The sequence below is a fragment of the Caloenas nicobarica genome, chromosome 10, assembly GCF_036013445.1.
Source record: "Caloenas nicobarica isolate bCalNic1 chromosome 10, bCalNic1.hap1, whole genome shotgun sequence".
NCBI lineage: Eukaryota > Metazoa > Chordata > Aves > Columbiformes > Columbidae > Caloenas > Caloenas nicobarica.
In genome coordinates this window covers 9,211,714-9,283,802 of record NC_088254.1, presented here as the reverse complement: position 1 = coordinate 9,283,802, position 72,089 = coordinate 9,211,714, and the positions used below count along the sequence as shown (strand labels likewise).

The following is a 72,089-nucleotide window of genomic DNA, read 5'->3' as shown; positions in this document are numbered from 1 at the left end:
GTAGAATTCGAAGTTTTGTTTTTATGGTAGATGCTACTTATATTCTTCTTTTGATATCAGAAGATGAACATAGAATGGATTGGTTTTGTTTCCATTGTTATTAGTCACAGTTCTATGAGGGAGCTATATTTCTGACTAAAGTTTGACCTATATCATTAATGATGAACACAGGTGTCTATGCTCTAACAAGATCTTCTAAATGAAGGGTCACCCTGGTAGCTTGTATAGTTTCGCAGATATGCAGTTGGAATGTAAGAGAAAGTAGAGGAAGGATTAGTCTTTCTCATAGTCTGAGACTGCTAGGGGCCAGAAGCTAGCAGATTGAGAAAAGAAACTTGTGCATCTGGACATGCAATAGGATCAGAACAGAGAAGTGCTGAACCGAAAACTAACAAAATCTGTGAAATGGATCTGATCTTTTGAAGAGTCAGTGCAGACCAGCAGAAAGAACAGAGAGGCTATGCTGAAAACTCCAAGTGCCAACTGACTGCATCAGCAGCAGTCATGGCAATAGGAAAACGCTCTGGATTGACAACAAATAAGCCAATCAGGCAAAATAAACTCAGCTGCTTCACAGGTCCACATGCAAACTTGGAGGAAGCCAAAATGCACAGCAAAGCCAGCTGGCTGTTCCTGAGGGTGGGCCTGCTGCCAGGCAGCTGTGACAGGAGGAGCCAGACTCAGTAGCCACCCCTTGATGACCTGGCCTACCCTGGGATTGACCAATATTCTTTATTGGGAAGGGAGAAGTTCAATATACTTTGTGCAAATAGCCACAGATTTTGTTAATCATTATTTAAAGACATCTATACAGTGTCCCACAGCCTGCTGTTTGTATTCCAAAATAATCAAGAGCAGAAGAACCTCTCAGTAAGAGCACAAGAAAAGGTTTAATTCATTTTTTTCTCCAGAGGGAGGCTGGAGATGAAACTCTAAGCAAGAGCTTGGAGACATAGTTATCTTGCCAAAAAGAAGTGTAGATATTGAGACTGATCCCCTTTGCTGCCAATTTAGCAATTTAGGCTTTGAGATTCTCCTGTGATTTTTTATTTTCTTTTTTTTTTTTTTTTTGTAATTTTCTAATGCGATTGTTTGTTTTCTAAACATTTAATGCCTCCGTTATTTTCCTAGCTTCACATATGGAAAAGTGCATGCCTGGATCTGGCTGGTCATACTTTAAGGACACATTTCAAAGACACACTGACATTTCGATCACAAAAGAAGGCTGTTGGAGCCACTGCATACGCACAGGTCAGCACATTTGCAAAATGAGATATTTGTCTCTCTTCAAAGATTACGGGTATCTCTTCAGTGAAGGGTTAGAAGACACATGTAAGTGCAAACACTGCCAGCTGCCCCTGCTATTGTAACAAAACTAAACAAATATTTTAATTGCACTCTGAAAAAGAAACATCACTGACCGCCCCCCACCCCGCCCCCCGTCATGTTTTCTTACGGGGTGTTAAAAAACAGGCAAGCATGAAATATATATTAGGATGCCACCTTTCCTCACAGTCCTGGATTTCAGAAAGGAAAAGATGAGTGTTTCCATATATAGTTTTTTCACTCTACTGAAAAGAATGAAAATAATTTTCAGTATCCAGAGTGGCTGCACCTGGGGCCTAAATGAAGGGAAGTAGGTAAATAGTTCCACGTAATTAATGTAATGGCTCAGAGGGCCCACAGAAGGAAAGGGGAGTTTCTCCAGTTTAAATGTTTGCATTCATGCTTTGCCTAAAGCAAAACAAGCTATCTGTCTTCTGGTTTGCATTTTCCCAATGAAAGCTTCCATTTGTCTTATTGTCATTCCAACATGTGCATCATTTATGGCTTTCACTGCTTGAAATATGCAAGTACTGTACAACGCAAGATTTTCTTTCTAAGCTTTTAAGGTTTTCTAGAGTTGCAGAGTTTGTTTTAAAAAGTGAACCAGTAAAGGTGGAACGATTTAGAATGGGTTGTGTAATTTTTGTAAGTGGTTACAGGTTAGAGGCTTTGGTACTGTGATGTTTTGCTGTGTAGTGGAATCTCCAACCCAGAATGAAGTGTACTGGCTCTTTCCACACTTGGGGCCAAGAGGGTCCGCCACAGAAATAATAGAAGTTCATAGGTTACACCCAGATTGGCCATCATTAAAGACTGAAGAAAGGGTGATGGGTCTTGAGTTCCATCTGCTTCTGACATTCTCGTCCTTTAATGTGAGCTGCAGAGCATTGAAAATCTTCAAAATATGTTTCTGATCTCTCTCCTAGAGTTAGAAATTAATGCCAACCTTTTCTTATAAAACAGGGGAGGAAAAATAGTATCTGTTTTATCTAACAGCTCAGCAAATAGAGGATTAGTGATCAGAGGAAGTCTGTGTTCAAGTCTTGACTGTTCCTGAGGGTACTAGATTTGCATTTCTAACTTCCCATTTTAAGAACCTCAGTATATGGGATGTTTAGGTGAGATGCTTCTAGTTTCTCCTATCAAAGTGAAAACGCTGCCCACCAGAAATAATGTGATACAAGAGAATTAAGTATGACTCTTTATCTTAATAGTTAGCATACTCATCAAGGCTGGGGGAGGCCTAGGTTTCTGTTTGTTCAAATTACTACTTAGTAATAAATCCTGAGGTAGGGAAAGCCCTATGAGACAAACTCCCTGTCTTTGGTCTATCATTGTGTTCTCCTGTTACATGACTTGCATCAGAAATATTTCCCACCATCAGACCTCAAGCAGTATGATTTCTTCTATCGAAGAGACTTGCCTGATGCATGGGGATAATTAATTTTACCAGTTCTCACAAAGAGAGAATTTCATTTGACTATTCACATGGCAAGCCTGCAGTCACCGTCCTAGGTAACATAAAGTCACCTTTGTATGAAATAGTGTACAAACATGTTAAGGGATGTGCCATAACCTGCAAGTTGATAGAGTGATGAATTTGATGCGGAAACTGGAGATAGGAACAGGCCAAGTTAATCTCATTAGAAGCCTGCAGACATCTGTTACGCTTGGTCTACACTTAAAAGGTTTCCTAATGTAGTGATCTTGGCAAAGTCTCCGTAGAATAGATGCTGCTGAAGTTAGCCAAAAAAGCTCAGAGGGCTTCCCCAGACAAGACAAGCTGCACTGACTTCTATGATCTACGCTGGGCCTACAGCAGAGCTGTTACAAAAGTGTGGTGAAGAGTCACAGCCTTTGTCACACTCTACTATATAATGAACATCTTCTGTAGATGTGGTCTGGAATAGGGTTAATCTTATATGAAGTCTGGATCTCAAATGAGTCACCACTGATTAAAATCATCTTATCTGAATTCCTGTCTAAGAGTACCTTCTCAGGATAAGTATACAAATCCAGTACAAGAAGCAGAGTAACTGCTGTTAGGAAAAGCTTAGACTGGGAGAACTGTGCTGCTGCAGCATGTGTTTCAACTCGTCCCAGCATAACAAGCTATTCAAGAGCAAGCATAATTTTGCTATTGTAAGTGTATGTTATAGTATAGGCTTTTTTTGACACGGTCATGTCAGTCAAAGATCACAACTCATCACATCCAGGACTGACACAGCAGTGCTGGCAGAAGCCTGTAGCCCAGTCATGTTCTCACAGGAAAGGTCCTGGCCTCAGAAATGTTAATTCTCCTCACACTGCTCTAAAATGGGCTCATTGCAGTTCTGATTATTAAAATAAAATTCTTATCTTTCTGAGGTTTATAGACTCTACTCTCTTTGGAAAGAGCTAACATTTCTCAAGCATACAGAATTAACTCAATCATTTATTGACTGTACTGAGGGAAACACATAGTTCTATATTTTTAAATATATGTACATATTCTATGGTTGAGGGAAAAATACAGCAGAACAAAGTTTGATTTAGTCCACTGTATCTAGGATAATTTCTCCCTGCTAGTTCAGTTAGAGAAGAATAAAAAACAGATAGATTGGGAGTACGGTGGAGCAGTCAACCAAACTACAGGTAAACCAAAGTGTAAAATAAAATTAAATCCTTCCCAAAAGAATTCCAAATAGCACAATGAGGGAGCATCAAATTCATGTAACTAAATAATTTTTGTGAATATTTAAATGATTCTTTGGGACAGTAAGCTCTTATCCAACTCTGAATGGCCTTGCAACTAAAAATACACTCTATTTAGTATTTCTTTCAACTTGTTTTTAGACAACATCAATAGTTTTCTCAGAAGATACTATCATTGTTTGGTAGAAACATATTTGCAAAAATAAACTAAATCCAGCAAAGTTTCCAGGGATGTATTTGGATACAAATGTGGACAGTGACTCTTGTCCACATCCAAAATAAAACACTCTAGCTGCACAACTTTCTTTGCTAAATATAAACATCCTAACATTGACAAGCTTGATAGAAAGAAAAACAGATTTCCATATATTACTACCATCACCACTATTTTAAGAGCACCCTCTACAGTCACAAAACACTATCTAACCAGGAAAAGCTCTTCCACCTACAGAAAACAGTATTAACTGGAAACTGGAGTATCAGTTTAGTTTATCAATATAGTGTCAAATCTATAAAAACATATCTCTGCGAGTGCTTTAAGGCCCAGTAAAGATGAGCAGGTTTTGCATGAGTGCCAAACGTAGAACTTATTTCATCACTGAAGCCTCCGTAATTGAGAATTTAAATTAATTATTCTGGGCTGACCCATAATAAGACTGTAAACTTCTTCTCTTAAGACAATGGATGGTTGTGGGATCCGAAATGGAAATGCAGGACAAGATGGTGTTTGTTATTTTCAAAAGAAAGTGAGGAATAAGCCATGGTAAACGCCAGGATGAACTGATTTCCCTGAGTTCATTTCATTTATTTGTTCTTTCTCTGTTTTAGTTCTTGGAACACTTTTTGTAAGAGTTATGCAAAACAATTACTTAGTTCACAAGTTGAACTTTTTAAAAATCGAATTCTCCATGAAATGCTTATTATATGCATGTACATTCTACTGTGCAAACATTTATGTCTCTCTTGATTTGGGTTGTGGTTTGCAGCTCCCATAAAGCATATGACAATTCCTTCCTGGAGGTTCAAAGTGAGGAGACACAGAGCAGTGTGTACCTCTGAGATCTTCATACACCGCTTATTTTAAGCAACCTCTCAGTTTCATGCAGACTCTTCTACTGGCTCCTGACATGCTGAATCTGACACTGTGGTAGTATAATTTGTTGTTATTTTGGTGTAACTGTCTTTTTATAGGTTAAAAGTATTTCTTCTCTGTGTGGTTTGGTTTGTTTGTTTGGGGGTTTTTTGTTTGGTTTTTTTTTTTTGGTTTGTTGTTTTGGTTTTTGGGGTTTTTTTGTTTGTTTGGTTGGTTGGTTTTTTTAATATATACTGGATATATATTTTTTTCAGTTAGGAAAGAGTTGACTTTATTCTGCTATGGTTTCCACCTTTCAAAATGAATAAAAAGAAGTTGCATGTCTGTTTCCTTTATTTTTTTTCCCCTTGAAAAGAAAAAGCAAGGGATTTCCAGATCATCTATTCATTTCCCTCCCTTTCCCTGCTTTGATCTTCAAGTGGTATGTTCAGCTCTAAATATTTTTCCATGTTTAATTTTGAATAATTGTTTATGTCCTATTGAAATGAGATTTAAGGAGGCATTTTAAGTTAAACACATGCTTAGGCAGTTTTCTGCATCAGTCCTGACAAAACAAACTTATAAAGGTTGGAAATTCCAGTCCTTTAAAACCTGTCTTTCTTAAGCTGTGTTTCTGGGTCTTGCCTAAATTTGCAAAGATACAGATATTTTCTTAAGTCTTCAGAGCATCAGTAGTTCATATACTGCAGGTGAATCAGGGCTGATGCTGTACCTTTAAAGCAGAAGGATCAATATCTTTTAAAGTCAATCCCTGAAGTTTCTTATATGGGACATTTGTGAAATGTTTATATCTCTTCTAAAATATCGATTCATAAAACTATTTGAATCATAGTACCTCACCTGGTCAGGAAAAGTGTCTAGAGATGAAAACAATCTTAAGAATATTAAAGATAATCCATTTTTCCTGGTCTTTTATTCTCAAGCTACTGAGCTATGTTTGTCAAAGGATCCGAACGGTTAAAACAGTGGTGGGCACCAGGTGGTGCTATTGCACAACATCATAACAGGCTCTCCTGACCAACGTACCAAAACGAAGTTAGGAGAAAGGCTTTGGGTCAAATGCTGCTTTAGACCTCCGTAGGCTTGAAAACATTGCCTTATCTTTGTCCAACAGCACGGAGGGGGGAAAAAAAAAGTCAATAATTAAGATACCCATGCATTTTACATGGGATAGCGATGATTTTATCTCTGTTCCAAAAGTTACCTAGGTCAAACCCGAGAATATATTCAACATTTCATATCTGCTGAAATAATTTTATTTCTGTGGGAATTAGGAGCCTAAATTCTTTACTGGATATTTGCCTTAGTTCTCATCAAAGGCGCACACACACGTGTTTTTAAGAAAACTGAATATAAGATGCAATGTCTACAAATCCTTATGTGACTAAAAGGATTAATTAATAGATACAGAACTGGCTCTCTTTTGTATACTTAGACTGTAAAGCATGTTTGGCATGGATCTGTATCTGCATGGAGCTCTACAATGCCTAGTACAATGTCCTAATACTGAGTAGTTCTTAAGAGCTACACACATAAAGAGCATATGAGCCATTTAGTTTACTACATTACTGCTTATATGATGAATTAATCAATGCTCACATTTGCAATGACTGAAACCTTTAAGCTGTCTTCAAATAAATACATTGACAATGCCAACAAATTACTAACTTTACATATCTGTGCAAAATAGAGACTCAGTCTATGCTACCTCCCAAAAAACCCAGTTTATTCCTGAGGTGTGGGCTCAGCTGAATCCTGACAGGCTGAACTTGACCATGAGGAGCTACACAGACCACAGCAGAGCAGGTAACAGTTACAATGGTCTCTGGAACTTCAATGGGAGTGCACTACCTAGGATTTCTGCAGAAAAATCTCCTTTTGTCATTGCTAGGATTACTCAAATATCGGGAGCTAAACTCTATTGTTAAGGTGAAGGAAGAAATGTGGATATAGCCTAAAGTTGTACAAGGATAAGAATGGGAGGTTATGAAGTCTCGTAGGGGCTAGGGTATAGAACAGTGTCCAGAATCTTCAAATGAAGCTTATATCAGTACTAATTATTCACTTAATTACTAGACTATATATTATTTCTTAAATGAATATTGAAACTATCATATCATGTGTGATCAAACTTTGTGTTGTCTGTATTTTCATCTCAACAGCTTTTAAAATTGGTATCTTTTCTTTATCTTACTTTGTACCTTTGAATATTGTATCTCACTCAATTGCTAAGTAAGATTAATAATGATACAGTCTTATATTCAGTAGGAAGAGCATTTGTAAACTCGAGCTAACTAAAATGAAATTAAATTATATGGAAGACAAGCTACAGTTTAAATTTTCATCTCCTAACTCTTTCCTTACCATGGATTAGCTAACATAAAGTAAAAACAGGTATTTTCCCCTGTTGAAGACATCTGAAAGCATTAATCTCTTATTCTACAATTTATTCTCTCACTGCATATATTTTATTTACCAAACTTATTCTCCTGCAATGTAAATATGTCATTGAATAGCTCATGTAATGGATGGGATTATTCAGACTTTTTTAGAATATTGTTACACACCTCTCCACATTGCCTGCCTGGGTTAGACAGAGGGAAGCCAGTGCTCTGGGTTGTATCAGCAGTACCTTGTGTGTTTAACAGCTGTATTAATAAATGGCAGAATAGAGAAACAGGAGAATAAGACATAACAAATGTCATAACATGCTTCCTCCAAAAAGGAGATATATATAGAGAGAAAGACAGGCCACTGCAAAAAGCAGGGTGGGGGGGAAGAAAATGAAGGGCCTCCCTTTCTGGTTAGTTGCCTTTTGAGGAAAAAACCAGAGGTCATACATTAAAAAGCATCTGGTAAGAGTGTAAAATCAAATTTATGCAAATAAGCCAAATCCTTCTCTGAAAGTAAATTTACACCGGATCAAATGTAATATTTTAAACAGAACTGTTCCTTGGTGTTCTATGACAACCAAAGTGGTGTAATTTTTATAAAAGGGTGCTTTCTCATGCTCATATAACTCAAAAGTGCTTGGTTAAGTTTGTTAAAATGGTTGAGATACAGATGCAATTTTACAGATATAATTTTAGAATCAACTCTGTAAACATTCTGCTTAAGGTAAAATGTTTTGAGAAAACAAGTCAGTGAAAATAATGGTAGAGATTAGAAAGAAGACCTGAATTTTGTAGATTGTGTTTCTTGAAATAAGAAACAGGAAGAAAATTCTTTTTAATACCTTACTAAATACAGTAATAACAGGGACAATTTTGTTATTTCTTAAGCAACAGATATCTAGTCGTTTACAATAATATGAGAAAATTTGCAATATACTCATAAAAGATGAGTCAGAAGCAGTGTTTCAAAGTAATTACACACTGCAAGAAAGAATTCTTTTTTTCCTTTCTACTGTGATTATGGGATCAGATCCTTCCCTGCAAGGAGATCAGGGGGCTGTAGTAAAGTGTCAAAATTCAGTGCAATGTGTAGTTGCATGGAAAGAAATAGAGATGCATCTTGCTAGGAGCCTAGCATAGCACTAATAAACAAAGCTTTCAATAGTCTCAGTGCAAAACGAGAGCTGAATTTAGGGAGTGTTTCTCAGTACCCGAGGTATGCTGGAGTAGCTAGCAGCTGGAATTAATCTACTGCACAAGCTGCTGGGGCATTACTGTTTGTTTTTGCTTTAGCTGCATACTCCATTTTGTATTGTGTTTCACAACTGCCTGATAATACACTGCCTGGACAGAGAGACATTAATCATAGTGTGAGCCAGTTTTGTAAACAGGACCAAAACCTTATTTAAAGGAGGGGAAGAGAACAGTACATGGATGAGGGGTGGGAAAGGAAATGGTAGTCTGCACTGAGATGATATTCTGTGTATGACCTAACTCTGTCTTCAATCCAATTTTAGCTTATAGCTGCGTTTGTATACATTCCTTCAGAAAATTCTTACCTCACTGGACAAACTTGCATTTTTGCAGTATTCCAGCTGGACTATGGCTCTTAGCAAACAAAGTCTTAATGTTTGTGGCATTATTATACCAAGTATTTCTAAAACTCATGTTCAGAATATGCCAAAGATCTGCAAGAAACTGTTTGACAAAATGTTTGAATTAAACTATAGTTTTAATGAGAATTCAAAGGTTCAAACTAAACTTTCCTCAAAGGCTTATAAAGTGCAGGATAGAGCTTTGAGTCAAAATCCAGACAAAGCTCTCCTTTTCAGTTTGGGAGCCTCACAGCCCATGTAAGAGTTTGAGCAATTATGCTGATCCCGTCTTTTCCTCTCTTTGTTGGTTGTGTGGTTGTTTTGTTGGTTGGTGGGTTTTGCGTTTGTTTGTTTGTTTTGTGGGTTTGTTTTTCTTTTTTTTTTTTAATACAGAAAAAATCTGAAAGAAAAATGCCTTGGCCTAATTACCATAAGAAACAATTTTTCTGAAACTCAATACGGAACAAGAGAAGTTTTCTAGGAAATTTAATGCTGAGCATGCCAGATGGCAACTGAATTATCTCCTGAAATGTCACCTGATAGGTAAAACATCATGAAAAAAAATAATTATAGACTATATAATAATGATTAGTAGTCATCATAGCCTGGTTGTTTTAGCAAGAAATTAATATTTTATGGTTTTTTTCTAGTTTGCTTCCAAATGCAGTGGAAATGTATTATTGTATAACACCATTGATTAAGACCTGTTTTAGTTAACCTCTAACAATACACCTCTAATGAAGCATTTTGTTTTCTATTAAGTTCAATTCCTTCACACATTACAAAACTACAACAGGAGGTTGAGTGAACTGTCAGCATATTTCATCACACTGTAACTGTAGTAAAATACAGCCATTTATATGTGTGTCTGAAAACTTTGTCACATAGCTCAGGTAACTATGAGGGGGAAAAAAAGTGTAATTAATTTGTTTCTTTTCCATTCCATGTTTCTCAGTTTTACCAGTTGTGCGGGAGGGGTGGGGGGGTGTAAACTTAATGTGATTTCTGAAAACTACAGTGAAAGGTGCTAAGCACACTGTATAAATCTTTTATTTAAACAGCCCCAGGGTTAGTCATAGCCTCTGGTTATGTGAAAAAGGTATGTGAAAAGCAAATGCTAAATGGCAAAATATGTAAAATATCAAGATGGCAACACAAGTTCGGGCTGTTCTGTCTCATGAGTATTTTTCTGACAAGTCAACTTAATATCAAGGGCACAAAAATCCATATATCTATGACTTTCCTCTCAAGAACCACTGAAGGAGAATGAATTCAGTACATTATGTAGAGGTGCATTTTTCCGTAACAGAAGTCTTTACAGCCCGTCACGCCTAATGCTTCCATCCTCTTAGCAAAGGAAAACATTGTTCGATGTCTGCAAACACCTTACTAGCTGGCTCTTTAGAACTGTTTATAATTTGTCCAAATCCCACAGCTTACAGTTCTTTCTACTGATTAACTATTAGTATGGTATTTTATTACAAGATATTGCTGTGATTTGCTATCTATACTCCTGTAAAACAATTTGGTAAGTGACTTTCATGGCTTATACACTGAATTTTTCCTTCTCATGTTCACTACCCTGCATTTCTGTTATATACATGGACCTAACATATTTTGTTGTGTCTTTTTTCCCCTGTATGTTCACTAAAGCTTTTTTTTTTTTTCGGTCTCCTGACAATGCTGCTTCATTTAGGTGGTTTAAATCTTGGGAACAAATTTCTGAGGGTGGAAGAAATTAAGTGAGTCCCAATTCTTGTGAGATGCTTACAGTCACTATATTTTTTTGGTGGGACGCTTGTAAGCCTCAAGTCCTGAGCACCTAGCTTTCCTTTGCACACGGGTCGGGAGAGAGGCATGCTGCAGTACGGCAGCACTTCAGTGGTAGAATATTCTGGAAACACCTTGTTACGATATTTCCAGTCCAGCTGAAGACATTGTGAAAATCGCCCAGAATGCTGAAGACGGCCTAGGTGTGCCCAGGGGTGCTTGTGACACTGTTCTCCGAGCTGTGTGGGCACGCTGCCGTGCTCGCTCCAGACCGTGCGGCGGCCCGGCTCTTCGCTCCTTCCCTCTTACCTCTGCCCCGCCAGCCGCCCCCACGCGCCCACGGGCCGCGCTCGCGAGGGAAACAAACCCGGCTGTCAAGCGGCCTCGAGCTGACAGCGCCTGGGCCCGGGGCCGGGTTTCTTCTTCAGAGGATTGTTCCAGCCACCCCCTTTCGTCCTGGCACCGTTGGCCGCAGCCTGAACCACAGCGGAGTTGGGTGTTTTTCCCCTCCGATTGCGGTTTATGGGTGTCTGTTGGAGGGGGCTCACGCCTGAGGAGACCCCGCGCGCCCCGCTCCCCCTCAGGGAGGCCGGTGGGCGGGAAACCGCCGCGCGCGCGAGGAAGCCCCTCGCTCACCTGAGGGAGCGCCCCCCGCCTGGCTCCTCCCCGGCAGGGCCCGGGCGCGGCCCCGGCGCCCCCTCCCGCGCTGGAGAGGCGGGCAGTCCGCGCTCGGCTCCGGCGGCGAGCACGGCTGGCGGGGCGGCGGCGGGAGCGGCACGAAGTTGCCCGGGATCCCCCTCAGAGGGCGAGGCGGACTGGGACGGGTGAGGAGAGCGGCGGCGGCCGGTTGGGACGGGAGGTCTGGGAGTCGAGGTGGGGCAGCGCGTCGCCCGCTTCTCCCCGCCGAGATGGCCGGGCGGGTGCAGGGCTGTGGCGCGACCTGAGCGGAGCGCGGTGGGCACAGGGGACCTCGCCGCGTGGTGCCGCAGGGGCTGGCTATGGACGCGGCTCCCCGCGCTGGGTCGCTGGCTTTGCTGCTCCATCTCGCTCCGTTAAACACGCTCCTTTCTAAAGGCCAAGGACGCCGAGTCCTCCCGGGCGTGAGGAGAGAACAATACGGCTCTCCCTGCACGGCCAGCCGGTGAGGCGCGGGGAGGCTGGCGGATCGCGGCCGGGACAGGCCTTCACCCCGAGCGCTCCTGCGGGCGAGCGGCGGCTGTGCCGGCCCCGGGGCGAGCGTGCCGAACGGCGCCGAGGGGAGCGCTGCCACCGGCCGCGGAGGGGAGAGCGGGTTGCCGGAAAACCAGACTCCGATAAAACCTGAAAATCTCTTAGTTTCTCTCGCGGCTGTAAAAAGCGGGGACTCTTTTCTCCAAGTGCGTTTACGGGCCGCGGCTGCCCGGAGCGGTGCCTCAGCTGGAGGTCCTGCTGCCGGCCTGTGGTTCCAGGTGAGCCCGCACGGCCCGGGCCGGCGGGAGCCCTCGGGGGTCGCCGAGTCCGCCGTGAGTCGGGGGCGCCGCGGCCGCTAGCCCGCACACATTCCTCCGGGGATTCCTGGCATTCCTGAGCTGAGGGCACTCTGACTTCTTCATCTCCCTTTTATTCCACGAATTAGCGTGTTTTTGCGAAAGGGTGTGTCTGCATTGTGTGTGTTCTTTTTCATGGGAAAAGTTTAGAGTGGCAGTTCAGCCGTTTTATTCTTCTTCCCAATTAGCTTTGTATCTGATATAATTTATATCCCTCCCATATGATGACAACTTTATGGGGAGATCAGTGCTACGATAAAACTTGAGTTTGGATTAGCATCTGCAGTTGACTGAAGAATAATTGTTACAGCTTTTCTCTTTCTCCTGATTTTCTCTTTAGTATGTAAGTATTTAAAAAAAATAACTGCAACATAGTCTGAATAATTATCAAAGCAAAAATAGTGGAAACCTGTCCTTGAAAGTTATTTTATTTATCTGAACATCTACACGTGTTTGACCTGTGTGCACTTACATAAAACGAATCCTGTAGAGGAATCAGACCCCCCTCCCCCGCCAGGATTTAATGATTTGTAATATACCCATATGAATTTGATAAATTCAGTGTCTTGATACTTATTCTGACAACTAACTCCATCACACGTCTCATAGTTAAGGATCTCTTTATAGAGCTGGTTTTTAACAGAACTTTAAAACTTTTATAAAAATATAATTAAAATGACAAATACAAAACACCGATTACTTTTTCAAGGTGCTTTATAAGAACTTGTTTAACTAGTGATTATATTCTCTAGGTATGTCATTGTCATTGAATTGTTTCATTTTTTTCTCATGTTAGACCCAGAATAAATTTGGTTATACTTACAGTGTGTAGGAAGACAGATATGGTTACTGCTGATTAATATAAAAGTATACAAAGTTGCGAACCTCTTGTTGCAGAATTTGTGGTGATATTCTGAAGAGCCTGTTGTCTCCCTAGGTGTATCACACAACTGTTTTATTCTCAGTATCTGAGTTAGTTGTATTTTGCTTTTAAATTTAATAAATGGGATGACTGTTTAGGCTGCCAGAGTTGCCTCCAAGCAAACTGGTTTATTTTAATTTCTGATAATTTTATTATTAGATGTTACTGTCACTAGTAAAATGTCTGGTGATGCACTTAGGTTCCCTTGACAGAGATGTGGATTTAATTCACTGCAAAAATGGTCTGTGGTGTATCCTGTGTAAGGAATTTTACCTCAGTAAAAGGATGACAAAGCTGAAAAAAAGAACTGGTGACAGTATGCTGTTCCTTCTTCTGCCTTACCTTGTGTAACAGGAAGTTGATCTTTCTGGGAGTATTGGTGAAACTGGTTTGTCTAGGCTCCCCAATGTCATCTGAAATGTGTAGGTGAAAAGGCATGACCTCAAACTTGAATTTTTAGATCTTTTGTCATGGAGCAATGTGAGATTAACGTATTTGCAAGGAGTGTGTTCAGCCTGGACCACAGTGGGCAGTTTATGATTTAAAAATAGCTACTTAAGTATTTTGAAGGCCAAATAATTCCACAGACATCAGAAATTAAACCAAAGTAGACCAGCACAATTTTGTTCTGTAGCTTGCTGGTTTACCATTTCTGCTTTTTGAAGTCATGGTGATTACGATAATGGTGTTGTTATTATCTGGCCTTTTAACTATGTTGATAACCGGAAAATGTGTTTATTAATATCAAGCGCATGAGCGTGATTATGCAGAACAACGTTCAGCCTACAGCAGTGTTTGCCTGTGTTGATAGAGGGAAACTAGCAAGAATCTGGTCAAGATCACTGATGCTAATAGATTCTGAGAAATGACAATGAACACTAAAATGATGGGCCGTTTGTTCCACTTCTGCAACTCTGAACAGCAGCAGAAATAAAGCAGGCTTAAGAAATTTGTAGTTCTTTCTTCTGTATGCCCTACTTCTTCCTTTATAGGGCTAGGAGGAGGTTATCTTCTACCCGATCAGTTCGGTGATATGATTCAGAGCTGGGCTTTACAAAGAACTACATCTTTACAACATAGACATTAACGACTGTGTCTTGAATGGCAAGGATGAGGTGAAGATGTTGGAATTTCTCCAGTTTTGTTGCTAGGTCTCAACAAGCTGCATACTGAGGAATATGGCACTGACTTGATGCATCCTCAACTTAGATTTGGTAGTTTACAGGTTTTTTAATACATCTTGAATGCTGTGTTGGTAGAATGTGCAAAACCACCAAAAATGATGGGTTTGTAATTTCTGTTCTTACTTGGCGAAAGAATGGAGAATCCTCCCCCTGAGAATGCTACATTGTCAGGTTATTGTGTGAGGGAAGGTACTTCATGTGTTCATGGAGTGTTCATTCCAGGCATGTTTATCTGGAAACATTAACACATTTCAGAAACTGCTTTGGCCTTGATTCTCTGAGTGGAGTTAAATCTAAATGGTAATATTTTTCAGTAGAGCCAAGTATCACAATTTAAGGTTAAAACCTGAGAAATTAACATGTTAGGAATGCATATGTTAAAGATTTAGTGAAGTTGTAGTCATGGAGTCACCACTGTTTGGGATTAGAGCTCAGTGTATTTGCTTTGACCTTGTACTATCTCTGCCAACAGAGCTGGCATACTCCTCGAAGGAGTTTATCCAAATGTAGCCTTATAACCTTTTGTTTTATGTGAAAAAGAGTGCATGACAAAATCCATAGCCAAACATTTTAAGTACATAGTATAATTTTTCCATGTATGCCTCTAAATTTTTAGCCAAATTAACTGTTTGAAATTAAATTGATCCATCTTTTGTATTTCTGAGATGCAGTAACCAGATCGACAGTATCAGATTTAAAATTAATATTCTATAATAACCTTTTCATATTCTACTTGACTTTGGCAAAGACAGAGAACAATGAGGAATAAAGGTGGTTGGAGAAACACCTCAGAAAGTACTTTGACTTGAAAAAAACCACTGGGGAGATTGGTAAGAATGGGAGGTGTCTCGATTATTACCACAACATCCCCTTTCTGTGAGAGTCACCGGGCACACATTCATTAGCATTGAAATAGCTGCTTGACTCTTGGCAGTCTGAGCATGGCAAGAGTTTGACTCCAGGCATTTGCAGAAGTTCTTTATTTAGATGTACATTACATACACCATTTAAATGTAGCTGATATGTTGATGTGGAAACTACATAAATACACTACGAAAAGGAGACCTATTGGCTAAACTGCCCATGCTTGCACATTCATATGCCTATGTGCCTATGTATTTCTGTGTTTATACATAAACTCTCACAGACACTTGCAGAAGCTGTATGCCATTAGGAATGTTTCAACTCTGTTTGAAATTCTATTGAAAGGTATCTCTAAGAGCTGTCGAAGTTTATTAGAATGGAAGATGTATGTTATGTACATCAACACACTCAAAAGTGAGTAATGACTTGTGATCTATTTCAACATAAAGTATAATGCGAAAGTGGTGTGTAAAATTTGAGCTTTCATATAGAGATGGGGTAGTGTTTTCAGTGATATGAATGAAGCTCAGAATATTTGTTGAAACTATTGAAACTTGTTGAAACTGGTAATCGGTTGGGGTATGCCTTCATGCAGTCATTTGCACACCACTAGCTGGTATATGCAGGGAGCAAATGTTCAGCAGTAGCAGCATTTATTTACAAGAGTAATTGCCATGTAATGTTACATTATCATTCCACAAGCACTTGAAGATTCATAAAGAAGCAGCCCTGCCTCCCTCATTTCCCACCAGTAATTACACTATTCCAGTGTGAAGGTGAGAAGAGTGGCGGCTTGTGGGAGCTGATTAAATGTGTGCTCAGTGTACAGGCAGAGCCCACACCAGGAAGCTTTGGCTGCATAAGCCAAAAGTGATGCATCTCCTGGTGGAGCAGTCCAGCACACTATGAGGCTCCTTTCCTCTCTGGAGTTATCTAGCCTCTGTCTACTCAGCTTTTGTCTCTCAGACTGAGTGTGATGATATCATCTTGTTGTCTCGTGTTGGCTGGGCTCAGGGCCTGCAGTTCTTACTGCATATTTAAATTTTAAAATGCGTGGTTGAGTTAGTTGAAAGAAAATAGATGGGTGTGAAGCCAAGTGTTTAGAGAATACAGTGTAATTAAGGCAAAGTTTAACAATAGAAAAATGGGAGCCATAGCCAGCTTGGATATGCATGAAGCGATGGCCTTCTGTTGGCTGTGTAAATATGACTATTAAAGTCTATTTTACATGCAATTTTGTGTACTTAAATACTTGCATTGATATAGAGATTAACCCTTTTCTCTGTGTCTTCATATAGGAGAGACCTTGGTCTCTGCATACAGTTGTACTCATATAGCTCATCCTAAATTTCATTTAGGAATAAGCTATATTTATATAATCAAGGTTGTGCTGGCTGCATCTGTTGTGTTGCTGTTAACTGTAATTTTTGTAGACAAGATTATGGTTTTTGTGGTGAGAATACTGAGAAGAAGGTCCAGTGAGATGGCACATCTAAAGCCAAGGAATAATTTTTGGACTAGGGGAATATTTTTATTTATTTTAGCTAATATTATAAATAGTGTTGTGTTCTTGAAGCACTGGCAATCTTTTCAACAAAGGTTGCTTTAACTCTGTTTCTATTTGTTTGAGGTGGTCTTTCTAAGAGACTATTTTAACAGACTTGAGATTTTTGCCTGAGCCTCTAAAAATATAAACAGGATAGTCTCTTCTATTTAAGCAATGATGATATCATTGGGATGTATTAAGATAATTTCCTTTGGAACAAAATACAAAGTTTCTAACACTGACAATTGGAGGAAAATACAGTGAAACAACACAGAATCTCTTGTGGAGTGAGTGTAATTGTATCAGATATTTGAACACAAACCAGCTATTGTATTTGAAATCACAAACTGCTTTTAGAATCTGTAAGTATCCTTGTCTCGCTCAGCTGTTGTTTCTGTCAGTATGTCAGCAGATATGAACATACAGAATTTGATAAACTAGAATAGCATATATAAAATTTCTATTGGTGACTTTGTTACCTTTTTTTAAACCTTCTCCTTTGCTAGTTTGTCATAAAAATGAGGAAACATTGTGTGGTCATATCACGTGTGTATAAGTATTTATATGGGATTTTTAAAAATTTGCTTTTTGTATTTGAAGTTTATAAATGTTAATTGTGCTTCAACGGTGTCAAGATACTTATGTGCAAGTAGATAACTCCAATAGATTGGATCCTGGGTTGGGAGCAAAAAATATCTTGTATAGGCATATATGAGCCTGTGTGGGAGACAAAACAGTATAATGGCGTAAGTACACTTATGCAGCTATTTGTATCCACATAAAACTTGCACCAACATAACTACAAATAAACAAATGTGACTCTCCATCTTCCTCCGATGCCTTAACTAGTACCACAGTGTACAGGACCTGGGACTAGTTGAGACAGATGACATGGATTAGTTTCTTGGAATTGTATTTCAGATATAGGTTCAGTTCTGGTTTAGTATACTTTTAATGTGCTTTTTGTCTCTGATTCCATTTTGTTTATGATTTGGGAGAATCTGGAAACTAATTACTTTAATAAAGAAAAAGAGCTTTTTAATAATAATACAAATCACATATTTCAGTGGTAATAGTTTAGAATATTACATGAGAAATTTGGGGTTTTTAAAATATTTTTATCATTACCAAAAATTAAGTCTTTAATTTCCACTCACTAAGAAAAGTTAGTAGATCATGCCATATTTCCTCTGGGGATAAATCCTGTAAAACTGTGACTATATGAATTCATACATAGTGGGTTAAGAAAATGGGATATATGTTATGTCCTTGTCTGCAGTCAGACTTTGACAATTTATGAGACCTGAGGATCTGCCAAAATGTCTTGTTGTTGACTTATAGCCAATAAAGCATGTTTTCCTTTTGAGAAGGAAAAAAACAACCAACCAACCAAAAAAAACCCCAAAAACCCAAGAACACCAACAAAACGTGCTAGTTGTCACACAGCTCAAGCATTTGGCTGATTTGGCACATACTTTCATAGGACTAACAAGATGTTTTACATTTGAGACACTGAGACTTCCTCACACACAGCACTTTTCAGCCAGAGGGAGTATGAACCAAGCTGTAAGCAAGTGAACAGTATCTTTTGCTCTAACTGCTGTTAATAGTTCTTTCTACTGACAGTCTTTATTAAATACAGTTCTCTTTCTGTCCTTGAAAAGCTGGTTGGTATTAATATTGTTTTATTGGCTGAGGATCTGAATAAGGTTGTTTAATAACTGGGCAGAACTGAAATGGGAATCCTTATCTTTAAGGCAGCAAATCCAAGACTCATCCCCTTTGCTCTACTGTATTTCAGAAGAAATTGATAAAATAATATGTATAACCTAAACATGGCTGTTTGCCTCCAGTAATAGCTATGGAAGAAAGGTGTTATTTTGAATTTTAATCCTGCAGAAAATTCTAACTTGTCATCCCTAGGCTGCCATCTGAAATCAGAACAGAGAATGATATTTTTCATAGAATAGAAATGAAAGTAATTGATTCAGAAATCTTGAAATACTACTAAGATGTGTTGCTGTGATGGCATGCTTCCTTCTGTCCCCAGACTTTTCTACAGGTCAGTGTTCCTGGCTTGACTTCATTTTTCATTGTGCACCCAAAGCCATATTTAATCACAACTTGGTCAAAGAAAAACAAACAAACAACGTTGCATTTACGGAAGACACAGGCCTACATGGCTCCTGGTGTGGAGGCTGGAATTATTGCTTTCAAAGGGAGGCTTGAGTGACCCACTTGCAGCGTGGCTATGTGGTCCTACAACTTTTACTTCTCTACATGGGCACCGTGCACCCCTTGGACTGGCAATGGGTATGAATTTCATTGCAGGTAACAATGCAGTCCTGGGACCATAAAGGAATGCAGCAGGTCAAAATCTGGTCCTTTGCACTGTACCAGTTAGTAATATAGATTCATGCAGGGACTGTATGAGTAGGGACTATAACTAAGGTGGTCGATGTGGATGGGATCTAGTACTAAGCTTAGAAATAGCTTGTGCAGTTCATTTATATGCAGTGGTTTTAGAAGAATATCAATTGCTAGATTACTTTTTATGAAATATGCAAAATTAATTGTGCCTGTAATAATAAGTCAGCCCTGTCTTGGAGACTGAAGGGATACCTTGATTTGGTCTTGTGTCTATGTGATACCAAGCATAAGACTTTGTGATGTAATGCTGGTATATGGAGCTGTGAATAATACATGCCATATGGCTTAGGTTCCCAGCAACTCATTTTTTTTTTTTTTCCAAGCATAGGATTTTTTACAGTCTCTCTCATTCCAACAGGTAGGAAGAAGAGGTAGGGCATGAGGCTTTCAGGCATCTTTTGAAGGGAATGAATATTTGAAAGTCAGTGGTCTATTTTCCAGTTCTTTGTTTATAGAAATTTTGGGTAGGTCTTCAATGCTGATATCAGAAAAGCTGACCAATAATAAAAAAAACCTCAGGGTGTGTTGTTTTTGTATTGTTTTGTTGTGTTTTGTTTTTTTTTTTCCCCCACTGCTGCCTGCAGAGAGCCTTCATATACTGAATTATGACATGATGTAGTATAGAAAATCCTCTGTAAAGGCCTTTTGAAAATTTTGAGTTTTGACTAATAGACAGGGAGAGACAGTTTACAGACAGTACAGGGACAAGAAGAAATTGCTGTAGAAGTTTTAGTATGTTCTGTAACTATCATGATTTTCTTTCTAACAGGTTTGAGGAGTGACTGCCAGATATGATACAAATGTAATTTTATATAGACAAAAAATATACCTGAAGTAGGAAAAAAATCTTAAATAGGGATAAGGGATCTACTGGAAAGATGGCAAACTTGTTGTTTCAGATGTCCTTCTGTTGCTGCATATTGTCAGTTTGCTCTTAAATGAGTTTCACTGTCCCCTTTTGCAGTCCCGAATCTGGAACTTTAAAATCTACCTTTTCTCTCTTTTGCTCTCCTGTAAACAGTATACCACATAAACTCAGCTACCCCAGAGCTATCTGCTGTACAGTCTGAAAAGGATGGCAACCCACACCCATTTTCCTCTTGCAGAAGCCTCAGGTTGTGGGTAGCATTGACTATGATGAAATTTCCCCTCATGCTTCCAAGGCATGTTTGTGAGATTGTGTTCCACCAAGTGTAAAAACATTACAGTTTTGGTCTTTCCATGAATCATCCTGTCTATTTCCTTTTCTTCACCCTAACAGTATGCAAGTTTTCCTTCCTCTTCTCTCCTAAAGTTATTTCCTGTCATTTTTCCACTGCACTGTGATTTATTATTGACCTAACACCCACTTTGTCTTGTGATATTGCTGGTATTTTCTCAATAGTCAGCTGCACCGAGAATCCATTACTTAGCTTGGAGAGCAAGCTCAATGTTATGTAAAGCTGGAGGACAAATTTTACAGTTCCTTCCTGGCGTTTTGCTGTGCATGTGTGAAAAATCTGGAGTAAACATCCATAAACTATGACATCCCTCTTTTTTTAAAAAAAGGCACTGATTAAATCATATAGGCAGTGATTTTTTTTTTTTGGTAAGAAAATTAGGAAATAAATTCCATGGAACCAAATGTAAATTGATAATTTAGCCTTTAATAGCTTGAAATTTTCAGAATTCTAAAAGTGCACTCCTCCAAAGATGTAGTGGTATGTCCTAATCTTCCTTTAATGAAATATCTACAACTGACTCTGTTTTAGGAGTCTCAGGATTATATTGGATATGCGGGAGTTCTGTTTTTCTATCATCAAGAGAGCAAGGGAGGACTGCTAGTGCCATAGAAAAAGTCAGATCCTTTTTATTCTTCCATATTCCTTCAGTAGGTGTTGCAAAAGGAGCCCACGTGTAATGTGAGACAATAGCTGTGAAGGATCTGCGACTTTTTAAGGAGGTCAGGGAGCACATCACTGATGGGGGGATAGCGTGTCCCTCCACATGCCGGTCAACATCTCTGCCTTTTTTATCTGTCCCAGGAGCCCTGTCTGTCCGGCACAGCTACTTGGCTTGCATGCTAGAAGCAGGCAGTGTGAGATGCTTTATTGCAGATGTGTTAGAGGCGTGCCTAGTAATAGGGGTGTATAGGCAGGATACAGAAGAGCAAGCTTCATATGCAGAGTTTAGCATTTAGCAGGATTGGGAAGGCATTTTTTAAAAAATAAATCTGACTTGTAGATTTGGCTAAAGAAGAACTGAAATGGATGAGTGGACACAATTCCATGCCTTTGTGATGCTGTAATGTTAGGAAGGCTGCAGAGTGGCTGAAGAAACAGCCGTGTCTGGCACAGGAATATGTTTCTCAAAGGCACTCTTTTCTGCTCATGTTGGCAGAGAAAGCAGTTGGGGCTCCAAATGACAGGGATTTTCTTTTTTTGTGAAGCAGGTCTCAAATAGCTCCTGGTATCTAGCTTTAAAATAGCTGTGAAAGGAAATATTTTGGAGGCATTTTAAAAAAAATGGTTTTGGCCTATTAAACCTTAAGTATTCTTCTCCTGTGATTCTTTCTAAGGTATTGTATCAATGCTGAAGAACAAACTGCTACAGAAGAATATGCAGAGTATTAGATTTTCAGACATGAGAACCTCTGCTGACAAGTTCTCTTTATAAACAAATATGTCATAGTTTTTATTTTTGAAAAAAAAAAAGTTCAGAAAAATCAAACCACTTCTGAGTAATTATAAATTATGGAACGTTCATACCCACTAGAGACCAGTATTTAAAATGAGTGCTTAAATACCTTTATGAAGGCTTATTTTAAAAAGAAACCCTAAAACTGAAAGGCCTGACCAGCTTTAAGTGCCAATTTTGTTTGCTTGTTCACAGAAGTTTTTAAAGGTTTCTGTCCCTGAAAATGGAGTTAAACCACAAATTTAGTTTTGAATTTTGTGATTCCCTGAAGTGGTCGAAGGCCATGCTGCTGCTAGAATAGGTGATCACATCATTCCCTGGTGCCTTACCTGCTTTTTTTTTTTTGCTGATCAGTAAAGCTGTGTGGCTGGATGCTTGCTGGCTCACAGAAGGAACAGGGAGGATTTTACAAGCTGAGATAACAGCGTGCTAGAGCTGTTGCTTTTGGAGATACTGTGTTACGGCCCACATTTTTTAAGTAAGTTAGTAATACAACTTTGAAGTGAAGTAAGTATCTTTAAAACCAACATATTGGAACTTTTTAAAGAACTTCATTCTGTAGCCTAATAAACTGAATGTGACCGAACAGGTAGTACACATGGTGTTCATGGGGCTTCAGAGTGAGGAAGGGCCTGTGTAGATACAAAGACGTAGACCTGCAGGCTCAGGCTGAATCTATAGTGAACTCATTAAGTCACTTTCTTTCAGCTCTTGACAGTTTTCCAGGAGATATTTGATTGAAAATTACTCTTTTGATGAAATTTCAAATAAAATAACTTATCTGGGGAATACAGTGAATATACTCCAATGATATCTGTACAGCTTAATGCGTTACCTACTGGAGTGAATTTGCTTTGTTTATGCCTGACCGTGTGTCCTGGATCTCTGTGTTCTTTTGGACTTGCTCTGGATGATGACTGGATTTACTGAACTTGTTGATCAGTAAATCCAGCTGCTTAAGTTTATATGGTGTAACTGTAGAAAATCAGGCTTTTTTTTTTCCTGGAGTGTTTGAAAGTTTTCAGGTGAAACTTTTCTGGTCAATAAAAATTGGCTCTGTATGAAGAGCAGATAAAGTTACCAATCAGAACATGTCAATACACTTCCATTGTTCTAAACTGCAGCTGAACTTCTAATCACTGAAAAGTATTGATGGTTCGATGTCCTTGTCTATATTATCTGTTGGTTTGGCAAGTAGAATATTTTCAAAAGAAAATAATGTATTGAAGTAGTTATTATGTCCTGATTAATTTCTATATGCTGTTGTGATAATATTTGCTTCACAAATAGGAGATAACTGATTTTATAAAATAAGAGAATGACAGTCTTCTACCTAATTAAGAATTTGTGCAGAATCATTGTTTCTGTTTCCTGAAAACTGTATTTTTAAACTCCTCTGAGAAAGCAAATGAAATTACTAGCAAGACTATATTATTTAAAATTTAAAATACTAATTTGGTGAAAACCTGGAATTGGAGTTTCTATATCTATTAAAAAAAAAAACACCACCAAACAAAAACTCGCTTCTAATTTTTAGTAAGTAACTACGAAGAGACAACAAGAAGCCCCACAAACAGGGAAAGTATCTTCCTAACTACTGTTAATATATGTAACCTCTTTTCATAAGCTTAAGAGTAAACAAACTGTTCTATGATAACATTTGAGGGCTTCAGCAGACTTAAAGAAGATTAAAACGGGGCAACTGTAGCTGTCAGTGCCCCCAGCTGTCAGCTCCTCCACTGTATCTGGTAACAGAATTTCAGTCACTGATGGTATGGAACGCAAGGCTGATTGCGTTTACCTGAGTATGGCAGTCTGTAAATTTTCATGACTGAGGTCTAACTCGGCTGTCAGAGTGTTCAGGTATTCTCATTTTTGACATCGTGGCGTTCGTCAGAGGAGTGGGACAGGCAGATGGGAGAGGAACAGCTTCAGTCCTCCCATCTTAATCTATTGCTATAAGCCTGCCAAAGCCTGAGATGCCGACTGTGCAACGTGTGTGTAGACTAACTGTAATTAAACAATTAACATCATTAGAGGTTTTAGGTTTTCATCAGAAAGGCTGTGAGTAAAATCAGCAATGCTTTTTTTAATGTAAAAATGTTTACTATATGACAAAACTAGTGTTTTCATGCATTATAAAATAACTTTTTGATATTATATAGTTTGTGGGAGTATTATCCATCCTATTTTATACAGGAAGTTTTAAGTAGAGCATTCAAATATTTGAATGGTAGGGCCAGCTGTCTTATCTTCTTGTGGGTGTAATGGGAATTTATATATACATATTTTTTCACAGTTCCAGAAAAATAAAATGTTTTATCTAAGAAATTGTTGGTTTAGCATTTTGAAATCAAAGATTTTGTCCTTTTGTATCATAAAATTAAGTGTTTTATTAATATTAGTTTTAGAGACAAGTTAATATATTAATGGTTAATTTAAGGTAGATTATTAACCTAGGTACTGTTTCCACTATACACTAGGAGTTTTGGTGTTTTGTGGTGTGTGTGGTTATTTTTGTTTTATGTTTGTTTGTGCGGGTTTTGGTGTTTGTTGTTGTTTGTTGTTGTTTGTTTTGTGTGTGTGCGTGTGTGTTTTTTTTCTTCCTGGTTATTTAATATTTTAGCAACTTTGCAATATGTTCAAAAGTGCAGCTTTTGGAGTCGTCCTGAATTTGACATGTTGTAATTTATTGCTTATCTTTTATGATTGATTTGAATACCTTTTTTTTAAGTTTTAGGTTTAGTTTTGTTGACCCCATTTTCTTGTGTTTGTTAATTGCTACCGTTATTAGCAAATTCAGATTAACTTTATTCTTTTTGTAGGTCTACTAACACATACAGCTTTTAAGCATAGTGTAAACTTTGATATACTACGTAATTTGTCTAAACTTATTGATGACATTTCTTATCTTGCTAGAATTGCTAAGTGGAGATCCTTACTAAAGACATTCACGTATTCATCTACTGCAGATGTATGCTACCAACTGTGTATAAATCGTGGGGTTTTTTTTACTAACATGGTTGCATGAGTGATTTTTAACTTACTCAGAGTAGCATCAGTACACTGTATTCTGCAAACTTTTTACAAAGTTAGAGTTCTGAATCATTTGTATTTTCTGAAAACATTAGTTGAAACACTTCAAACATTTGCTCTTTAGAAAATAGATTTTTTTTTCCACAGACTGTTTGAAGTCTCTTTGTTAGTAATTTTCAGTTTAAAAATCATGTCTTATTAACACTTTTCCCCTAGACAATTGTGCAGATTTGAATTAGAAGTCTGAGAAACTTTATCATTTTTATTTTGCTAAAACTTGAAATGATTTAAATTTTTATTGTTTCAGTACATAACTGAAGTAATAACATCAGATCAACGTCATATAACACAACAGTAATATAAAAATGGAAAGCATAAAAGCTTCAAAATACTTACTTTTATTTGAAAACAACTTTTGAACTTTTAAAACTACTTCCTTTTTGTTGCCTTGAGCAAAGAATGAACAATTTTGAGACATAAATGAACGTAGCTGGACCCACTTGAGAGTTTAAAGAACAGAGTGGACAACCTGGTTTCTTTCCTACCTCCAGCAACCATTCATTAGATTAGTGTAGTCTGTTTCTTTTAGTGTATATTCTAAGTTACAACTCTGTACAGTGCTGTTTTTCCTCCTTTGCTTTCTCAGCCACCACCAGTGCAATTCAAAAGCTGATTTCAGTGCCCTGGTCAAAAACCCACTGAATCAATGGTGATCTCTTCATTGACTCTGGGTGATTAGAATCAGCTACTGCTATTTTTACATTGTCATTTTTGTCTCAGCTTATACATCAAAACAGTGTAATTAATGTGGGATGTTATGAGTATTCAGAAAGGGAGGTAGAAAAGTATGGAGAAATACTTTTTTGGAGACCCAAGATAATGAAGTGTATTGGTACTTGCTGTTTCCTTCTATTGTTCTTGCTCCTTCATTTTCCCACTTCTCTTAGCCTTCTCTGGCTCATCTTTGCTTTTCCCTTGTTCTGTTTCTCTTCCTACTCCAGGAGGCCTTAGATGGAGATCAAATTCATAGTGTCTATTTATTATACTTCCCTTTACTAAGTGAATTTAACCCCAGAATTAATTTTGGTAAATTTAACTAGTTCACCAAATCTACTTTTTTCTTCATTAACATAATCACTTGATATCTAGCATTGTATTTAGAGAAACATATGCTGATTCCTTCAGATGAAGTAAGCCTGCTGTTGAAGAGGAATGGGAGTTGTTTTTTAGGGTGAAGAAGAGGTTTTTGAGGAGAGCTGTCCTGCTAGAAGGAAGAATTGGGTGGAAACTAGCATGCTATGAATACTGAGCCAAACTTTTTAATTCACTGTCAGAAAAAAAATTGTATTCTGCTGTTGATTAGACTATCTGAGGGAGATGGTTCATGCTGAGATACACAGGAGAGTGAAACTGGCTGCAGAGGTTGGTTTTATCATGAGACATGCTGTTTCGGTTTCCTCTTGATGATTATTCACCATTGTTTAGTGATCTTGGTGTTGTCAAGCTTCAGTGATCACTCAACTTTCCAGCTCAGTTCAAAAGTTTATTCCCTCCAGGTTTTGCATCAGTCTGACAGAGTCTTGTATTCCATTCTTCTATCGACACAGCTCCTACTGTCACTGCATTGCCTCTGCCACTAGACAGTTGGCTTATAGTATGTAACTGATAGTAAACTGGAGTTTTCTGGAACAAGCCCACAATTGGAGGATTGTTAATTTAATCTGTAGGAAAGTTTATTCTTATGGATGACAATGAGATTATAAATGAAAAGGTTTATTTTCAGAAGTCTTTAGAAACAAGTGTTGAAAACCAGCTATGTAAAAGCACAACTCAAAAACATGAGGATATTGACCTTCCTTGCAGCGCTTTAGTTACCTAAAACTGCCTGGTTGTGTTTTGCTCTCCTGGGCTTATGTTTAAATGTTAATACGGCTGATACTAACTGCTGGCTATAAAACGATCATTGATTTGTGAAGGATACAGTCTTTCAGTAAATATAATGGAGACACCCAAAATAAAAGCTGCTTTGATTCAAAAAATTGTACTGGAATTGCTTATAATTGAAGTAATTTGATTCCAAAGCAACTAACACCATCTCTGTGTGGGTAATCTTAACTGTTGTTATTTCTTAACATTTACAGTCATAAAATAACATTACATTGATTAAGAATCAGTTAGTAATTTCATCTTTGTATCACAATGTATTCACTTTAGGTTTCGTGTAGCTTGTATATTTATTTATCTGCATATTACTGTTAGTCTTCGTAGTCATACTGAATGGTAGAATAAAGTGATTAATGAAATAATCTGAAGTATTTAAAACAATGACATTTTCGTAATTTTTCTTCTATTCAGCTATAATCCTCTGATAATCATGGAGCCATATTTTGCTGGTTTTAAGCATGTGCAGCAGGACTATGAAGTCACTCTTGAACTTGCAAGTGAGGAGACTCAAAAAACTAGAAATGCACAAAATTCTAGGACAGGGTCTTATGGTGTCAGTATTAGAGTCCAAGGAATTGATGGACATCCGTACATAATACTAAACAATACAGAAGGATGTTTGTCAGAAAATCCTCCTCCTCCTGGAAAAGAACAGCAGGCCATTTCTCAGACTGTAAGCAAGCCAGCCACCGACTCCAATATTGCTTTTAAGTTGGAGGACAGAAACAGTGAACGCACAAAGTTTCCTGGAACACAGCACATGCAACCCTGTACGCTTAAAAGCCTGAAGATGACCAACCTGGATGAAAAGGAAAATGGAATATCAGAGGTTAAAGATGGAACAGTGAAATCCTCCAATTTGTTGAACTTTCAAAGACATCCTGAACTGTTACAGCCTTATGATCCTGAAAAAAATAACTTGAACTTGGATAATTACCAATCTTCTCTGTGCAGTAAATCTAAATCTTCTGCAGAAGAAGATAAAACTGAAGCAAAGCCTTGGGTTTCCTCATCTCAAGTAGTATCTCTACAGAAAACAAATACTTATCTTGCAGAGCCAGCCAAAGCAAATTCAGAAAAGATACATTTGAACAGGTCAGTAGAAGACCAAAGTAGGCAGCTCTTGGATTGTCCCAGTAGCACAATCAGCCCCAGCGAAGGATGTGTTTCGGAATCGTTTTCATCTGCAGGAGGATCTCAGTGTGTTAGTCCCACTGCTTATCCAGAGACAAGAAAACCTCGGCCAGATGTTCTTCCCTTCCGCAGGCAAGATTCAGCTGGGCCAGTACTGGATGACTCACGAAGATCATCGTCCTCATCAGCTACTCCCACTTCTGCAAATTCCTTATACAGATTTTTACTTGATGACCAGGAGTATGCCATCTATGCAGACAACGTTAATCGGCATGAAAACAGAAGATATATCCCATTTTTGCCTGGAACTGGTCGTGATATTGACACTGGTTCACTTCCAGGAGTAGATCAGCTAATTGAAAAGTTTGATAAGAAAGTCGATAAGAGAGGTAGGTCAGGAAAAAGGAACCGAATTCATCCAGATGATCGTAAAAGATCACGAAGCGTTGATAGTGCCTTGTCATTAGGGAATGATGTAAATTCAGATTATCTAGGTGAATTCAGTAAAAGCTTGGGTAAGTCAACAGAGCACTTGCTGAAACCATCTAAAGTTTGCCTTCACAAGCAGTTATCCAGAGATGAAAAGTCACATTCCAAAGAGATGAAGATTTCTGCTCGAAATATTGGAAAACTGCAAATGCCTGATAAAGACACTCAGAACAGCAATTTCAATTCTTTGCAATACCATAAACAAAATGGAGCTGATACTGAGAGCTTTATGTTTAAGTCATCTACACTCCCGGGACAGAGTAAGAGAGAGGAAGTTAAAACAGTAACCTCTACTTTATTATTGCCAAACCGAATCACAATTCCACCTGATTCAGGAGCCAAGAAAATTTCTGTAAAAACGTTTTCGTCTGTCCCTAACATACAGGTAATTTTGAATTTACTCTTTAAGTTGTATTTTGCAGTCAAGTGTACTAAAACTGTCATACTGTTAAGTGCATATTTTTCTGCTTTTCATTACAATGAACTCCCATTACACAATACTTCATACAATGGGGTAGCAGAATTGTTCGGAGAAATGTAAATACAAAAATTATTTCTGTAGTTGCAGGTATAGAAAACATGGTTTGTAAAACAGCTTATTCTTGTATGAGTGAAGGAAGATGTTGGGGCCAATGAAGGTTATTGTAGAGGAATTTATGATGATTCTTAAGCATAAATGCGTAAAAGTAGAATGCTGAGATTTATGTAACTCCATACAAAATTATATTTCCTTTCTTTTGGTGTGGAGTACGCTTTTTTCTTGTAGTAACCCAAAACCCCAGTGGATTTTTGTGAACTTTAGGTGCACAGTACATTATTTTTTTCATAATAGAAAAGAATGGAGAATTTCTAGTGTAAAGGTTGTATTTACAGCCCTCATAGGATTATTTTTTTTGATGTTTTCTCTTGTCCTTTTAGGCAACTCCCGATCTCTTAAAAGGCCAGCAAGATCTTGCACAGCAAACAAATGAAGAGACTGCTAAACAGATACTTTACAATTACCTTAAGGAAGGGTGAGTAAACATATTTAACTTTTGGAGAGGAGTCTGTATTTTCTCAATGTTTATTACATTTAAAATGTGAAACTGAAAAATCAAAGCTATAAGTAAATGAAATGTTTCATAATTCTGTATTGCAGCTGTGTCCTTTAAGGCATTATAGGATTTCAAAACACACAGGCAATCCAGACTTACAGAAAGTATTGTACAGGGTTTTATGATATGTACCTGAAATTTGTGAATCAGAATATGTTTTGTCTATTAAATACTTCTGGAGTTTAACTTCAAGTGATGTGGACTTCATGAAGAATTCAAGTCATGAACTTAAACTCAATGGGAGTTTAAGCTTGTTGATATTTTTAAACAAAAACAACGAAGCGTTATCTCTTAATAACTTCGACAGAAGCTTTCTTATTGCTGTGCATTTAACCCTTTATCCACCTGTAAATCTTTTACTTGGTATTTTCTGATGATAACTTATTGAAAGATTATGGAAGGAGAAATGAATGAACATATACATTATGCACTTAAATTTCTTTGCATTCCTCATGTAGCAGGTTCTGGGAGCTGTTGAAGTGTTACTTATGGTGCAGTAGTCAGGACTTGAGAAACCTAGTACTAATTACTTCTAATTTCAGTATGTTTGAATAATATACATACTGAATACTTGTCTTTCCACAGCTATGGTCTTGTATAAGAGAGCAGCAGTTAAAGAGTTCAGAGATTTTTTTTTTCTTTTTAGAAAACGTTTGGAATGTGAATTTTTAATAGCCTCTCTTTAAAGGGTTTAATGAAATCATAGTTAAGATAATTTCAGACTAGTTCATATTAGATTTTTTTAATAGTGGTGATTTTCAATAGTTCAGACACTGAATTTGTTTTGATGTTAACAAAATAGTACCTTTGATCATATCGTTGCTTACTTGTATTGTCTCTGTTTTAGAAGTGCTGATAATGATGATGCAACAAAAAGGAAAGTCAACTTGGTTTTTGAGAAAATTCAGACTTTAAAGTCAAGAGCTGCTGGAAAGACGCAGGTAAGTAATTTCTTAAGTTTTTTTGGCTTGTGTCATAGTGATACAGTGTTCAAACAGGACTTTAAAAATTTGAATCCCCTCGCTAACTTCAATTAGACTATTCTTATAAACATTCCACTAGTATAGCTTAATTTTAATCATGCACTGAGCTGACTTATGGGAAATCTATTGGTTAACAATCGAAAAGCAATGTAAAGGAGTCTACCATGAAAGCTTCTACATTTTAGAAGGAAAGAAATGCAAACTTAACATGAACCTCAAAAGGTTGTTGGATTGAAGAAAAAGCTGTCATAAATATCTTTAAAAAATAATGGTGGAGCGTCTTCTCATTCTAGTGATGTAAATAGATATCTAAGTGGAGAGTATATTTGTAATTTAGAAAAGCAGTAATCTAGGATATTGCTTTAAAGCTGTATTACAATAATAGCATTTGACAGTCTGCCTACTGAAAAGTTTTTGTTTCCTGTTATGTGGTGTACTGTTTTTTCAGTTCTAAAGCAAAGTGAGGAAATGCCCAGTTGTTTCAGTGATGGCATAAGAAGGATTAAATGCTTGCTTTTAAGGATTATTTTATCCTGGGCTATAATTAGTCAAAATGAAAATATTAAACATTTTAAGAAATTACCAAAAAACAGTGTCTAAAAATCTGTTGTGGTATATGAGCATGAATCCCTTTTATGTCCATTTTGTGTAACTGGTGATATCTCGTGCAAATTTGGCCCTAAGTACTCATGATTTAATTCATCTGTGACCTAATTTGAATTTTTGTTTAGGTGTGTATTTTATGTATTATTGACAACATGCCTTGAGCAATTACTAAAAGTTTTATGAAAATCAAATAATGATTCCTTTGAAAATATTAGCTTGGCTTGACATATATGAAGAGGCCCTGGTGAGCTCAGGCAGTTGATGCTACACTTCATTAGCCTTGCTTGTATCTTTAGTTTAGATTTTAAAAAACAATTGTCAAAGAACATCTGGGCTTTGTGGGAATCAACATCTCTGTTTAATTCTAGGTTTCAGATTCTTCGGCTGAAGTAAAAGCATTGGTGGAACAAAAAGCAGAACTTGAAAGGAAAGTGGAAGAATTAGAGAAAAAACTGGATCTAGAAGTGAGGGTATGGCATTTTGTTGTTATAAGGCTTTTGACTTACTTAGAAAATTATATTTGAAATAAGTGACACTAATCAGTCAGCTGAATCTTTTTTTTGCTGTGTATTTTTTTTAATCTAGATATACCTTTTACAGAAGACTTTTGATTTGAAGTGTATTTGCTCATAGCATAGTATTCGAGGAGGAGCTTGGAGAAGTGAATGAAAATGTTAGGCACATGCACATAAAATTTCTTAGGTATTTGCAGAGTTAAATGTTAATTCATTGACTGCAGTGAGACAGACATGGACTGAGAGACAAACTGTATTACTCATGTAGCTGCAGTTTATTAATTATAGCATTATTTTTGTAGTGCTGAATTCAAAGTAATTAAGTACAGTCATGTTCTGAAGACATGAGGAGGACAGCTTGGCTTCATTCCGTTTGCATTTTGAGTCTGTGATAAGAATCAATATACTTGAAACTGATTAGATAGTCCTGAGACTTCATTTCTCACATTTCTAATAAAAATCGAAAAGCAGTGCTTTGTATGTTTTAATGAACATTCCAAGATTTTAATATTCATAAATTAATAAGCACCTCTACAAATGAAAAATATTAAAGTCTTGAAATGGCTTCTTTCATATAATAAAAAAGCCTTTTATTTATTTATGCTTACTCTATTATTTTACTTAACTTTTGGTGTACAAAATTCAGAATCAGCAGAATTCCAAAGAGGAGAGAGAGGCTACACGAGCAAGCCTGAAAGATCTTCAGTTGCAACTTGATGAAAGTATATGTGAAAAAGAAGCCTTAAAAAAGCAACTGGAAGAAAGCGAGAAGGAACTCAGGCAAAACCTAGAGGAGTGAGTTAATCCTAGAAAAGTTATTAATTAGAATTTGTACCTTTTCTTAAACCTTTTAGATTAAAAGTACCTGTGTGTTTAGAATATGTTAATGGAATCAGACAGGCTGACATTTGTTATTGCAGGAAATGTTCCTACCATTTAAAAAAGGCGTGTTTTTAGCATATCTGGAAGGAAAAGAAAGATTACTTGAATTTATAGTCTTCCTCTTAGCGTTAATTGCTTTTAATATTTCATGGTCATAACATGTATTTCAGCTTTCTAAAATATGGAAACACTTGTGTGCTTTAGTCAAAAATATAGTACCAGGATTAAAATAAAATGCAACTTTCCACTAAAATATCTGCTTAAGAGTTCTCATTTTTGCCCCTCTGACATTTCCTTTTTCTGCCTCATATCCCATTCCCTTATAGGGAACATGGGAATAGATACCTGTATCTTTTTAGTATTTGAAAGAACAAATAAGTATTTCTACAAATTAAAAAATCCTGTCTGATTTTTCCTGATGAGGCTTTTTCAAGTGAAGATGGAACAGGAACAACACCAGACTGAGATCAGAGATCTTCAAGACCAGCTCTCTGAGATGCATGATGAACTGGATAATGCAAAACATACTGAAGAAGGAGAGAAAGAGGTTCTGATTGAGGTTAGTTATAAAGTACCGGAAGAAGTATGAAGAAAAACAAAACACAAAGACACCAAACCAACAACAACCAAACAAAAAAAACCCAACAACAAAAAACAAACCAGAAGAATTGCATAAAAAGTGGGAACTAAGATACAGGTAGAAGAAATACAGGCCTTAGCTTTTCCCTTTCTATCAGTCCAAAACAATATACCGTTTTTAGGTGACCTAAGAAAGCATGTTATAATAACTATGTTAACACTCAAAGGAATGCAAAATATAAGTACCATTGTTTTATAGAATAGGAGAACAAATAACATAATGGTTGAGAGACAGCTGAGTTATCCACTATTACCAGAGAATCGTCTCAGTCAGTTTTAACAATTAGATAGGATTTTGGTTCAGAACAGGGAAGATCAGTTTAGAGGAAGTGTACATATTAGCAAGGCCAGGTGAGATTCAACTAAGAAAATTAAAAGAAACCACCAAAGCAGTCTCTAAATTGTTGACTATTTATTGATGGGACCAGGGAGAGGAGGGATAGAGTCTGAAGAGGAGCAAAAGAGTTGTGGGTTTTCTGTCACCCTGGGATGAAACAGGAATTGGCTGTAGCCATGGTTATAGTAATATACTGATAATGAAACAGAGAACACTGCTTATTAATTTTGTTGATAAAGGTGTGTAAGAGTATCAGTGCATAATGATTCAGGAGGAAGATTAGACTTCAGATTTATCTTAATACTTTGTAGAACCAAAACAACATCTTCTCTTAATAGTAGTGCAAAGAACTAGCTTAAGAAATGGAAGCTAAATGTTAAAATGCAAAATAGGGTGCAAAAGCATACACAATAGATCTCAGGAATATTAAAGATGTTCGTGTGTAAGACATGCTGAGTAGAATAACCTTGTCTGTGTAGGTGAGATTGGATTACTCCCTTAAATTACTGTCTTAAATCTCAGGCCCTGCAGTTTGAAAGTTGTACATAAGCAGGGGAATATCTGGAATGGTGGTGATAGTACTGAAAAACATTACCTATGAAGAACAACTTCAATCTGAATGGAGGAGTGAGGCAAGAGTCAAAAGCACATCTTGTATAATGTTGTTATAAAGGAGATAGTGGCGATTTTTTCTATGTTGTGTGAGGATGAAGTAAGAAATAAGAGACCTAGCTGCAGAGATTTAAAGTAAGTATTGGTAAACATTTTCCATCAGTATGGATAATTAAATAGTGGAACATGGCTATCTGGGGTGGTACTAGAATCCTGTTCATTGTAGCCTGTTAAGGACAGAGTAGATGATGTGCGTCAGGAATGGTTTAGGAGTGCTAATCCTGCTTCAGCGCAGGGGAAGTTTAAAATCTTTTTGAAAGTGCAGTTGTTCACAGCTTGAGAAATACCAATTAGATAATCCTTGAAGCTGTACATTTTTGATTGTTGCTGTTATTTTATTCTGAGTTTGTATACGTGCGTGTGTGTGTTTATTCTTCAGATTTACTGACTACCCACTTCCTTCCCAGCAATGCGGAGAGGGGAAATGACTTCTAGGGGGAACACATTGGGCGGAGGAAGTGTGTAGAGGCATGGTCTCAGTTGGGAAGCACTTGCTTTGTCTTCAGCACTTCCAGAAGCAACACTGTTTATTCTTTCCAACAGAAAAGACAACAAGAAATTATCATTGGGTTCACTTCTCTTGAAGTGTGGGAAACAAAGGTTTTTCTTTGTTCTTATCTACCTCTTTGCTACAGGAGGTAGGACTGAGGGAGTTGTTAAATTGCAACCTTAGTTTGACTCCTGCTTTATTTACATACAGTGTAACATACGCCATCAAAATCTTTTCATAGTTTTGCAGGATCAGATATGTTGACTCATTATATAAAACGTCATCTATATGTTATGCTTCCAATAATCTTAGGGTTTAGTAAGTTTTTAGCTTACTATGTAAGGTGCAAAAAATACGTCGATCATATAAAATGAAGTTGGCCTTGGTGAGCTTATACTTAGATGCTTTCATTCTCTGAAACACAAACAGAACACCCATTGGATCTATTTGTCATGCAATTGTGTTTAATTTTGTTCTTTAGGAGCTGATGCAAATGAAACAGGATCTGCAAGAAGTATTAATAGCCAAAGATCAACAAGAAGAGATTTTGAGAAAAAGAGAGAGAGAGCTTACAGCTTTAAAAGGAGCACTAAAAGAAGAAGTATCTAGCCATGACATGGAGATGGATAAACTTAAAGAGCAACATGATAAAGAGCTGCTCAATCTACAACAGAGACTGGAGAAAGCAACAGAGGTGAAATCAGTGATTACAATTAATCTCTGCAGGGAAAAGTCATACCTCGCTCAGATGTCCCATACTAGATGCTTTCAGATACTAATATTTTCTTAGCGAAATAAATAGGTAAAGATTTGGGCTAGGAGATTCTTAGCTGCTGAGAATAAGTTTTATTTCACGTACTTATATAATGTTTTGATTGTTTGTCACAGATGTAATTGTGGTGCTTTCTTCAATCAGTTATTTACTACATTTGCTTCATTGCAGACTTTGAAAAGAAATAGATGGGAGTGTAGTACAGAGCACTATTTGCTTATCTTGAGTTAAATGGAATCACTGAAACCCTGAGGATGCCCCAACGAGTGCCAGTGTGCTTTGCCAGTGATGCTGTTGAAATTACAATTTTGGAGCTTCTAGCAGTTCTCTGCAGCCCATTCTTCCTGCCTTCAGCTCTTTGTGTCATGTCTCTGGTCACATTGTCCCACGTTGTCTCTTCAACTACTTACTAGTAGGGCTTTTTGTTTTATTCTGTGTCCTTTTCATTTGTTGCACTTATCTTGCTTATTGAATGGTTAAATGAATACCAGCACAAGGGAAACAGCAGGGAGTGGGTATCTGGAAGCAGACAGGAGGAAAACGAAACTGAAGGAGTTGCCTTGTCCAGCATCAGCAGGAATTTTTTCTCAGGAGGAGAGTGGGAACAGTATTCAGAGGTGCATATTTGTTAATATTTTCCAAAAGGTGTTCTTTGTGAAGTTATCTTTGCAGAGACAGCGGCTAGGAATGTATTGAATGTTGTGGGTTTGTTTTTTTTTTTTTTTTGGTAAGGGAACAGTTTTTAGAACATTTTGAGCTTTTTTTTTTTTTTTTTACAATGACAATTATTTGTGTCTTTTCCATATCCCCTTCCCTTATTTTGTTTCTGTCATACATTTGAGAAAATTTCTGAAGGCGAGCTGTGCTCTACCAATGTAAGTCAAATTGTAGGCCCAGTTTTATACTTAGAAATGTCCATGCTAATTTATATCTTCTAGCCACACCTCACTGGTTTTAGGTGAGTTGCAGTTATCCCACTGGTTGTGGCTGAAAACATAATGTAGAACTGAATTAAAATCAAGCTTGAAACTTGAAATAAATTTTCGAAGCCTTATATGCTTTATGAGCAAAATAGGAGCACATATGGAAGGTACTGGATAGATATTGTATGACTGAATTCTGATAGAGTATTATTTTAAAAGATTGTTTTTAAATGTGCAATTTTCTTCAGGGTTTAGAAAAAATTATATACACTGATTTGTTTTTGCAGCCTAGGACTTCTGCTTGAGATTGTTTGGCTTTGCCTAAATGTGTCGTTTCTCTTTGTTTACATCATCGTGAAGATATTTGACTCATCTGAGCTGCTTGAACTGAATTCATTTTTTCCTTTGAGAGAAAAGTAGAACATTTAAATTATAATTTATTATTATACAGTAATTGTAATGACAGCTTAACCTCAGTGAACCATCTTTCAAAGTTACTGCATGGTAATTTACTGTATTTCAATTATGGAACTGTAATTACGACTGACAAGAAATGAAAGAGTAGTCTGTTTGGCATAACAATGACACAGTCTGGGAAGTGGCTCTATGACTGGGTTACTGTGGCTTAGAGATAGTTATAAATAGCATTTATTTACTTGCATGACATAGTCTATCTGATAGTAAATTTAATAAGATTTTCAAAAGTTAAATTTAATTAATTAATGTTGCTCTAAGCACCAGTCCTGATTTTACTCCAAGCAATTTTTTTTTGTTTTATTTTAAGTAAAACTTATATCATGCTTAATTGGGAGGTGTCGGGGTTTTTTTATCTTATTAGTATGATTACCCTTAATGATTTTTTGAAACCCAGCATTATCTGTGCTTGCTGGCTGAGATTAGTTGTTAAGTTTGATATATCATCTATGAGGAAAGTATAATCAGTCTCTGCAGGGAGTTAGATGAGTGATCTGCTGTGGTCTTACATATGGTTCTAATTATTTGTCTTATAATTTATATGGAATACCCAACAGTGTGTGTGAAAATCATGTTTTATATAACTGAAGCTGTTTGACCCATTAAATTATTTTTTATATTATTACAAGCTGGAAAGATTTCTATTGGATGGTAGGATACAAGAAATTTACATCGAAGATTAGTGGAAAGGGCCATTCTGTTGTATCTTATGAGGAAAACAGGTGTGTAAGTGCTGCAATAGTGGTTTATCATACAGAAAATATGGATACTGATATATTGGAGTCTGTATGTAAAAGGTTATTAGTTCTTATGTTGCTTCTATATAATTCAAATTGGTGCACTGAATAAAGATGTTTTGTGATGTATATTAGACTGAAGAGGAAGTTTATCGAGGGAGAAAGGAAGTAGGTTTTGTGCCAATGTTAAATCAACAGAGTTTTTCAGCTGTTGGAAACATCAGATAGGTTGGCAAGTAATGTACAGTGCATTTAATCTGTGTATTTAGAATGCCACATAGATCAGTTTTGAAATCACATTTAAAACATACTCAAGGTTATCTGATTGGAGAACGGAGTGGGGTTATTTGTCATGTGCGATTCTGTTCTCATGCTCACTAATGTGGTTGTAGGTTGGTTTTCGGTTCTGTTTTTGTTTGTTTGTTTGGTTTTTTTTGATTAGGCATTGTTCTAGAAAGTCACAGATATTAAAATATTAGTTTTCTTTGCTACAGTTTACCTTTTTAACTAATTTTTGTGGTATGTCTTTTGCTTGTGGTGATCTTGAGATCTTAACATCATTGATTGCTTATTAAGGCTAAGACTGGACTATTTCCATTTAACAACAGTTGAGGTTTTACTCTTCTATAACATACCGTTGTGGGGTAATAATTGCCTTTAATTTAATAATAAACTTTAAAAATTAATGTCTTTCTAATTAAAGAATTATTTCTCCTTTACCACAAGCGCTAGAGCAGAAATGAGTGTGAATCCCCTCCTGGTTTTAATGTAGTACAAAAAACTATATTATTTAATGCAACTCTACAACACAACAGGCCAGAATTGCACTATTTAACCGTAAGTGCTCTGTCACTGTAGATGAAGTGCCACTGTTTCAGCAAAATTTGGAAATAGCTTTTGGAACATAATACTGTAGGTAAAAGGTTGTAGCAAATTGCAACTAGTACTGTTCAAATTCCACTGAAATTGTGTCAGCTTGGGAGTGCAGCAGCAAACTGCACAGCACTGTCACATATATGTATGTTTTGAGAAGCAGTCTGCACAAATTATGTTCAGAAAAAGCTGTAATCATCACATTATGAAGATGTTTATCTAAGTCTGACCTTGACTGATCTGTTCAGAGTTCATCACCATACTTCTGACCTTGTATTCTAACTGATAAAACAGACATTCGGAGTTCAGAAGTTGATTCACTTATCAATGCATTCAAGAATTTAATCAAGCTTGTCATCACATGAGCTTTAACTGATATGTGTGTGTTAAGACATGATATTATTGAAGAATGAATTTTAGCAGAGCAAGTGGTAGGAACAGCAGAAGACAGTGATTAACTTCTGCACATCTTATGAACTAAAAGTGTACTCCTTTAAAATAAGAAAATAATATAAAATTTTGAGCACTCAACCTTATTCATCCAGGACTATTTCAGTTAGTCTGGGTTAGGAAGGGGAGCTGTTTGCTTGTGGATTTTTTTTTTTTGTTTCTGAAAGTTGGGAAGAGCCTGTGCAGTGAGATAGCTTAATGCCATCAAGAGGACCTCTAATCCTTATCAGCAGAAGACAGTATATGTACGTTCAGGTGGTTTGTCGTGTGAAAGTATATGCTTATGTATGTGAAGTGTTTGACTGTATAAGTGCATTTGGTGGAATACAATGTGAACACAGAACTAGTTAATATTTTACTCTAGTCTTTGCAACAGCTTCTGACCTTGAAAAAAGCATTAGTGTAGGTCAATCTGAGTATGTCATGATACATAGCTAAGAAGATAATACAGCATTGATAGAGCTACTGGTTGCGAGGTTAATACTTTCCTGGCTCTGGATTTTATAACTGTAAATTTTAGGTCATGTCTGTACTTGGGAATTTTGTTTAATATGTTCTGTGTAAAAAAGGAGGTGCATTCTCAGTTTTAAAATGTAGGGATTTAAATCTTTCATTACATCTCATAAGTAAAAACCTAAATAGTTTTGGAAATAATATTAGGGATGTGATACCTTTTAGATCAGTGAAAGTGGCCTTGCAAGAAAACAAGTCGTCTCTAAACTCTCACAAGTGAATAATTTTTAACCAGTTAGTAGAATGGCTCTAGCTGAAATGGAACGAAAGATGGTCTGACCTCCTTGTGTATTTGAGCACTTGTTTACTGAATAATCTCTTGAAGTACAGCTGACGATTTAGGTTGGTTGCAGCATACCTCACTAAGAGATAAAAACACGCTAACCCTTTTAATAGATAACTAATCACAGTTAACTTCCAAAGGCATAGCCATGTGTTAAAGTAGGCTTGGCCTCATTTTGAGATGATGCAAAGAATTAATGTAATCAGTGTAAGGTCGAAAAGCAGTAAGTAAAGCCGTTCAGGCCTCTTAGTCTCTTTTCCAGAAGCTTGGGATTTTTTGCTTGTTTGGGGTTTTGACAGGGCAGGGTTGGTAGCCTAACACTTCATTTTGCTTTTAAGGAGTTTTCACATTCGTTTTTTAGAGATTGTTTTATCCATCCTATCCAATGTTACTGCGTTATTCATCCCAGGACTTCCAGCTATTTTAAGAAATAGTGTCGAGTTTAGAAGAATTGCCTAAAGGTAACACAGTGGGGAAAAATACCGGAACTACAAACAGAGCTACAAAGAGAAATAAAGACCTGTTATTTACATTCATGAGCTTTAAAAACTAGATGACTATGCCAGAATAATACTGGTTTCAGAAGGTCTCTTTACTGAAGAGCTAATAAGGATTACGATTAAAGGGCTGTCCCTATGCTGAGATCAGTATGTCTGTCTCTTTTCCTTGGGTGTCAGTCTTTGGTTGTAGGTTGGTTTTGGTTTTTTTCTTTCTTTGGAATTCACCTGCATGTTACCTAAGGAAATCAGTGTCTAGTTGTTTTATTTAAACCTAATTTGTTTATATACAAAAAGGAGACAAAAACAAATAGAAAGGGATTTGATATCTCCATCAGTGCTACCTCCTCAGGAACATCTGAGTGAGCTGGGTAGATCTGAATCCCTGAAGCCACATGAAACTTCTTACATGTAGTTCAAGAAGTTAAACAACTAGTCCAGCATCAGCCTAAAGAGGTGGCCCATGAGACTTTAGAGTTGATTTCAGCAGACAATATTTTCCTTGATACCTTAAATATTCCACAGCAGGAACAGAGTGAAGTGAGGAGCCACACCATTCCCTTTTCTTTCCAAAGGTTTTGGAATTTTGCCTTTTACTTTGATTTCAAAAGTATGGATATAGAAAGAATATTTGAAAACCTGTTATTTATTTTTAAAAACTCCTCTATTTGTGCTCTAGCTCATTTTGAATTGAGGTGTATTCTTTAGATTCGTACTTCAAGTATGGCAATTAAAGGACAAATGATTGAAATCAATTTTACTCAGTTGAACTTGATTCCGAAAGGAAATGTAAAGGCTGTTAGAAAAATTGGCTGAGTTATGCTTAACAAAAATTGAATTTAGCCAAAATTTAACAATTCTAATAAACTGTGCATGAGATACTTAACTTCCTGTCAATTTAGTCTTCCTGTATTTTGTAAAAGGACTCTAAAGGTCCTGTACTGTGCAGTCACTGCCAAAGGGGAATTTCACCAGCTGAAACAGTGAAGTCAGCCAAAACCATTTTTTAATGATCAGTTACACAACCACTCTCATGTCCTTGCCAGTGTTGAGGGTGTGGTAAAAAAAGGTGTGGAGCCACAGAACATTTTCTGCATTCCTATTCAAGAAGTTTTTTGCTGTATCCAGGTTGAAATAGGGTATTTGCATCTCAAGGACACTGTGTGTTCTGTCCAGTTTCTTTGGCTTTACACAATAATGGGTGGTGGGAAGGATTTTGTTGCCTTTTGTACTTACTGAGCTTCATCTCCAATTCTTTAAATCTGTTCACTGCTTGCACCAAAGTTGAGAGTAGAATAATATATAAATATATTTGCTTTACCAAGATTTCTGCAACAAAGGAGTTGGAACAATATTTATTGCTTTACTTTTATTTGGTCTTGACTAATTTTAATATATTTTAAAATATTTTTGGACACATACACAAGTATATACAAGTACTCACACCCAAACTTTATTAAATTCATTCCTTGTTAGGCAAAAATACCTGGAAGGAGTAGGCTGAGAAGTGAGGGAATTGAATTTCACTACTGAAGTTCCCTTGTGGAGATTAACTTCCTTAGGCCCAAAGCTGAAAACTAAATTCTGCATGCATATGAACTCCAGCAGCTGTGGCTATGTGGGCTCAGATAAGCAGACCTGTGCTAAGTAAAACTTTATAAATCAGGTATACATACCAAATTGAAGAGTGCGCACCTATATGTGCATGCATTCTCTTTCTTCTCATCCATCTGTTGTGAGACAAAAATAGCTTTGTACTCAAACACCCTGTTAGATTATTTCATTTATCACTGTTTTTCAGACTTGGGTCTGTTCCTGCATCCAGTACACACTATTAAAAACTTCTTCTGAGAAAGAATGATATTGATTATTTCACAAACTTTAATTGCTTTTCGCAGAATAGCTGCAAGCTCACGAGTAATGTTACTCCCCATATTAAGTATAGGAAAGTAAGGGGTAGAGAGATTACTGTCAAAAGGATCCATTAGTTGTGCATGTTCAAATTGAGTTGCCTAGGTTAACAGTGTTAACAATTATATAGTCCTTGATATATTCAGGGTACAATTTTTGCTGACTTCGATTGCAACCGTGCACTCAAGACTTTGGAAACCAAACCCTAGTTTATCAAATCAAGCACCAAGGAAATGGAGGAGCATGCAGTTACTGATCGCCACGGGAAAGTTTTGGTCAAGTGTGCCTCAGGAGCTCTTTGGTAGAGACAAGAATGGAGTCCGGATCTCTAGGGCTGTATTTGGGACCCTCAGCTGTGAAACTATCCTTTCTCTTACTGCTTCACTCATTTCTGCAGCACTCCTTTATTTCTGCAGCAACAGCCTCTTTCACTGTAAACTCTTGACTTGTTCTCTAGCTAACTGCCAACACTTTAAGCTTCAGAATTAAAATGTGTGAGAACTATTAAAAAATTTCAGTGGTTATTGACTGCCATAGATTATTTTCCTCCATGTTTGTTCTTTTTTAGTGGTCAGAAACTGATGTTTTGCAGTGGACCTTTCTTTTAGCATTTGATTAACTTGTTTTATTCATGGCGGTTTGAGTCCACTGCTGGGCTAATAAGTAAAGCTACTGCATGTGCAGTATTGTACAGTGATCATGTCAGAATGCAGAAGCTTATCTTCAAGAAGTCACACAGGACATTTTATTGTGGGACCTCATCGTTACAGCTATGTTCGTTTTTTTTTCTTCTAGACAGGCATATTTTTCTTTTTTTTTCAGTTTTTTTCAGAAATTTGCAACCCATTTCCAGCTTCTTTCACCTAATCTCTGTAGTTTAAGTCTGCTGATAAGGCTTTCTCAGTCTTAAATCATAAGTTTAAACATGACAAAATATGTCTTGTATTCAAAAATAATAAATGAGAAGAAGGTATGAGTGCGCTTAAGAAGTCTGCAAGGATGTGGATATTAAGAGGAGGATATTATTCCTTCACAGATTGAAGAGGTGGAAATCTGAATGTGAAACAGGTTAAATGTAGTAAATAGAGGGCACTGGATGCCTTGGAAGACAGAGTGAGGGCAGAAAGATTGGAAAGAAGGTCAAAGCAAATGCAGGCGAACAAAGAGAACAAGGAAAATGCTATAGAGTTTTTACCTTACATAAATATAATTCCGTAATACAATATAGTAAAAAGTTGGTTCACCAAAACGTGTTGCCACAACTAGAAGTGGAAGTGAAAAGAAATAAGCACTCTTGGAATTGAGATATATTAAGATCCAAAGAGCCCACTTCAGTGCTTGATACATGTTTTTTTTTCCCCTTGTTTTTTGGGGAGTTTGTGGGGTTTTTGTTGTTTGTTTGGTTTGTTGTTTGTTTGGTTTGGATTTTTGTATGGCAAATATATCTGGATATACACTATTTCATTCTAGCTTTTGTCTTGAAGAACCTTGTTTAACCAGTTTTATCTGTTAAGTGCTATGGATGTGTTTACATACGTAATCTCATTTCAACTCTTGGAAGAGGCTGATCCACAATTCTGTGAACAAAAGATCATGTTATATTAACAGCATGTTTGTTTATGTTTCATATTCAACTTAAATCATTACTTTGTGACCTTTACCCAGTTCTATTACTATAGGTTAGATTTATATAAACTTAGTTTAAATTATTGCCAAAACTTTACCGATGTCCCCAGATATTAAATGTAGCAATGGAAAGGATTTATGAATGGGTGCCAACAGGAGTAATGAATTGATGGAGTGTCATTAAGCCTTAAGGACCTTATGGTAACTCAAACTGTTTATGTACAGCACCATTACAAAGAAGTCATGTGTGGACTAAATGATATGGATCCACAGCACAATCTGTACATGTGAGTTTTTCGTGTCTGGCTTTTTCCCCCTCATTTATACTTTAATGCCCTTTAGTGTTGATTTATCCCCCTGCTTTCATCCTCATTGCTTTAACCCACTTTAACGCCTTTGCAAACAGTTTTCAAGTCCTTTTTTGAATGTGTGAGCCAGTCACTGAATCTTAAATGGAAACTGTGCCTTCTCGCTCATTTAGACAGAACCAAAGAGATTAGGATTATAGAATCATAGAACAGTTTGAGTTGGAAGGGACCTTCAAAGCTCATCTAGTCCAATCCCCCTGCAATGAGCAGGGACATCTTCAACTAGACCAGGTTGCTCAGAGCCCCATCCAGTTAGCAAATACCATCTCTTTTATGGTTTAAACTGTCTGTGTTGTTGCCACTTTCAGTTTTAGCCTATGAAGTGCCATAACTGGTATTCAAAACTTATCAATGTGCATAGTAATTTCTCTGTAATGTCAGTGCAACGGTTTTCATATCTTCTACTGGCATGTTTTATTAGAGGAATTTTATGTAGAATATAGAGGGCCATCTCTAACAACAGAGTGGTAAACTTAATGTATGGTCTCTATGTGAGTAACATTGCCTTCTAGTTGCCTAGGGCTGGTTGAGTACACCAGCTCTGTGGTAGAGTTCCACAGTCAAAAGACGCAACAATCTATTTCTGCTTCAGCAGCGTCCATGTATGATTTGATAGCTGCTGGCCTGAACCTTATATAACTGTTCAATATATGGATGGGGATCTTTCTCCGCTGGGTTCTACCCTAATGATGTTGCTACAAGGTCTGTCAAAACTACATTTCAGTGCTTGTTTCCTTTTGCATATCCTTTCTAAAGATACCCAGGCTCTTTTCTATAATTTCATCTGTCTTCCCAAGAGAAGACCTGGAGGGGAGGTAGAAGGTGACACGGGGTGCCAGATAAGACTAACAGTGGAGAATAGGAGAAGGGACGAGTTGTGGACTTTTTTGATATCCTAACTTTCTGTGGCAATATTCTACAGGGTATGGCATGTATTGGCAAAAGATGTTATAATCCAGAAGCTTCATTTATGCCAGTGAAGAGCTCTGCATGCAATTCTCATTACACTGGGAACAAATGTATATAGGCTTTTTTATATCTAAACTCAGCTGTGTAATTCGACTCTTTGAGAAGTGATGCTATGCGTGCATTTTCTACTCAAAGAACATCAAAATTGAATTTGTGTGGTTCGACTTTGCTTAAATTTCACTATTAAATTGAAGATACTCATGTATGTTTTTTTCCTGAATGATATCCTGAAGGTGATCTTCCATGCTTTATGTGTGTAGTACAATTGTGTAACGTAAACTGATAGGTTAGATACTCCTGTGTTTCTGTTCAGTCTTATCTGAAACAAACTGAAAAAGTGCTGAAAGAGTAGTGTACAGTGAAATGCCCGTTATCAAAAAAATGTCTCTCCCCAGAAGATATGTAAATGCCCACTCCAACTACAATTCAGGAAATCTCCCCATATATACTAAGAGTGTTTTCCTACCATCTTTAAAAAGTATGTGCGTGTATATATTTATTGTTGGTATTTTTGAAGACATACTCCTTACAGGTGAAAGGAAGTTTTGTACTTAATATGTTAGATAATTTGATTGGGAACAGTTTGTTCATGTGAAGGTGTAACCCTTGTGATGATGCCAAGGTCATTAGAGACCTGTGGAGGTCTGCTGGATTCAGCGTTAGTCACTCAGGCAGCTGGAACTTTAGGCAGGTTTACTTATATATCCAATTTATTTCCAAAATTTTAAATTAGGTCCATAAAGATAATACTTGCAACTTACCATTTTATATTTCTCTGCCTTTTATAGGTATTCACCTAACATGTTGCTAACTTGTTGAAATACATCGTGAAAAGGAGAAAGAATACCAGTTTAGTCTAACTTTTGTGGCTAGAACAGTATCCTAAGGTACATACAGCAAAAGGCAGGCTGGACCAGATCTCTAGATATGACTGCATCACTGTAGACTGAACTTAGTTTTGAACCTGTTAGGTTAAATACATACGTATGTATTTATGTGTATGTTTAAGTATGTAGATCTGGGGATTTTGTTTGGTTGTTTGCTTTTGTGTGTGTGTGTGCATGTACTTCTAAGTAAATAATTCTTCCTGTGTTGGGAAAGTAGAGCAAACCATGGTAGATGAGGTAGCGGAATCTTCAGGTACAGTGTGGCTTGGCTGCAGTCCTCTCTTACTGTGCAGCCTTGCATAGGCGGTTGGATGAAAAAGAACAGACAAATCAACATTCCTTTTTCCCTGAACTCCCCGGCATGCCTCAGCTGCTTTCACTCAGCTCCAGAAAGGGGAAATGAGACAAAAAGGAGCCACTGGTGGAGTGCTTGCTAATTAGTAAACCTTTGCTGTATGCAAAAAGCAAAAATTAAAGGAATATAGAAATGCTATTGATATTTAAGTATGTGGGAACATAAAGCATCAACAGAGATTTATTTCAGAGCTTTTAACTAGTCATGTACTTAGAAGAACAAGTTTTTGCAGTATTTTCAAAAACTTGTCAGCCTACTTAGGCTGCCAGTTTTTGTATAATAAGTTCATTGACCCTGTAGACAGTCTGAGTGTTTTCTGAGTTACCGCTTTATCAAACTAATTTGCATGATTTTAAAGCTGTTGCTTGCTAGAAAATAATCTAGTGAGGGCGCGCTTAGTAAACAGCCTTTTATATAAATTTCCTTATTCCTTTTGGGGGATGGGAAGGGAAAAATTGGGAGCTACAATCAAAAATAGCATAACCGAAAAGTGATTTTTGTGCTTTTGTGAAATATTTTACAACAGTTTCTTACCAAATTGCTCTGTAGGATTTATTTTGTTTTCAGCCAGATAAACACAATTTTCTATGCAAAAATGTTATGCTTCAATAATTAATGTGTAAGTACCTATTGTCACCAGATAATGTAGAGGCCAAAGGTACAAATGGATTAAAAAAGGATTAGAGAAAATAATGGATGATACATTCATGGAAGAAAAACAGCAAGAGCTGTTCGTGTGTGATGGGGAAAAGCTCACCCCGTAGTTGTTCTTCCTCTTTGTGTCCATAAACATCAGCTGTGGCCACTGGGGAGAATACTGGTCTAGGTTGACTCATATGTCTGTTCTGGTGTCCTTACTATTGTTTAGGGTCTTAATGTAGGAGGTGGTGGGCTCTGCACAGTGTTGCTTTGTATCAAACTCTGAATGCCCAAGAGCAGAAACCACAAATGATGTCTTGGATTCTTTTATGCTTTTTTTTTGGAGGGGATTCTCACTGGCAAGTCAGTGAAGAGCAAAGATTAAATCTTTCCAGGACTTCACTCCACAGAATTAAATGTTTACAAGTACATACTTCATCTATGTTATAACAGTGTAGGTCAGGGGCATCAATCTCATTTTCACTGGGCGGCACATTGGCCTCGTGGTTGCCTTCAAAGGCCTGAATGTAACTGTAGGACTGGATAAATGTATCTACTCCTACATTTCATACAGTCATACTGGTGTAGATAGTATAACAATATAGAAACATACTCCAACTCATGGTTTCCATAATAAATGGTAGCGTGTTTTAGAGAAGGTAAGTGGTGAGACTAAGGTGATGATTAGCTTTGAGAAGTTGCATGCTGTAGCCAGTTGCCCTGCCAAAAAAAAAAAAAATCTATCAGCAGATGTGGTAAATCACACAGAATCACAGAATGTTAGGGATTGGAAGGGACCTCAAAAGATCATCTAGTCCAATCCCCCTGCCGGAGCAGGAACACCTAGGTGAGGTTACACAGGAAGGCGTCCAGGCGGGTTTTGAATGTCTCCAGAGAAGGAGAATCCACAACCTCCCTGGGCAGCCTGTTCCAGTGTTCTGTCACCCTCACTGAGAAGAAGTTTCTTCTCAAATTTAAGTGGAACCTCTTGTGTTCCAGCTTGAACCCATTACCCCTTGTCTTACTGTTGGTTGTCACCGAGAAGAGCCTGGCTCCATCCTCGTGACACTCACCCTTTATATATTTATAAACATTGATGAGGTCACCCCTCAGTCTCCTCTTCTCCAAGCTAAAGAGCCCCAGCTCCCTCAGCCTTTCCTCATAAGGGAGATGCTCCACTCCCTTCATCATCTTTGTGGCCCTGCGCTGGACTCTCTCCAGCAGTTCCCTGTCCTTGTGATGAGTAGTTTATTATAATTTGTCTTTGTGCTGTATATTGGTGGGAGTTTCTGAAAAAATACAAAGTGTATCTTTTTGAATGCAAGTTGACCTCAGTAGCTGAACTCCTTCCATCCTTGGGCAGTAACTGAAAACGAAGCAGAACCTCTATTGAGTAAGTCCAGCCCCGGGGGTGGGCTGTGTGATCTGCTCTTCTGTGCTGGCACAGCTCTCTGTGGGACTGTGGTTGGAAACAGATTAGGGCTTTTTTCCCAGTAACACCTTCCCCCCCTACACTCACTTCTTTTGTTTGTTTTTTTCTTGGTGTCAAGATCTCTTTATATTTATGTGTGTGTGAATACATATTACAGGTGATACTGTTCCCTAAGTTGATTTACTCTGCAGCTCCACAAATAGTTGCACAAATGTAAATTATGTTAGTGCTTGGAAGAAACAGTGGGACGAGACTGCCTAAATTTTATGTTTCTGTGGAAGACACTCTTCATCAATATGTTCTTCCTTAAAAGTCCGTATGGCTTTTGATGTCCATTAAGTTTTTTACATTACTTGGAATTGCCTAAGAGTGGGATTTGGTAATGGAAATATTTTAGGGCAATAAAGAGCAAGTTGTTAGTGAAAGTATGTGACAGCAGGCATGAGACTGTTCAGGTGTTTTATGTTACTTTACCATGTAGGTATGCCTGGGAAAAAAAATGCTCTTCATCCTCCCACAGTAATATGAATAATAAAAATACATGTTTGTAATGCATACAGGGTTTAGTTTAAATTGTTTGTTATTTTAATGTTTAATCCTAGCTATATTTGCTGTGGTACCATATGAAAGTTCTGTTGAAAACCAGCATCAATTATTATTTTTTTAAGCATGGCATAATTTATTTTCACTAGAGTGCTGCTGTCCTTGCCAGTGAAAGAAACGCTGCACAAGAGGTGCAAAATAGCATAGAAAATCAAGTCAAGGAGCTGACTGAGGAAAATGAACAGTTGAAGAGATCAGTTGATGAGCTAGAGAGTAAAATTGAAGAGCTGCACAAACAAATTGGTAATATGAAAGAAGAAGAAAATTCCATGAAGGAAAAAATGAAGAGATATGAGGTAAGTTAAGAAAACCAGCCACTTTAAGTAGTCTCCCTCCTATTTGCGAAGCATACATAGTAGAGAACAAACTGACAAAGAGGAAGATGGGCCATGTTGTTAGGAAGGCTGAGCAAAGCCAGCAGGTTTTCAAGAAGCAAAATGCAGTTTGCTGACATGGATGGGAAAGAGTTCCCCAGTGTAAAAGCAAGTCATAGCTTGGAACAAGGGACATCAGTGATAGGCCAGACTGAATGCTACTTCACTTCGTAGCAGTTTACTTGTTGGATTAAAGGTCTTGCCACTATTTTTGAATGTATCAAATTGTGTCATTGCAGGAAGAGAAGCAACAATTAGAACAAGCTTTGAAACATGCTGAGAAGGAGGCAAAAGACTTGGTAGTGTTAAAAAGGTCTTTGGAAAGCCAAGTAGAAGATATGCAGGTAAGAACAAGAGCAATTTGGGACATTTAAATTTTAAATTTCCTGTTTGTTTACCTGAGTCACCATTGCTTTCTGCAGAGTAACATCTCATTCTTTTTAAAGTACACTTTGTTTTAAAGTCCACAGCACAGCATCATCTAATTAAAATAGTTCTCTTGCTGAAGCTTTTTGTTTGTTTAGTTTGTTGTCTTCCATGAATGTACCAAAATTTCAGAGAGGTAAATTGCAAAATAACCTGCCTAATTTTTATAAATCTATTTTAGTATTTTGAATGATCATTTAACTCCAATTTTGTGTAGATATTTACATGTGAAAGAATAAAAATCCGGCACTTGAATATGAATAAAAATATTGGTAGTAGACAAATATCCAGAAATTAGCTTTTTATTGTTTACAAACCTGTCTTATTTGCAAATGTTTCATGAAACTGGTACATTTCATCACAAAACCAGAAAAAAATTAACACATAGCACTAGGACTTGCAGCCTCTTAAACTGTGTATGAAGTCCTCTTTACACCTTGTTCCTTAGTATACTCATTATCCAGGAAAGGTTATGATTTATCCCAGATTAACCCAGAAATTAATCATGTGGAGAATGCATCTACTTCAGAGCAGTGGAGAGGGATGTTTGCAATATTGTGTATGAGTAAAAATTCAGATATGTTTGGTGAGGACATTAATGTGTATAAATCTTAAAAGTCTTCTTATTGACATCATATCCTGTATCTGAAAAAGTTGCAAACCTAATCTTTCCTCTTTGTAATTCATCATTTATATATACTGAATAAGCCCCTATTTCTACAGTATCAGATAGTTTAGAATTCTCTTAGTTTTGTTTCTAGAAGCAAAGTTTTTAGTGACTCTATCAACCAAGTCATACTCAAAAGCGAGGTACATGTACATTGTCACCAACCCCTTTTAAATTGAACAGATGTTTTCCCCCGTTGTCTTCAACGCAAATTTTACATTACTGTTGTGAAAATCTGAAAATGAAACTTGTCCATAAGTGAATTGTATTGTATTGAATTGTATTACCCAGCATGTTCTTATGGTTCAGCTGATTATGGTAAAAGCCAAGTACAGGATACCACAATATAACTCAAAGGAGAAAAATCTAGATTTCAGTCTCAGTTAGCTCAGTCTGCTATGTATCTGAAAACTGAGGTGATCCACTGCTTGCATCAAGCCCCTATTATTATTTTCTTTAAATATTGTAATTATTCATATCTATGATTACTTTGGAAATTGCCCTAGTTAGCAGATGAAATTTCTTTTCATATTAGTGGTTGATTTGTTTGGTTGGTTGGTTGATGTTTTGCTGTGTGGGGAGGTGTTTGTTTGTGGTTTTGGGGAAATTTTTTTTTGTGTGGTTTGTTTGTTTGTTTTCATTGATAACTGCAGTAAAGAGTGTGACCAAATTTGCTCTGATGTTTACTTCCCCTTTCAGCACACTGGAAATGCAGAACAGCATCCTGCTGGCACCATTATTCTGCCACAATGTGTTTCACTGATACGTGTCTGCGCAGTTTGTTTCTCAAGGATGTGTAAACACACAGTAAAGTTAAATGATCTGTGAAAGGCTGATGGAAGGGGGTGCACCTGGGGTTTTTATAACCTGTTCAAATATGGCAGATTAGCAGGGTCCCAAGATTTTTGCAGCTTTTAGAACTGAAGTGCTAAAGTTGAGCCTTTTCAAGGTTCTTAAAATCCTTTGGTGTCAGCTAAACCAATTCTGGAGTAGAATTAGGTTTTGCAGAACAACATCTATTAGCCCCCAGCATGTTTTAGGGTTATGTATACACTTCTGAGGCATCCACCATAACTCTTGGTTGTACACGAATGTGAGAGAGGCAACAAATATAAGGAAATCTCAAATTTCTAGCACTTGACAATGTTCTTTCTTTTCTCTTATAACAAAAAACTTTTTTTTGAGATTCTGATCTCTCTTGCCTACAGAAATACTACTGTGTTTTCACATTTGAAGTTTTTTTAAGTGTAGTGAAGTAAGCATCGTAGGTATTAGATATTTCCAAAATTAAAAGGAAAATTATGTTTTGGAATGCTTTTTATAATTTACAGTGATTTAAATTATTTGCATTTTTCTGTTGGAACAATTTAAACTGTCCATAATCTGTTTATAATCAATTTCATGGTACCTCTTAGACTTCATAAAACAAGGCCTTTTTCTAGTCTTGTAGTATCTATTTAGAATAAGGCCATTAAGGTATTTTATTACGGAGGGAGAAGGAAGAGGCGAGAGTCCCAACATGCAGATGGAAGATAAGCTGTTTTTCTTGTATTGGAACAAACTAGTGACAGTCAGTTATTCTGCTGATGGACAGTATTTAGAAGTTGGAGGGTGGTAAGTTCTTAAGCATCCTGAATGCGGTAGCAGAAACATTTGGAGCTCCTCACAGATGAGTGTACAGCGTGGCTCTGCAGTTCATTCAAAACTTAACCCAGATAATTAAGGTCTGTCTTGAACATTAATGGCAAAAGTTCTTTCAGGAAGAGGATTTCTGTGCTAGGAGCTGCAAAGTTCTGTTTGCACAGCATCTGTCACAATGAGACATCATCTTGATTAGGGATTCTGGGTGCTGTAGAAGCACAGCAGTGGGAAAAAAAAATCCCACTAGTTATTTCTCACTCCTCATAGGAACAGACTTGTATTTTATGGATATCGAACCTTGTGCTGGAGGTAGGATTTGCTAACATGTGCAACTGCAGAGGAATGTATGTATGCTCTGCATGTAACCAAATCATGAAAAGGGTCTACATTTTGTCCTATGAATGTTGCAACAGTGTTTTAGGAATTTATAGGAAGAATAAAGCACTCACTGCATCACTAAAATAGTGTTTGTTCTGTACTGCCTAATAAACTGTAACTTTTTTTTGGTTTGTTTTCCTTTTGTTTTAAATTTAAGTTTGTCTTAATCTTACAACAGCTGGTGGTGTTACTGGTGCACAGAGAGCGTTATAGAACATTCCTTTAAGGCATTAGAAAAGAGTCTACTTTTCATTGCCTATATTTTTTAATCTACTGCAGGAGAACATCTGTTGCCTTTCCCAGGAGCAGCAACAGTTAACTCAGCAACTAAAAGATGAAACTCAGCAGAAGGAACAGTTGAGGCAGATAAAGAAAGAAATGGAGAATGAACAATGGCAACTGAACAAAACTGTTGAAAAGTTACAGAAGGAGGTACGAGTTCACTCCAAAGAGGCTGCAGGAATCTGAATATCTTAAACAGAAGCAAATGAGCTGCCAAATTGTAAAGATATTTTTTAATATGTGTAAAAGAAAGTGAAATGCAAACTTTACTATCAGTCTCTTTAACCTAGAGACTATCAATAAAAGCTTTCAGGACTGGAACAGTGGTTGGAACACCACTATCTTGAAGTATTCTTGTAGAGCAGCTCTGTTTTAGTTCTGTTCTAATATACAGTGGAGCAATATTTCAGAGTTTTACAGACGATTCTCAAAATGCTACTGCATTAGATTTATTTTGCCATCTGTAGGTAAACCATACAATTTAATATTGAAATACTGAAGTGTGACTGTGCAGTTCATTACATCAGTCAGCTGGAAGAACTGCTGACAGACACAAAGAGAAGAGCCCTGTCACATACTATTAGTAAATAACCTTACTGTTTCATGTTCTCACACTTCTGCATAGAAATTCATTTGTTTGGGAACATGTTTGATAAATTTTCCATTTGAAAATACCGAGTTGAGTATCAAAGCTGGAGGAAAAAACCTTTTGATGTATTAAGCATGACAGAACCTTCTGTAGCACTGTTTTAGGAAAAAAATTATATGCACTTTTTTCCCAGATGTCTGAAATGGTAGAAGTCTCAAGAACATCGACTCTGGAGCTTCAGAACCAGCTTGATGAATACAAGGAGAAAAATCGCAGGGAACTTGCAGATGTGCAGAGACAATTAAAAGAAAAAAATCTTGAGGTAGAAAAATGGCGCTTGACAACCATGCGAATGCAAGAAGAGGTAATGACTCATAAGTTCAGTAACAAATTCTAATGGAGTTTCCTGTTTCTGACAGATAAATGCAGTGTTTGACAATTAAATATATCTTAAGTTATATGACAAGGACTCCATTGATGATCTGCTGCTCTTTTAATGCCTGCTACTGAAGGAATTGAGAATGTGGAAATATTTTTGAATTAGGAAAAAAAAAGAACCAGTGGTTATATAGGACCAAAAAAAAACCCAAATTCCATTTCTAAAGAATTTGACATACATTCTCCTCTTCCTTCGTATGAGCAAAGTTGCAGATTTAAATGACAAAGTTGTCTGCAACCAAATGTCTGCCTCTTAGAATGTAAATTTTGCCATAAAGGCAATCCAGTCTGTTAAAGATCTGCATATACTTGTTCTGCAATTGGAAAAGCTATGAGAATACACTTTTCTGTTATGTGGAATATTTTAATACTTTGAATTTCCACTTCAGAACTTCTCTTATGTTGCTCTCTCCCGTTAACAAACTTGTTTTAAATTCAATTTAAAAGAACAGCAATAGAAGAAAGTATAGTTCCTATATATTATTCTGTCTTCCTTCTGTATTTATTCCATTCAGGGATGCAGAGCCTTTGTAAAGGGATGAAGACTCGTTATGAAATGTGAAAGATAAAACTGTGATATTGAGAAAATGGCTTTTAAGTTGGTTAAATTAGAATAGACAGCCTAAATAAAACGTGTGTGTGTATGTAAATATGTATACACAGTGTTTACAGTTACTATGAAAATTACTTCTAGTGTTGTCTATTACAACTACAAAACAAAGAGAAATTTCAGAACAAAATAAACCTTTGTTATTTGACAAAAGGATAATCTAACCACTATAGAAAGGACAAAATATTACTGGTGGTGGAATTCTACATCTCTGTGAGGTAATATTTAATATCCTCGGGCCTTAGAAATGTGGTACGGCAACTAACTGCAAAGAGGAAACAAAATCTGAAAATATAGGATAGGCAGGTGAAACAGCAGACTTTCTATAGAGATTAAATATTCTGGATAATTGAAAGTCTTCATTATCTCTTCCTCTTTTGTGTTTAAGAAGTACAAATAGATAGTCCTTCCATTCAACATGAAAGAGTCTGTTGTCTGTCAAAATCCTCTTGGGTAGGTGTCATAGTACGCAAAACATTCTTTCTGAGAGTCTCATCAAAAGCCAAGAATTGTAGTGATCATGGCAACGTGAGTATCATCTTTTTGTTCTAGCAGAAAAATTATGAAAGCGTCTTGCAAGGCAGTATGGGAGTTCTTCATTGCTATGCCCGATGGAAGTTCTGTCTGGTTACGTGAAAGATAGCAGCCTTGAAAGCTGGCAGTCCGATGTCATTCCAAAACATTTAATGCTTATGAAATGCTGTTAATATACAGATCTCTCCCTTACCTAGCTGTTCACCAAGTCATGCAGATGTCCAGCGTTTTATTGTCAGGACTTAGCAGTAGATAGCAAACCCTGTAAACAGTCACTAATACATTATTTTAGTTTCATCACTGAAATAAGCACTTAACTAAACAGAGGAATAATATGGAAGACTGTACGTTGAATTTTTAAAAAATCATATATTAAATATGTGTTAGAAGTATAAGGAATGGTCACAGTGTCACCTAAAACCCCTTTCACTACTTATATATATATATATTTTTTTTAAGTACTGTGAAGGTTTTAGATAATTTTATTGAGTATACGCTGTTGTTAGAATAACAAGCTTTTGTCCTCAGCAGATAGCCTTACTATATCTAAATTTATACTTTTATATATATATGTTATCAATTATACAATTGGTAAAATTCTGTCATCAAAGCACCTCAGACATATAAACTACATAATTATTTAAAAGGTAAAGCATTGGTAGTCTGAAAAGGAAGGGAGTAATATTGCAAAAGTTCCAAAGATATAACCATTTAGAAAATTGTAAAAACTTTGGCTTGCTGTAATTGGGTAAAAAGAAATAAACAAACCTCCCCCCCCACTATATGTAATTGTCAGTGTGAAACCTGTAGTTTGAAGCATCTCTTTAGGTCTGATATTTAATCCAAGTTTATTTTCTTGGTGCCATCTTGTGGATAAACCAGAAATTTCTGTGAAGAGCACATAACTGAGTGCAATTCCTTGTCACACTTCCAGATCTGTCATGCAGTCAGTCCCCTTAGTGACATCACTTGTCTATAGAAAGCACAGTATAAAGTGTATTACCATAATCTTGTTGTTTTAGATGCGCCTCATGGAAGAAAACTTGAGGGACCACCAGAGAGCTCAGGATGAGGCAATAACAAAAACTCAGCTGCTAGAACAGACTGTGAAAGGCTTGGAGTATGAGCTTGAAGCCAAAAACCACTTAAAAGATGATCGTGCAAGACAAATCAAACTAATGGAGGTAAAAGATATTTTTAAGGGTTGGTATCTTATTAAAACTGATTAAAATAATTTTGGTATTTCACATATATTCTGTGTGGGAAGAAACAAAATAACTTCATGTTGAAAATCCATGTAGTACTACTGCAGGAATTATTCTGGTATATTCTAAAGGTGATCTGTTAGCATATCTGTTGTCATGATGTGTTCTAAATTGCAGTTGTTCTTTCATCATTTTAATTAACTTTTAAATTAATTTTCTCTAGAGCTTGTCAGGCAAAATTGTATTATTTTCATTCATAGGCCCGTCACTCAGAACTTCAAAAGTGTTTAGAAGTGTAAGTTCTGTTTAGCATCTAATATTGATTCATTTCAGGAACCTAAATAACATTGTTATTCTAACTATGTTGTTACAGGATTAGCTTCATAACTGTTCAGTTCAATCAAGCTGTCATTTGACTTTCATGAACAAACACTTTTATACCATTGTACTCATATAAAAATGAATTTGTCTTCCAAGTATATCATGTTACTTAGACATTCTAAAAACAGTCTCTAGAAACATTACAGAATTTCCCTTATTTTCTTGAAAATGGTGGGAGTGATTAAAAAAGGAAATGAAACTTCTCTTTTACTTCTGTCAGACAAACAAATTAACTTTAAAGGCTTATCTACCTGCCATCTCTCTTTCTAGATTCTGTATGTGTTTTCAGAGGCATTTCACTTTTCAAGCCTAGTCATTCAGACAGTTTAAGTCCTTGAAGTTTGAGAACAAATACTCTGGTAGCAATCTGAAGAGAATGGGAAAGTAGTATGTTGAAATTACTTTTCTTTGTTCCACTTAGGACAAGTTGTCTCACCTGGAACTTGAGCTTGATGAAGAAAAGACTAATTCAGATTTGCTGTCTGAGAGGATCAGTAGATGCAGAGAGCAGGTACTTGAACAAGTTTTCTGACTTATATAATGATCAGGAAAAAGTGTTATTAGGATTAAAACCAATATTGATTAACTAAATAATGATTAGCAATAGTGTTTATATTCTATACTTAAGCAGAGTATGTAAATAAAAAAAACCCAAACAACAGGTTCACAAACATGATTAAATATGCTCCTCCATGTCATCACAGAGCATTTTTTCCTGTTTTCCTAACTGGAAAACTGACACAGATTGCAGTGAGCTTCACATAATCATCGATGCATGCAGAGATAATGCTATTTTAGACTTAGTTTTAGATGGGGAGGCTATCAGAGAAAGTCTGGTTGTAGAAAGTCTCTTAGACTGAAAGATCACAATTTTTTAACCTTACTGAAAACTAGCCCAGCATAATAGAGTCTTGATTTTGAAGAAGGAGGAGCTTAGGAAATTGTGGAATTAATTAGTGAAGTCAGCTGAAGTGAAGATGCTGGCCGGTTTCAGCAGAGAGGAACCTTTATTTTCATTACAAGTATAAAAACTGATTAAGGTATATCAAAGATAAGACAGTTGGAAGGCTTTTTCCACGTGAAAGTATCAGTCACTAGTTCCAGAAGTGTTATGTGATAGCCCAGAAAGAGGGGAAGAAGGATTTATTAATGTGTCTCATGGGGTAGAAAATGTAAAGATAAAGTGAGATTTGCCAAGCTAGGTAAGACCGATCATAGTAATTCAAACAAGTAACAAAAAGGTTCTTGACTCTATAAGTGGAAGAAAGAAGTTGTGGAAACTTGTGATGAGGTATCAATCAAGATAAAAAGTAATCTAGGTATGCCTCCTGAAATAAATGAGTATTTTGCCTCTGTCTTCAGTAAGGCCAGTGAATGTTCAGGTGGGAAGAAGTGGAGTCTGGCTAAAGGAAATTAGACCATTGAGCTGGAAATCATCAAATCTAAGAGAATTAGGAGTTGATAGTTCTGAAGAAAGAGGCCTTAATAATATTATTAAAGATTTCTGAAAGAACTGATGTATGAAATTATAAGTTCTGTAACAAAGACTTACAATAAACCATAAAAGTAGAGAATAAGGCCGGATGACTGAAAAAGTAACAAGAGCATCGATGGTCGAGTAGTTGGTATTATGCAAGTTTTTGATAAGTTCATGGAAAGAAATACGGTGACGTGGCTGTCTTAGAATATCACAGCCTAGACAATGTTCTTTGCCTTAGTTTTACATTCTGAAAGATGCAAAACTGATGCCTAACTCATTACAGCATGTCTACTACTGTAGCTTTACATTAAGTACTGTACCTCATTAGTAATTTCCTACAAGTCCATTGAGGTACAATCCACAGTAGTCTGTTCTGCTTTCGTTTATCTTTCTTCGGAAAACAAGAATTGCTGACATTCTTTCCAATAGCTTTCATTTCAGAGGGAGAACAGAAAGCAAAATCTTAGTTTCTCTGTCTTTTCAATGAAATTCTATATTCTCAGACAGCTGGAGAGTTTTAAAGCTAGTTAGAGCTCAGCTTTGCTCACGCATCCTTCAAACAGCAAGGCACCATTACTATGTTGTTGGGACTCAGGTTACTGAGATTTTGTTTGATCGCCATATAGTCTTTTTGCTCTTATTCCATTGATATTGTACAGACTCTGAGTCAGTGAGTGAAATAGAATGTAAAGGACCCATAATAATGTGGGGTCAATGCTATTGTTGACTTAGACTCCAGTATTAAAGGCTTCCTATCCCTGTGTTGTAAGCCTGGGATAAAAGAACCTTAGTCATAGCCGCACCAGTGGGTATTATGGCAAGTTAATTTGCTAACTGAATGGAAACCTAAAATACAGATGGGTGACCAAAATGTTACATAATGGGTAAAAGACGTGTTTATTTTGAGGTCTGGAGTTCCTCATTTCACACATGAGTTACAGAGCTTGCTTTGTTTTGATTTCATGCCAGAATGACTAAGTAGTCAAATTACTAAAGTATTTCAGGGTCTGCTAAGCATTTATAATGACATGAGAAATCATAATGGATTTGTTTTGGTAATATCTGTATTTCTGTAATTTTTTTTATTATAAACGTGTTATTTTAATATACTGATAATGAACTATAATACTCGACATTCTAGTAAAAACAAATTGAAACAATGGTTTCTATTTTATATAAAGCTAAATGTTTGAATAAACATTTCATTTGCCATGAAATGTGCCAATGTTATCCTTTTTAATTTAAACACCCTTTTGAATCTGGGAATTGCTGCATTGGACACTGTTCTCATCTTCCCTATCTCGTTCTCCAGAAATACCACAAGGAAGTAGAAATAATAAGAAATATTAGAGGGAAAGGCGGATCATATTCTATCAGTTTTTAAACAATAAGGTATTAGCAACTGCAGAAAGAGAAAAATGGTCAACAAACACACACACGCGCAGACACACAGAGAAAGCTGGAGCACTCGGCTGCCCTTTTGCGTCTAAAGTCAGCAAGGACAGGGCACATTTTATTACATGATGGGCTTTCTTCCTACAAACAAGTGAAATGAAGTACCTCTTGCCATTTTGTTTTTGCAAACATAATTGAAAAATACTTAAGATACCCTCATAAATTCTTGTCTTCTGTGAAAATGCAAACGAGTCTGTTGACTTCAGAATTGTTTGCAGTAAGTGTGAAAAATGGACTAGTTAGTTTCCATGACAACTTTAGAATAAATACAGAACGGAAAAATTGTACTGACCACGTCATTCACTTCCTTTTGGTGAAGTGTTCCCAATGGCCAGCTGTATACCTGCTCTTTAGCTGGCACCAGCTGTGGGAAGCAGACAAATGAAAATGTGGACATGAAGGTTGCTTTTCAGTTATGAAGGATCAAAGGAGTTTGCTTGGCTTTAGCTTGTTTGTTTGCTAAACATAGGGGGTTTTGGTCACATACTTGAGAACTGTGTAGATGGATTTCTTCCCCCCGCCCCCCGCTTAGATATTAAAAAGTAACATAGGCTGTGAACCTAGTGCGAGATGGTAAGCAATGGTGATAGCATCTAAAATATTATTAGAACTCAAATTACATTCACTCATAATGAACTCAACAGCTGCTTCTAATCCTAAACCTGGCACAAAGAACTGTTGTGTCTAATAAACCTTTGTAAAACCTGATACTATTGCTTTTCTCAATTCTTTGTCTTTAACATTCTTCAGATCCAACTGTGATAACTGTTGCCTTAAGCTGCAGAAATGGTTTATTGTTTTAACAGAATGTATTAGATATAGGAAAGGTAGAATGTGAAGCACAAAGCCCCACATGGTACATACCCAGAGCCTATCTAACTGCTGTGAAAAGTTTGTGCACATTTTGGCAGACAACTGCTTTTTTCCTTTGTGCATACTAATTACGTGTTTACTAATGAACAGTGCAAGGAGATAAGTGAAAACAGTTTCCACCTCCCTCAGCAAGAACTGTGTCCTGCCGCCCTTCTCTTTTTACAAACTTGTATATATTTGCATGTAGCTTCCTGATCCTAATCAGATACAGTACTTTTTCTCTCTCCCACTGTTTTTCTGTGAGGCTGCTTTTACCATGAGATGTCCAACAACAGTGGCAGTCATCTTGGAAATACGATAATTGTCCTCTAAATATTTCCCTAATGTGAGATCTTGGGAAGGTTGCACAAATTTGTCACAGCCTTTGAGCACAGTAAGAGCACAGTAGAACCTCAGAGTGGTCCATTAAGCAAGTTCCTACATAAAACAAAACCCCTTTCTTCAGTTCACAGTTGCATTTTTAATTAGTTGTTCATTTTACTACAAATTTTGCTTGTTTTTTTTATGTCTATCTTCATGGCTAAAGCAATTACAGTGGAATAAATTCTATGTAATCCTCACATTATAACTTTTTCATATATTTCATGAATAAATGCAGCTATTGTATACGAGTGATTCAATTTTTTATATATGAAATTGTATTTTACTATATAACATATAAACCACCATTATTATTATTATTATTATTAGGTTTCTATGTGACAATGAGAGCTTTTAGGAAATTACCCAGCTGTTGAGAACACAGCCACATGCTAACATTTATAGTGCAGTAACTGTTATGACCTTAGGTTTCAGGAATGCCTTCTACTGTTCTGAAACCATACTGTGACATAACATATGCAACTGCATGCATTGCTGCCATTGTTTGTATTCATATATTCATTTCAAAGCTACAGAAACCGTGTAAATGACTTCTTTTAAACACGTGATTAACTAAAAATATATCATTTAATATTACAATCTGGTAAAAAAAAAAAGGCCTAAGGTAAAATTTCATGTGCAGTACTTGTTTAACCTTCACATTCTTAGCGTTGCTTTTGTATTTTTTGTATGCAAGAATTCCCAGTGGCTTTTGAAATACCTTTAGTGAGATAAATCTGTAACTTAGAGCTGCTTAGCTGTGATGGTGCATTTATGCCAGTCCATGTGTAACTGTTGTAAAGCAGGGAAGAATGCTGTGACCACTGAAACCTTTGTCAGTCTTTTTGCAGGTACAATAATTGGCATAGAGGTTCACTGTGTTCCCCAGGTGATATTCATCATAGTAAACATTGTGCAGGGAATAGCACAAATGCTGTGGTAACATTACCTGTGCCTGGAAAGGCATTTGTAAAGACTTGAGGGCATTCTCAGCAGGAATGAGAGGCAGGAAAGCTATCTGGGCACTAGAAACTTTTTTCTTCAGCCCCAAAGTTTCAGTAGCAGCTGTTAGGCAGTTTAGTTTCTCTTCGATCCTCAGAATTTTATTTCTTTTCTTCCAGTCAAGTCCAATAGGGAGAAAAAACAAAATAATTCTGTATTCTTGTCTTGATTCTGTATTAATCAGGTAGTTTTTTAACATCTTACTTATGGAGAATATAATTTCCTTTTGGTTATTGAATATGCAACTGAAATATTTCCAGAAACTACAGAAAAAATTGTGTTTTAATGAAACAAGCAAAAACCACCTCCTCCCCAAATCCAGAAGTCAGTGCTCTCCTGGTATGATAGACATAAAATTGACTGGAGGAGTGGAGCAATGTTCATACCCAGTATGCATCAGAGTCTGTTGAAAAAGAGCTTTTACTATTTTCACAGACATAAAGAACTGTAATTGTCTGTAGAATGTCTCGAGTTCTAGGCACTTCTCTGCAGTTACTAGTTTGTGTTTAATAAAATGAAACTTTAAAGTAGACTAGTGAGCAGCTTAAAGGTAAGGTGCCATTTCAGAGCTTCAGACATAAGTATGAAGAAAACAATTGTAGAAGGTGTTCGAAGAATGATGTGATGGTCCATAACTCAGTTCCCTGCCACATGGTGTGTCGCATGCAACATTTTAGAGTGCAGTTCCCTGCTACAGAATATATGTACTGAACATCGGCAATGCCCAGTGTGATTGGAAAATGCCTACAATAAACACTGGGAATAACATGGGCTTCTGAAAGTGTTCAAGATTGTAATTGTAAACTTCATCTGAAATCATGCGTATGTCTTGAGTTCTAAGAAAGAGCAAATTTTTTCTCATTGTGTAGGTATAAATGCTTTATGTGTATGTGCGTGTATATATATATACACACACACACACAGTATCATATAGATAGATGTAAATTAAATCTTTTATTAATTTTTTAATCTTTTCTTTCTATAATAGATTGAACAAATGAGGACGGAGTTACTTCAGGAAAGAGCTATAAAGCAAGATTTGGAGTGTGACAAGATTTCATTGGAAAGACAGGTAATTATGGCTGGCATATCATCTTGGCAGTCTTGGTATTTGCCTTCATTAGGAAATTCAAATAAACATGTAAGGAACAAAGTATTTGGTAGCTGGCACTATCCTACCATAGTGTGCTGCTGGTAGTATGTGTTAGGAAGAATAGATTAAAAACCATGAGTATCTGAATATTTATACTCAAACTATTATATTCTTGAATTAAGTCTTCTCTTAGTATTTTTTATTTCTATAGCCCCCCATTCTAGCTTGAGGTTTGTCATAGTTTATATATTTCATATACTAAACATTCATACCATGCATACATCCGTTTATATAATATAAGAAGATATTTTTGTTGTAGTGAGTGCAGGCATCTCTCTACCACACAATTCTGTCTATATGTTTGAGGATCGAAGACATTAAAAATAAGAAAGGTGACAGCTGATATGGTACACTTGTTTTAGAATAAAACTGAATATCAACACAGAAACTTTTAAAAAGCACTTATACGGAAGACTATAGAATATCAAAGACACTGTTATCCAGTTTAGCTGTAAATCCTTTGACCACTTTTGAAGGAGCTGTTCTTCAAAGTCTTAGCAGTACTTTAGGAACATTGCTGAAGGTAGATCACAATTTCAAGCAATTTTAGTGATTTTTTTTTTCAAGTGATTTTCATTGAGTTATTTTCTTCTACAGGAGCTAACAAGTGAAAAAATGACATGCCTCTGAAAGAAAAGATACAGATTTGATAGAGAACTTCTACTCTCTGTTTTCTAGAAAGGAATATGATTCATATGCTTCAATATCTGTGGTGGAAAGTACATTAAAAATACTTTCTAGCTTTTTGCAGCATTTTATTCTGCAGCTCAGTGCTCTCTGAAAGCAAGATTACTATCATCACCCCTAACTGAGATGCAGAGGAAAGCTATCTTAACAAGTCATAGTATTATTGACAGTCTCAAGAACATAAAACAAATTGTAATGAGAACATATTTATACCAGACACCTAATTTAGTGCCTTAGATGGCATGAAATTAATCCCATCTTAATTGTTTGAGAATAAAGAATGCCACCTACTGGTATATCCGATGTGTATGCTTGTACTTGAGTTCTGACTTTTCTATCATAGCTTTTTTACTATTTATGATTCGATATCATGGTTTGAAGTTTGTAACAAAGAGCTTTATTTTCTGTTCCTCATGTTTTTTCTGGCAACTTCATCATTAGGTCCCCATTGAAAACCCAAACTACCTAGCCTCTTAAAAATTAAACTGTATATCTGAGCAAGAAGTCTGTTTTTATAAATAATGCAGCTTGCAAAGCTTTTCAAACTATTTATGTAGTAGGAGTAGTATTGGATAGTTAAGAAAAGGGAGGAGGGAAACCCCGCAATAACAGCGTTCATAAAGTGATATTGGATGCAAGTAATTTCTTTGTCTACTTGTTTTAGCTGTACACTAGTGAGTTACAGGGGAAGGATACAGAATTCGACAAAAGAATTGTGTGGAGAGTAAGACAGATCCAAGGCTATTTGACAAATTTTGACTTATTAAAAAATGCTGTCTGAAGTTCAAGGGTCCATTTAAGCCTAAAACTTCAACTCCTGTTAAACACTAAATTATTTTAAATAAAGCACAGTAATAGAAGATTTGTTTGTACTAAACTGTCACTGACTCTCTTCTTCCATATTTACTAAATTTAAAAGATACTGATGACCTTATGTTTGCCTGGAGAAATTTATTTTGTGTTAAGGTAATAATTGTTAATATGAGCATGTATACAGTAATTAAGTATGTTCTAACTATAGAACAAAGACTTGAAGAGCCGAATCCTTCACCTGGAAGGTTCTTACCGATCCAGTAAAGAGGGTCTTGTTGCTCAAATGGAAGCAAGGATCACAGAGCTAGAAGAACGACTTGAAAATGAAGAGAGGTGAAACTAGTTATGTTAAGATCAAAACATGCATGTTTATGTTTGTTAATATGGCCTCTTGCTAATATTTAAGTCTCAGATACAATTAACTTGATTATTTTTTTCTCACCTAATTAAATGGTTACTGTTTCATACAACTATTGCAAATTTCCTTTTTGACTGAAAGCACACTAGAAGTTGCCTTATAAATTAAACTTGGCACAGTGCTAACGTTAATGTCTACTATCAGTAACAGTCTTAGAAATATTAACTATACTTTAACGCTTCTGTTTTCCTGTTCACTTCATTGTTTAATCTTGGAGGAATGTATTTTTTTTTCTAAGAGTTGCTCTGGAGCCGGAAGAAATTCCCCTTAGCGGTTCATGCTTTTGAACAAATTTCTTAATATGTTGCATGGAATCGGTAAATCAAAGCAGAGGCCATTAGTATTTATTGAATTCTTACAAGATTGCTAAGGAATTATGTCAGCATGATTGGAAGTATTTCAGTTTCTTTTTTTACAAGCCTGTCTTTTGTTTATTTTTTCTAGGGATAGAGCTAATTTCCAACTGAGTAACCGCAGACTTGAGAGAAAAGTGAAGGAGTTAATGTTGCAAGTAGATGATGAACATCTCTCATTGACTGATCAAAAGGACCAGGTAGAGGGAAAGACTAATATGCAAATATCTGATATTAATCCTACTAGCATAATTCATCATATATAAAAGACAGGAGAAGAATAGAGGTAGATAACTGATTACTTTCTTGTTTATGAACTCAAATTTAGTGAAATTCATGTTCCCATTGTCATCATGTTCTTTAATCTAGTATTTGTTATTCATTTCTAAAATTATGAAAAGGAAACACAGAAGCAATACTGTAATTATTTTAAGAAATAAAGCAAATAACAGAGCATATGTGATCCTATAAATATATACACCAGCATATAATCCCATAAATACATACACCAACTAATAATATATTCTGTTTTGCTACCACAAAGTTTTGTTTAAAGAAATAAGCTGGTTATTGTTGAATATAGGCTATAAGTACTAAGCATAAGTTGATATTGTAATAGCAATGTACTCTACTATTCCTGTGGTCTTTGTTGATTCCTTGCTTAAAATGTGGTTTGTTTCAGTGTGTGAGTCGAATAGTTAATGTTCTGCCTAGAGAATGAACAGTTTGTTTCAAACGTCTGTTAAGGGAACAATCTTTTGAAATCCTGTGCATTTTCAAAATGTATTTTATAGTATCTATCTGGTAAAGTTGCTTAGCTTAGACACACTAGTAGCTCCAGTCTTCCCTAATTGATAACCAGCTCTTGCTGTCACATAGCTCTGTCTTACTCTACCAAAGCTATGTTTGCTTGTTGCTGTTTTTTCTTATTATTATATCCTATCACTTTTCTCGAAGTCTAATGCTGATTTTCAAATATTTCTGAAGCATAGCATTACAGTGTCACTGCACTGGCAAAGTTGTGTCTTTATTCTCCCTTTCATAGATGCTGGAAGAATAAAATACCTTTATTAAAATAGTCCTCTAATCAGCTGACATGTAAATATTTCAGTTGAGTTTGCGTTTGAAAGCAATGAAACGTCAAGTTGAAGAAGCTGAAGAAGAAATAGACAGACTGGAAAGTGCTAAAAAGAAACTCCAGAGAGAACTGGAAGAGCAGCTAGACATGAATGAACAATTGCAAGGACAGCTTAATGCTGCAAAGAAGGAATTAAGGTAAGATGACTTGTCAGACCTTACAATTATGCATCACACCACCAATCACAAGATTGATCTCTTGCTCCTTTAGTCCATAAACTGAGGGCTTCTCTAACAAACTTTGAGTTTGTCATAAGCAGACAGAATTTAAGAGACAGACCTGTAAAACTCTTCCACATTTCCTTTCTCTGCAAAAGTTCTCCAATTCTCCTGCTGAATAAAGTCATTAAGGCAGGGAAGAAAAAATGGAAAAAGGTCATGGGATTCAAAACTTTTATGGTGGTAATAAAAATTTCCTGCTCCAGCTATCTTGGGTTAGTTTTCCTCAGCCATCTTCTAACATCTCAGTGTGCAAAGTTCGCAGTTTCCCTTCTCTGTGACTTCAGTTAGAGGTGCCTGAAAATATGATCGATTTATCTTTATTCTCTTGCATATTTCTTTCATGTAAGATATAGTCCATGATAAACTACCCTATTTGAGCACGAGTTTCTTTGACATCCTTTAAAAATGAAAAACCTGCCTGTCAATATTTTAAGCTTTTCTGCATGTAGTTGTGTAATTTTAATAGCAAAGATATCTGTATTTTTGTTTTAGTAGACTGAAGAAGTCACCAAGTAAAGTATTGGCTGATTCTGATGATGATGACGATGATGATTTCAGCACGGATGGTGACAGTCTTTGTGAAGTACCTTCAGGAAATAACTTTTCAAAAGATGATGACACAAAAATCTAAATAAGTATTGAATCTCTGATTCCTTGAAAGTACTGGAAGAATTAAGTTATCAAGAAACTGGATGTTCTAGAAGCCAAATGACATAAAGGGATTTAAGTGCTGGGAATGTAATGTTTCCATCCATACTGTGCCATTTTCTTATTTAGATCACTGTTTATTATAGAAAACAGGATTGCATTATAAAAGAGCTATAAAACATGGAGAGAGAGAGATATATATAACTGCTACTGAAAACAGAGGGATAATGTTTCACGTTGGAAATGTGATTTTGCTAAAATTCTGTTTAAGTAAAAGCCATTTGAAAAGAATTCTAAATTAGTTTGTAGTTATTAAAAGCTTTTCCCTAAAATTAAAGAAAACACAGATTATTTAATGATCGTAAGCAGGGGGAAATTATGTATAAAATGTAAATATTTTAAATCTGATCTTTTTATTGCCTAGTACTATTTTGTAAAGTTTTGGATATTATATAAATCAGTTTCATATGTAAAGTACTTAAATTTATACTGAATGCTATATTCGGTTTTTATCTAAGAAGAAAACAAAATTAATACATTTTATGCATTACAGAGCAGATTCACAGGTCCTGAGCCTGGAAGGACATTCCCATTTTAAAACCAGTGTGAGTTTTATTGTAGGTATTCCCTATATTAGAGACCAAATGTTAATCCTGCCTGTTGACTTTAAAAGGACCATCACATCTGCATGAGTGAGGATTGCCTACAGCTTTCTTGTAAACTTCCTTTAAGAAGCTTTCTGTTTGTAGTTGGAGAGGGTGAGAATGAGGTCAGTTATTACTTGGCATCTTTCATTTCCTGAAACGGACTCCATATTGCCAGAGGCAGGACATTATAGACCTGCTGGTTTGAGGGCATCAGGGCAGGCTTATCTTAAAGTCTTTAAGGAATTCCACTCATTCCTGTAAAATTACTTGTGGTCTTTGAATTAAGTACATGCTTAAATCTGTTTGTTAATTGTTCCTAAAATTGTATGCACCTGGCAAGAAGTTGCACCAAGGAAACAAAGCATGTAATCTGATTTTTTCTTTCTAAACTGTTCTTCAGCATGTATTTGTGGTGTATTGCAGTGTTTAGTCATATATGCAGACATATATTAGTATTTCAGTTTACAGAAGTATCTCCATTTTGGGTGATCCACCTGTTCAACAAACTTTGTGGGAAATTTAACAGAAAAAAAACAAGCTTTGCAGATTTTATTTTAAAAGCATTTACCATTTTGTTGCTACTTTTTTTTTTTGTAATTTATATTACACCAGACCATTTTTGCTCCTTTGCAAATCTAGAATTCTAAAGGGCACTACTACATAATTTTGTTAAGAAACGATAGTTAGGTCCTGTCTGATTATTAGTATTTGTCCCCAGTTACAGGTTAGTGAGCACTTTGTTGTTGAATGGGCCGCATAATAGTGTGATGTCATTGTAAAAAATACTTTAAACTGAAGTTGCTGGGAGCTTCCATTACTCCCACAAAGGCATCTACTGAAGAGGACAAATTTAACAGCTCTGAAAGTGAGGCTGATGGACTTGGTTAAGGCAAAGGTCCTGACAATGGCAATATCCATTTTCATATGATTATATGAAATGAAACTCCTGCCTGCAGGATCAGAAATATGTTCATGCATTGCAGATTACAGACTCTTCTGCTGTGTAATTCCTTTCAATTTGATGTTGATGGTTTGAGGTATATGGGAAATAATATGAATGGCATAGTTGTAATACTCTGTCTCTGAGCCTTGTATATCTTTTCAAGTAGCAGATATCATATAATTTTTTGCAGTACTAGCTTTACTATTTGGATGACACAGAAACAACCTTTCCTCCAAGAAGATCTGCACTATACTGTACTGATAATCATCATATAGCCTGCTGTGATTTATTTGTTGTTGTTTCATTTGCATGTTTTTGTAGGCTTAACTTTATACAACCGATTCCAACCTCCAGTACTCTGTCCTAATGTTCACAGACGACTATTACTTCAAACTACTGGAGGAAAATCACTTAATATTGCATCTACCTCTGGTTACACTAAACTGTAAAAGAAAAATTCACTTAAAATAAACAGTCAGTCAGCTCTTTCTGTTCTTCGTATGTGCACATAGCTTGATATGACAATTGAATTTTATATGGAAGATGCATGTGTTTAAAATATAAAAGAAAATAATAATCCGGGAAATACTGATGCTGTAAACAAGTCTCTGCATTTGCCTCTTTTTGGATAGCTACTTTCTTTGTAACTTGGAAAGCAGGTAGCAGATATAAAATCTAGAAGACTCCTTTTCTCATTTGAACTTATTACAAGTTAGAAGGAGGGGAGACACATTGTTCTGGACTCCTAGTGGGAAAGATCTTGCTTATTAGACCTCCCTCCCCCCGTGTCTTCATAAAAATAACTAGTCTTTGTTCACTTAGGCTTGGAAATGGCATTTCCTCTTTAGAGTTCTCAAATGATATGACTAAAATAAAATCTTAAGATGCTGAAAAGGGTACTTCAACTCATTCACAAACCAGTCGGTAGCTGTGTTTCTTGAGACATGCTAGCTATGGTGAGGGTAGGGTCTAGGTCTTGACTGTCATGAAAAAACACTGCTAATAGTTCAAGGATGTCTGATTTGTTCACTCCATCTCATGGCAGTTTTTGATCAAAACTCACCTTAAGTCAAAGTTTAGTTTAGAAAAACTTCCCTGATATTTCTGTGTAATCTGTTTTTATCAACAAATGAATTTCAGAAGAAGCTCTTGACCCATAAAAAGAAGTAAGAGGGAAAATATGTGAAGAAACATGGTAGTAAGACATTCAGTCCGTAGATGTTTGTACAAACATCAGGGTTTCTGGTGTATTACAGAGGGACATGGCTTTAATTCTGAGGTGTAGAGACCTTCAGTTTTCTTTGATGATACCATAATATCTCATAAACAGACCCAAGCTAAATTACTTTTGATATAAGCCTAACCTGATGACTCAAGAAGTGGGTGCTTCTCTCTCAGTGTAAGTAATCTATGATGAACAATGACCTTTTTGTCATCTCTGGGATTAATGGCCTCTCACAGCCCATTGAGATTTTGACCATTTTTATGTGGTGAGAGATTTTCTATAAAAACAATATTTTTTCCCATTATAAATTTTATTCTGCCTAAATATACATGTTCTTCAAACAGCTGTGTAAGATTGCTATATTAAATTCCTGACAGTTCATCCCTTAAGAAGACTTATATGGTCATTTATAATTCCTGGTTTTGAGAATCAAATCCAAGTTCTATTTTGAGCATTTTCACTAATCTGTTACACTCTGGCAGATCTTGGTTTTCTGAGCCTACTTTTGTAGGTAGGAGAATACAAGGTAACTTTTATAGGTGTGTTTTGATGTTTTATATCACTAACCTTTGGCAAGTACTCCAAGATCTTTCAATGGCAATTGCTATACAGTGCAAAATGTGTAGATGTAAAACAAACAAGCGAAGAAAATCCTCCTGTCCTCCATAGACTCCTCACTCACTGTCCAAGTAATAAAACTAAGGATGTTAGTCACATATAATGGATTTTAATGCCCTGGAGTTTGGAAGGCATCTCTATTCATAAAAGCATTAAGGTCTTTCAGACATCATACCTCTTTTTCGTGCATGGAGAGAGAAAAAGTAAGAGTCATCATCTGCTTGCTGTATCTGCCTCCTTGTGCTGCACTTTATTTAAGGAAAATCCTATACTATGCAAATAGTTTCTTAGTTCAGCAGTGTCAGTTGCTATTAATTGTTCAATCACCAGGCAGGTTTCCCCCACAAAATGTAGTCTTTTGGTGATGAGACTATAACTTGTTGATTAATCTGCATATTCCTCTGATTTATCCTCATTCTTCTTAATTTTTTCCTTTTTCCTGATTAAATATTCTTCTCTGATTCATAGCTGATTTTCTAAATTATTCCAGAAGCCATGTGCATTCCTCATTTTTTACAGGCCAGCTGTGTGCTTTGCTGAGTGAGCTTCACAGTACAACAGCTTCAGCTTTTAGGCCTTTTCTGGATCACACAGCATATTTCAGTAATTAAATGTTGATGCTTTTTAGCTTACTGGAGCTTCCTGTCCTATGAGTGGAGCTACACATTTCAGCTGCTTAATTTCTACCAACTGCAGTTATCAAGTAACATTGCAAAATGTTTGAAGACTTTGCTGAAAGAGCAACGTTCTTTAGAGATTGCTGGGGTTTATAGCACATATAATTTGTTCTTTTTTGCATAAGATGCTGATTAGGTCACATATTTAACCCTCTGGCCCTACTATGTTATAGTGGAGAAAACTTAATTGTTATTTCAAAATTTATTTGTGAGCACTGGGCTATCAAGAAAAAGGTATAGAAATGAATAGAAAGTGGATTTTGTATTACAGATTTTTCTTTTAACAAGTGAGAAAGGAAAGACTTAATAAGAAAGGGCGTAAAGTTCAACAGAAAAGGTCAAGTGCAGTAGTGAATTGGGCTCACCTACCTCAGTAGCATTGTGACAGCTCTTTAGTGGTTACTACCACTGAGCCTCATGTGAGGTCAGCAGAGACTATGTTTTATGTAAGAGGGAACATTTGATCTTTTCTCCACTTCTAATAACAATTTGCTGTTTTATTCAGATCCTGAAGCTTCATGCCATTAGCAGAAGAACAGGCAAAAAAAGTTACTTAAAATCTGAGCACAGGTGGATGATTAAATTTTAAACTCTCCAAGTTGCCAGTAGGAAAACTGTAGAAACACTTGATGTGAGTGCAGAAAAGGGACCCGTTACAGGTAACTTGAGTTGTTCTATGCTTTCTGTGTAGTTCTTCAGCA

At 36.6% G+C, this 72,089-nt stretch overlaps 1 protein-coding gene across 5 annotated transcripts; it reads left to right on the top strand.

Annotated features, from left to right (window-relative positions):
• Positions 1-11,620: 11,620 nt before the first annotated feature.
• On the top strand, positions 11,621-69,616 carry CGNL1 (cingulin like 1). Of its 5 annotated transcripts, none has more exons than XM_065642003.1 (19): positions 11,621-11,695; positions 27,411-29,007; positions 29,541-29,635; positions 30,567-30,657; positions 31,674-31,775; positions 32,467-32,615; positions 33,126-33,261; positions 35,322-35,534; positions 49,242-49,448; positions 49,766-49,870; positions 52,918-53,070; positions 53,703-53,873; positions 56,114-56,275; positions 57,099-57,188; positions 62,836-62,919; positions 64,709-64,833; positions 65,363-65,471; positions 66,383-66,546; positions 67,123-69,616. In XM_065642003.1, the coding sequence occupies exons 2-19, from the start codon at positions 27,430-27,432 to the stop codon at positions 67,259-67,261; spliced, it is 3,873 nt and encodes a 1,290-aa protein (XP_065498075.1). In that variant the 5' UTR covers positions 11,621-11,695; positions 27,411-27,429; the 3' UTR covers positions 67,262-69,616. The 5 variants fall into 5 exon arrangements, with proteins under 5 accessions (XP_065498075.1, XP_065498076.1, XP_065498074.1 ...); XM_065642004.1 differs by having other exon boundaries at positions 30,564-30,657; positions 31,674-31,769; XM_065642002.1 differs by having other exon boundaries at positions 30,564-30,657; positions 67,126-69,616.
• Positions 69,617-72,089: the final 2,473 nt, after the last annotated feature.

What these genes read in the sequence shown, in the direction of transcription:
- CGNL1 (XM_065642001.1), top strand. Translation starts at nt 27,430, where the DNA reads ATGGAGCCATATTTTGCTGGTTTTAAGCATGTGCAGCAGGACTATGAA. An exon ending in AACTGGATCTAGAAGTGAGG is followed by an intron (nt 31,776 to 32,466) that starts GTATGGCATTTT and finishes TACAAAATTCAG; the next exon opens with AATCAGCAGAATTCCAAAGA. An exon ending in GACTGGAGAAAGCAACAGAG is followed by an intron (nt 35,535 to 49,241) that starts GTGAAATCAGTG and finishes TATTTTCACTAG; the next exon opens with AGTGCTGCTGTCCTTGCCAG.